The sequence below is a fragment of the Adiantum capillus-veneris genome, chromosome 5, assembly GCF_014529385.1.
Source record: "Adiantum capillus-veneris isolate H3 chromosome 5, ASM1452938v2, whole genome shotgun sequence".
NCBI classification, from domain to species: Eukaryota; Viridiplantae; Streptophyta; class Polypodiopsida; order Polypodiales; family Pteridaceae; genus Adiantum; species Adiantum capillus-veneris.
Window position 1 is genome coordinate 62,060,541 of NC_140935.1, and position 72,089 is coordinate 62,132,629.

Below are 72,089 nucleotides of genomic sequence, written 5' to 3' on the forward strand. Positions count from 1 at the left end.
AAAAGGGGGGGGGGGGGGGGGGGATGGTGAGGTCTATCTTCTCTCCATTTTGTTCACCATTGCTTTTAGTGCAAAAGAAAGACGACACATATCACATGTGTGTCGACTATAAGAGCAGTAAATAAGATCACTATCAAAAATAGATTTCCCGTGCTGTGGGTAGAAGATCTATTTGATAATTTACAAGTTTTGGCCTGACAAATTCTCCAGATGCATTCAAACTCATGATGGACAAAAACCTTCAGGCCATCCAAATTCTCTTGAAGAGTACAAGCGACATCTCCAAGTAACCTTCAAGTTGTGAGAGAGAACTAGCTTTTTATTAATCGAAAGAAAAGTGAATTTTTTTCTACAAGAGATTCAATATTTAGGTCACATTATCTCTAAAGATGGCACTCGTATGGATCCAACAAAGTTAGAGATAATAAAAGGATGGCCTAATCCAAGGAATCTACATGAGTTGCGAAGCTTCATAGGTATGTGTGCATACTATAGATGTTTCATAGAAAAAAATCTCGCTAATAGCAGGCCCATTACATGACTTAACAAAAAGAAACGTTAAGTATTCATGGACTGCAAAAGTGCAAGAAGCTTTTGAGAAGCTTAAGGAGAATCTTATCTCTCAACATGTGCTCACACTATTAGATCTCTCAAAGCCATTGAGGTCCAATGGGATGCTTGTGGTAATTGCCTTGGAGCTATTTTGCTGCAAGAAGGGCATGCCATAGCATATGAGAATCAAAGACTCAACTTCGATAAGTGATTATGGGGCAAATACGAAAAAGAGCTACTAGCTATTCTATATGCCATAAACACGTGGAACACTGTCTCTTGAGGACTCCATTCCTCCTACGAATGGATCACAAAGCCTCAAGAACTTCATGACGCAAACCAAGCTCACCGACAAACAAATGAGGTGAGAAAGTTTCCTTTTGCAATTTAAATTTCATATTGCTCACATTGTTGGCAAGCACAATCAAGCGGTCAATGCACTTTCACAATGACCAAGGGTAAATGTGGTGTTTATAGAAACTCACAATGATCTATCTTTTATGATAGATGAGTATGCTATTGACCAAGACTTTAAGTATGTAATTACAGCCTTTGCAATAGGGCAGAAAAGAGAACCATTCACCTTGAAGGATGGTTACGTTCCAAACGGCAATAGGCTATGTGTTAATCACCCATACAATACGAAAGTCATGTATGAATCCCATACTTCTCCTTATGCGGGGCAAAGAGGGATTCCATAGTGTATTCTTCGAGGAGTAGAAATGTATTTTTGTTGGTCTACCATGAAAAGTAAACATACAAGAGTATGTTTCAAAATGCGTGGTATGCCAAAAGTTGAAAATTGATCGAGGGGAAGCAACTTGGATTGTTTCAGTTGACAGGCTTAACAAGAAAACACACTCTATGCTTGTCAAAAAGACTATTAAGGCATATCAAATGGCAGCCCTCTTCAGATCTCAAATTTTCAAGAATCATGGATTTCCAACATCTATAGTGTTGGACAAAGATCCTAGAATGACCAATAATTTCTAGAAGGGTCTCTTTTGGAATCTACAAAGTAGATTAAATTTCTCTTTCGGCCTATCATCCACAAACGGATGACCAAAGTGAAATAACTAATCTAATGATCCTTGAATCTACTAAAAGCCTATGTCATGGAAATAGATCAATGTTCTCAATGATAGAAGTACCTCTTATAGAGTATGCGTACAATGACATTGTACACACTTCTATGGGGAAAGCACCTTTCGAGGTTAAAGAGGGAAGATCCAAAAGTCCCTTACTACTTCAATTACAGGGGAAGATCTTTGCTGCTGATGAATATAACTGGAACCTACAAGAATCTTTTCCAAAGATTAAAGGGGTTATATCCATCTCACAGGAAAGGCAAAAAGGGATGCTGCTAATAAGCACAAAAGAGCCTTAGTCTTTAAGGAAAATGACTGGGTCTTGCTAAAGTTTCTCAAGGCTCATCTGAGGCATACTACGGGCAAGAGTCCTACGGACCACCAAGAGTATGATGCTAAACTAGCACAAAGATACTATGGTCCTTAAAATTCTTAAGCCAGTCAATGATATGGCTTATCAATTGAAGTTGCCCAACCATTGGCTCATGCACCATGTTTTCCATGAGAACCTACATAAACCTTACAAAGGAGCACCATCAAAAGAAAAAATAGTTGTTGCAGACCCTCCAAAAATCAAAGATCAAGAAGAAGTACTTCAACCTGAGTCCATCCTATGACATGAAGACAAGGTATTAAGAAATGGTAAGATTATCTGATGATATCTTATTAAGTTTAAGAATTATTCTTTTAAAGATGCTAGATGGATGCAAAGAACCTAGCTTAAGGATAATATGAACCTTGTCAATGCTTACGATGTTGCACTAGAGTAAGCATATGAAAATGCATTTTAAATGAAAAATGTTTTTGTCTTATAAGACTAGTTCTCTCTTTATTGTGCACAAATTTAAGTAGTATGCATACTAAGAATCATGTTTGGGATGACGACGTCTCTCACACACCATGTAGAATTTGTCACTCTACTTGGGAGGATGAAATGGACTAAAGAGCAGACATGCTTGCGGCAGCTATGTCTCCCAAGCACCAAATGGATTAGTCATCCATCTTGGAATGATGTCGTAGGGTAAAAAGGGATCCTCTATCCACTAAGACAAATTGACTAATGACTATGACTTTATCTCTTTTACCTCATAGTCGAGGACGACTATGATTTCAAGAGAGAGGTAATGCCATCAAATATCTAATATCTAACCAACCCAAATGATTTTCTCATATTAAACTGATAATAAACGGGAACAAGGGTTAGAATATAGACATGTGCTTACGGATCTATCTCAACACGGGGCCAATGGTAAAGGGGCCCAAATGAGAGATGGTCTGTCAAAGAGCAAGGTTAAATAATGAAGCTTAAAAGACCTTAGGGTTAGCTTCATTAAAGACCTCCAATGGTTAGTGTTAAAAGTCCTTTGACCTTAAGCAAGCTAGGGCTGTGCTTGAGGTGGGAACTCGACCTAAACTTAAGCAAGCTAGGGCTGTGCTTCATGTGGGAACCCGACCTAAACTTAAGCAAGCTAAGGCTGTGCTTGAGGTGGGAACCCCACCTAAGGTGCTTGTCATGCTTGATGACTAAGGTACTTGAGGTACTTGTCACATTTAATAAGGAAGTTGCTTGAGAAGCTTCCTATGCATGGGGGGTAAGATGCTTGAGTCAAAAAGAGAACCTACTCACTTAATGAGGAAATTGCTTGAGAAACTTCCTATGCATAAAAATCTCAAAGTTAGGGAAATTCTAAAAGAGCACATGGGACACATGTCAGACTCTCACTAAGCTTAACCACATGGGAGCTTGAATGCTATTGGTTGGGCTAAAGAGGGGTCCAATGAGCTTTCACTTCCACCTAACAAATATCTAGATATTTTCAAGCTCTCTCTCTCTAAGGGGTAAGGAGGACACTTGTCAAAAGAATACCCATATGCTTGACTGCATGCGGCATGTGATTGGCTAAGGAGAGAGGGGTCCAATGAGCTTGTAATATGAACAAATTTCGCCCAAAGCAAGCTAGGGGGTGCTAGGGGGGTATACACCATCACACACACTCATTTGCAAGACCATTCTCACTTGGTGAAAGTTGAGGAACACCACCTCCTTCTCCAAGCTTGTGAGAGTGAAAGCCTACACCAACACTCTTGGCTATGGAATGCAAATCCAACCAAGAGCCATGCTTCAATGCTTAAGCTTGCCATCTTCTCCATCTCCATTACCATGCTATTATGTATGCTAGCAAGAAGAGTAATGATAAGTGAGGAACTACTTCTTTCTCCTATGGAATGTTTCTTCTTCCTCTTCCCTATCCCCATTCCCCGCTAGCTCTCTCCACCTTCGAAGGTGTTTGAGGCCTTGGGACTGAGGCTTGGGATAGTTAATGCTTTCTATAATTTTATGTTATGCTTGTGATGCATGAAGCTTTCCATCTTCATTGCATCAGATAGGTCTCAAGGAACACAAAGATTGTATTGTACCAAGTCTCTCTTGATAGGAGAAACTATAATACAAATGCCTACAAGTTTATGTTATGATTGTGATGCATGAAGCTTTCCATCTTCATTGCATCACATAGGTCACAAGGAACACAAAGATTGTATTGTACCAAGTCTCTCTTGATGGGAGAAACTATAATACAAATGCCTACTGGAGGGGGGACCGGCTCCATATGAATCCGGTCCTCAACTATTGTCATGTTCTCTAAACTCTCTCTCTTGCAAAAGTATTGTTCATGCCAAGTTAACTAAGTTCCATGTTTATGTTTCTACCATCAATTAAGTTCACCCGCTATGCTCACAAAGTAATCTCTTAAAAGTGCTTCACCTACTTTCCTAATTCCGCTACTCTCAAAGTTCATAGGCCATTTCCATTACATGATGTCAATTGTAAATCAACAAAAGCTCCATGCTAGTGATGACTTATGGTAATCATCCTATAAAAAAAAACCCATCATATCTAATAAGTATAGCATAAGCAAGGGCAATAGCCAAAGCAAGGCAAACCTCCATAAGGTTATGTTACAAATTGTATATCCATCAGCTACATCGTACACAACATAGCCAGATTCTCCCATTGTGACAAAAGCAAGGTAAATATAGTAGGTAATTACTTATAGGACAATATAACCATTATCTCTATCAAGAATATTAAAAGGCAACTACAATAGCCAGATTCTCCCATTGTGACAAAAGCAAGGTAAATACCCTAGGTAGCTACTTATAGGACAATATAACCATTATCTCTAGCAAGCATATTAAAAGGCAACTACAATAGCCAAGAATAGCAAGCAGAAGTAGCTTCAAGTGTAATACTGGGATAAGGAAACTTAGCAGACTGTACCCAGATATAGCGCTCAAAGCCAAGTAAATTGATCAAGTGACTCGATTAGGAGGCGAAAAATCAAATGCTTTAAGATCAAAGGAACACGGGTCCTAAAATGATCACAGCATCAAAATTTCCCATCAACCTCAGGTAAAAAGTGTAAGGTAATCACCCACAAGACACTATAATTGTAAGGACATGGGTCCTACCGGCAAGGCCACCGGCACGGTCGAATAGTGTGTTCGCTAGGGGGAGGTATAAGATAGCACGGTTGGGTGGAGACTAGCACACGTATTACCACCGCTATTTCACTGATATCCGAGCTATTTTTGGGAAAAGGGAAAAGCGGGTTGCATGTGCATGCAATGCGCTGCTTCTCTCCGCGATCAGCAGACAACGACGTCTCTGCCGCGCAACAAAAAGTAGGCAGACATAGTTTTCTGTGTGCAGCGCACGAACGTAGAAAACGACAACCGAACGCGGCCACCCCATCTACGCCCTCGACGAAGGGCAACCAAGGAAAACTCGATCGACAACTCTACAACAACGAGGCTTCCATTGACGCCGTTGGCTGCACACATAGGAAGGCCCACTTAACCCTTGCATGAGGAGGGTTGAACCCACCCCATGAGGGTAAGAGGCCAACACTTTACCATCAAGATATTGACCCTTGTTACACAACAAGGAAAGGTAGCATACTTGGGTTGAAAAGAAAGTTAGAAGAAAAGGGAAAGCTTCAAACTTCAAGGAAGTAGTTTCACCCTTCCTTTTCACTTCTTGGAGGAAGGCAACTTTTCCTCCGAATTTCCCCCCCCCCCCCCTCAAGGAGGTAGCTTCAAAGTGAACAAAAGCCTTCACAAAAACAACGAGTTTTGTGAAGGATCAACAAAGGTGTTCTTACGATGAACGACACGTGAAGCGCTACAATTTCCACAAGGCAAGGTTCGCATGAAACGCAAATCACGGAGCATAAAAAACACAGACTTCAATTTCATAAGGACAAGTTGACGTTTTTTTTTCTCTCTCTTTACATTAGTGTGCGTTTACCATGGCCAATGAGGATATCCTATCTACACACACTTTTGATTTTGAGCACGTAGATCAAAATCAGGGCACCATGGGGGCTGCTGACACTAATATGCATCATAGATTGAGACACACCACGGATATAAAGACGGCTGTGGAAACAAGTCTATCTCTTAAAAGCAAGGCCTATAAGTGGTGGATGACATTTCCAACAGATGCTCGTCCTCCGTCTTGGGCTGCGTTTCAAGCTTCTTTCTCCAAAGAGTTTTGGGACTCCAATGAAGAAGATAAGAATTGGTTAGCGTGGGATGCATGCCGCATGTCTGGCCTCTCTCTCTCACACAATACTTTTCAAAGTATCGGGAAATCATATTGAAACTAGAAGGTCTAGATGAATTCCAAAAGATACGGGGTTTTAATAGGGGTCTTGACAAAGACTATCGTCTTCATGTAAAAACGATAGTCTTTACACAGTACTTTTCAAAGTATCGGGAAATCATATTGAAACTAGAAGGTCTAGATGAATTCCAAAAGATACGGGGTTTTAATAGGGGTCTTGACAAAGACTATCGTCTTCATGTAAAGACCCAACATCCAAAAACTTTGGAAGAAGCCATCAGTCATGCCCAAAGATATGATGATGACCAAGAAAGGAAAGGAAATGTTCCCTGTTCTGAGAATAATTTTGCTAAGAGCATGTGGCTAAGAGTCAATGGCGAGGTAGATCTCCCACATGTTCCAAGAGGAATAAAAGACAATCTACCTCTCCACGCCCACAAGAGGCTAAGAAGCCTAAGCAATGACGAGATACTCCACGTGGGTCTCTCAGCACTGTTGATTTTGAGTGTGCAAAGAAACACAATTTGTGTTTTAGATGTCTTTTGGACCAACATAACAAGTCCTCTTTTGCAAGGCAAAGAAAAGGCCATGCACACGGTGCAATGCCTCACATTAGATTCATCTCCTAAATATTATGCTATAAAGGTTATTCATATGGAAGAAAAGCACAAGTGTCGTGTGCCTGCTTCAATGTGGCAGCCCGCCTTTGGTCCCCATGATTTGATTTGCATGCATGACACTATTAACGAACAACGTGTTTGTATATTAGTGGATGATGGTGCAACTCATAACTTCCTAAACTATAAGCTAATCAAGAAATTGAAGCTTACACAGACTCCCTGCTCCCACAAGTATGTGGTGGAGCAGATGTCTTGCAATGATAAAGAAGTATGGGACACGGTAGTTCAAGGGGTTGAGCTTATTGTTCAAAATCATACGATGACCCTTGACTTTCAAGTTATGAACATGGACCGAGCTGATGTAGTTTTAGGACGGGAATAGTTGCATGGTTTAGGAAACACACACTAGCTATGAACACAACTCCTTATCCTTTATGGCCAATGGTAAGCATGTGCTTTTGCTTGGTGAGAAAAATATACCATCTGCACCTCTTATATGTGCAACCGAGCTTTCTATTTTGCAAAAAGCATATTTAATAGATGAAGTCTTTTAGTGTTACTGCTTGTCTCCAAGTCTTGTGAATTCTCAAGAGAAAAGTGCGGTGAATTCTAGTAATGGTATGCAAAGTGCAATGAATTCTAATGATAAGCAAAGCGTTAACAAATCTAACGAGCAAAGTGCTCTCAATTTTGATTCTATAGAGCAACGTGCAACTGTTGTAAAACAGACATTACATGAATTACAAGATTCTCCATCCAAGTATAACTCTTGTTTACTTTCTCCTTTTGCAGGGCAAAAACCGACTCACTTACTCACGGAGTATAGTGATGTATTCTTGAGTGATTTACCGTCGGGTTTACCTCCTACAGGTGATGTGCATCATGGCATAGATGTCTTGCCAGGCACTAAACCGATAAGTAAACCTCCTTGTCGTATGAGTGCTAAAGAATCCAAGGAGGTTGAGAGTCATTTGGCTGACTACCTCGCCCGTGGTTTCATTAGACCTAGCACTTTGCCTTGGGCATCATCAATTCTATTGGTAAAAAAGAAAGATGGTATTATGCACATGTGCGTAGATTATCGTGGATTACATGTCATAACCATCAAGAACAAGTATCCTCTGCCTCGAGTGGATGAGTTGTTTGATCAACTCCATGGGGCAAGATACTATACAAAGATAGATCTCCGTTCAGGATACCACCAGGTGTGTATCCTTTTGCAAGATAGCTCCAAAACTGCCTTTAGAACACGATTCGGGCATTTTGAATTTTTGGTTATGCCTTTTGGTTTAACCAATGCTCTAGCTACATTTATGAGACTCATGGATAGTGTCTTACGTCCCTATCTTGGAAAAGTAGTTGTGGTTTTCCTTGATGACATTCTCATTTACAGTAAGAATGAAGATGAACACATAGAACACTTACGATTAGTGTTCGAACAGCTATGAGCTCATGTGATGTATGCCAAGCAAAGCAAGTGCGATTTCTTTACAACAGAGATATATTATCTCGGTCATGTGATCTCTTATTCTGGCATCAAAATGGACACTGACAAGGTCGCTACCATTCTTCGATGGCCACATCCCAACATGGTTGAGGAGATACAGATTTTCTTAGGCATGGCTGAATTTTATCGACAGTATGTCCGTGATTATGCCAAATTTTTGTTCCTATGATGGATCAACTTAAAGAAAAAGGTAAGACCTTTTCTTGGGAAGAAGCCCAAAAACGCAGTTTTGAACAGCTCAAGGTAGCTATACCCGCTGCTCCCATCCTAGCAATCGTTGACCCACTTAAGCCGTTTGTGGTAGAGACTGATGCTAGTGATAAAGAAAGTGGTGTGGTACTTCTCCATGAGGGAAGACATCCCTTTTATCTTACCATATTAAATGATCAGTTTAGTATGAGAAAAATCATTTGGGATAGTTAGAAATTAGATTTTATGACATTACCTCTCTCTTAAAATCATAGTCGTCCTCGACTATGAGGTAGAGAAGGTAAAGCCTAGTCATCAGTCCATGGTTTGCTAGTGGATAAAGGATCCCTTTGTACCCTATGACATCATTCCAGAATGGATGACTAATCCATTTGGTGCTTGAGAGACTCAGCTGCCGCAAGCATGTATTCTCTTTAGTCTATATCATACTTCCAAAGTAGAGTGACAAATTCTACTTGGTGTTTGGGAGACGTCGTCGCCACAAACATGATTCTAAGCATGCATACTTCTTAAATTTGTACACAAAGAAAGAGAGAAATTCTTATAAGACAATTTTTTATTATTAAAAAGGAATTTACATTTGCTTATGCTACTGTATCATTGTAAGCATTGACAAGGTTCATATTATCCTTAAGTTGTGTTCCTTGCATCCATCTAGCATCTTCAAAAGGATAATTCTTGAATTTAGTAAGATACCATCATATAATCTTTCCATGTCTTAGTACCTTGTCTTCATGTGGAAGGTTGGATTTGGGATGGAGCACCTCTTCTTGATCCTCAATCTCTAGAGGGTCCTCAATTATTGCTTCTCTCGATTCTCTCCTTTGTAAGGCTTAAGTAGGCTAGCATTGTGTATGAGCCAATGGTTGGGAAACTTTAATTGGTAAGCCATCTTGTTGATTGGCTTAAGAATTTGAAAAGGACCATAGTATATTTTTGCTAACTTAGCATAATACTTTTGGTGGCCCGTAGAATTCTTGCTCGTAGTTGGCCTCAGACGAGCCTTGGGAAACTTTAGCAAGACACAATCATTTTCCTTAAAGATTAAGGCTCTTCGGTGCTTGTTAGCAACAGCCTTTTGACTTTTTTGTGAGATGGATATAGCCTCTTTAATCTTTTGAAAAGATTGTTGTAGATCTTGGCTATACTCATCAGCAGGCAGCGAAGATCTTCCCATGTACTTTAAGTAGCAAGGAACTTTTAGATGTTCCCTCTATGACCTTGAAAGGTGCCTTTCCCATAGAAGTATGTACAATATTATTGTACACATATTCTACAAGGGGTAGGTACTTCTCCCATTGTGAGTGTTGATCTACTTCCATAACATAGGCTTTTAGTAGATCTAGAATCGCAAGGTTCGCTATTTCACTTTGGCCATCCGTTTGTGGGTGATAGGCCGAGGAGAAATTTAACTTTATGCCTAGGTTCTCAAATAGATCCTTCCAGAAGTTACTGGTTACTCTAGGATCTCTGTCTGACACTATGGATGTTGGCAAGCCATGGTACTTGAAAATCTAAGATATGAAGAGGGTTTCCATTTGATGTGCCTTAATAGCCTTCTTGACAGTTATAAAGTGTGCTTTTTTGCTAACTAATTTGCTAAACCTGTTGGCTATTGTCCATATTCCTGTATTCCCATTGATAGACTTGAGAAATCCAAAGATAAAATCCATGGATATGCTCTCCCATGGTGAATTAGCTATCAACAATGGCTAGAGCAATCCAGGTCACTTCCCTCTATCATATTTCGTCTTTTGGCATACCATACTTTTTGAAACATATTCTTGTACGTTTACTTTCATAGTAGGCCAATAAAAGTAGGTCTCAACTCCTCGAAGAGTAGGTTGAATCCCTCTATGCCTTGCATAGGGAGGGGCATGGGATTCATACATTACCTTCTCACGGATTGAATTAGTAATGCATAGCCTATTTCCGTAGAGAAGATAACCATCCTGCAACGTGAATGGTTCCTCTTCTTTACTAATGGAAGGGCTGAAATTACATCCTTGAAATTGGGATCATTAGCATACTCATCTATCATAGAAGATAGATCATTGTGAGTTGCTATTGACACCACATTTACTCTTGGTTGTCGTGATAGTGCCTCGACCACTTGATTGTTCTTACCGAAAATGTAAGCAATATGAAAATGAAATTGGGAAAGAAAATTTGCCCAGCTCATTTGTTTGTCAAAGATCTTGGTTTGCATCATGAAGTACTTGAGGCTTTGGTGATCCGTTCATAGGATGAATGGAGTCCCCAAAAGGTAGTGCTTCCATGAGTCTAGGGCATGTAAAACAGCTAATAGATCCTTTTTGTATATGTCCAACACTTGTTCATCGTCATTGAGTCTTCGACTTTCATATGCTATGGCATGCCCTTCTTGAAGCAAAACTGTTCACAAGCATCACATTGAACCTCAAATGGGTTTGAGAGATCCGACAATGTAAGCACAGGTTGAGAGATAAGCTTCTCTTTGAGCTTGTCAAAAGCATTTTTCTCTTTTGCATCTATGTATACCTACTAATGTTCTTTTTCTTTAAGTCATGTAATGGTCCTTCTACTAGCGAGAATTTCTCTATGAAATGTCTATAGTATGTACACATACCAATAAAGTGTCGTAGCTTGTGTAGATTCCTTGGATTAGGCCATCCTTTTATTACCTCTAGCTTTGATTGATCCATTCGGATTCCTTCTTGAGAGATAATGTGACCTAAGTATTGAATCTCTTCTAGCAAAAAATCACTTTTCTTTTGATTAATGAAAAGTTTATTCTCTCTTAGAACTTGAGAGATTACATGGAGATGTTGCTTATGCTCCTTGAGAGAATTGGAATAGATGATGATATCATCAAAGAATACTCCAATAAACTTGCGGTAGGGCCTAAAGATTTTCTCCACTAAGCGGTTGAATGTGGCCAGAGCATTTGTCAGGCCAAAAGGCATGACAAGATATTCATAAAGACCAAATGTCATGCGAAAAGCGATCTTTACGATATCTTCATTGACTACCCTTATCTAATGATAGCCACTTTCAAGGTCAATCCTATTAAAGTAGGTAGATCCTTGTAATTTATCCAGTAGATCTTCTACCCGTGGCACGAGAAATCTATTCATGATAGTGATTCTATTTAGTGTAAGTATGTGTACTTATCATGATGTGCTGTCTTTGTTTTGGACTAAGAGGACTGATGAAAAAAATTGGTGAAGAGATAGGACTCACCATACCTTTTTCTACTAGTCCATGGACTTGCCTCATGATCTCCTCTTGTTGAGCTTGTGAAACTCGATAAGGAGGCTTATTAGGAGGTGAGCTTTCTGGTAGAAGCTCTATTGCATGATCATCATCCCCTCGTTTTTAAAGGTAACTCTCTAGGGATATTCTCAATAAAATATCTTGGGATGTACTTAAGAAAGTAGAAAACTCTAATTCCTCTTGATTGCGACCATTTTTATCTAGTAAAACATTGAGATCATGTAGATATTCCTTGACCAAAATCATGTACACGAAAATTGAGCTTTTCATTGACTTATAAAAAACAGGCGTATTTACAAGGGGTACGGTGTTACCCGACTCATTAGAATCTATATACATATTCTTTTCCCTAAACTTGAGATATATTCTCCTTTTAGGGAACTTCATATTGGCAGCCATGTGATGGAACCATGGTGCCCCTAGGATAACATCCTCATGCTCGAGAGGGGAGATGAAAAAGTCCTCTTTGTCGATGTAGCTTTGGACATGAAGCATCAATTTCCCAATCAAGGGAGTAACGGATGCGTTTTTTCCCTTAAAAGCTCCAGCGACAGTCCGCAGGGTCTCCCATCTCAAAATCTTGTATGTCTAACTTGGTAGCCAACTCCGTTGATATAAAGTTGTGAGTTGAGCTAGTGTCGAGGAAAGGATAAATGCATCATTTTCTCTCACCTTTCCCCAAGCATAGGAAAAGGAAGATCCTCACAATGAGCATCTCCTTTTGGATTTTCAACCATAGAAGCTCTAGGTGGCTCATTGCGTGCATTTCTTTGGGGGCAAGTGTGATAGCCATGTCCTGAAGCACATGTTGTCTTTGCAAAAAAACTCTAGCCCTTTAGGGGAGAGTCTATTCTTACTTATGTAGACTCCTTTCTCCTCAGCTTTTTTGTTGTTGTTGCTACAGTTTCCCTTATAGGAGTTTTGAGCATTGTTCTTCTCTTTAGGCTCATTTTGGTCTTTAGTTTCCATGGTCTTAGAAATCCTCTTAGGCTCTTAGCCCCTTGTTTGAAATTGATTTGTGAAGCAAGAAAGGTATGATGTATGACCACAAAGATGGTCCTAGGCCTTTGAGAATTGACATATTCGGTCATGTCTTCAGATAAGCCAACACAAAACTGTTGTTTTTGTTCTCCAAAGATTATCTTTTTGTAAACAGTGGCTTTAAGATGCAAAATCCCAAAACTTGTCCACATATGTGTGGATAGACTTGTAAAGAGACAGCTTCAAACTTCGTCATTTGGTAAGAACTTTGTCTTTGACATCACTTGCAAGAAATTTATTCATTATGGAAGCTTTCCACGTCCTTGGAGCTTCACCATTAGCTCATAGACTAGTTGTTGGGGGTGCCATCATAGCATAGCTCCAATAAACAACAATAATTGTCAATTCGGAGGGATGAACAACCCGGCTAGGGCATGGAAACACTCACCAATTAGTGAGGTAATCATGACAACACGAATGGAAACTCTATGAAGTGGGCTTCTCGGCTTATGGAGGAGCTAAGCCACGATGTCTGGCAATCAAAATCAACCCAATCACACACAATAACAATTGCAAAGACACACATATCACTAATCATACCATGTAACACACTAATCAAAAGAGCACATACATAGATCCATTGAGCATCCACACTCCAATCAAACCTATAAGCACACACAAAGAATAGAGGAAAATCACACAAGATTAGAGCGGGATTAACCACTAATTAGTTACGATCTAGGTCATTAAATAATCATTAGCAATCATAAAATGTATGAGAGAGGATAGTGAAAGATAAATAATCATTGATTAGTGTTAATCAAGTCACATAAGCAAGGAGAAGCTCAAGGACTCCATAACCACACACCTCATGAGCTCTCACCAAAGAGCGGTCTCAACAATTGAGGTTGAGAACCCTATTTTCTTTTACACACTGCCTTATATACCTAGGGTAAAAATATGCAATGTCCGGGCACCCAAGGCCTTACAACTTATTGAATCTGCAACCTAGGAACAGTAGCTGACCTATTCTTTACAGCTCAAAACTCTCATTGAACCCATTATGAATATTACAATGGCTTCGAATAAATCAGGAATTTACAATACATGGCCATTTTAGAAAAATGTACAAGTGTGTAGCTCCAATCTTTACTGCTTCTTCGCATCTGTCTTCGATATGCCTTTGCAAGGCTTCCATCTTTAGCAACTTCTATTAACTGACATCGACTCAGTCAACATTCCCTCCTTCCAATTTTAGTGCTTGTCCTCGGGCACTGTGGAAAAGTGTCCGTGGAGTCTATGGAAGGTTTTTGATTGGTTGTTGATGGGCTGTATGGTTTCATGTGTCATTGAGTTTTTTGATGAGGTTCCATCTATTGTAGCATCGGTCCGAATAAGTTTCTGATGTGAGAGACGATATCGCATTTGCTCATTGTAGCATCATATGACGAGGCTTTGTTTATTTATTAAAAGTATGTAGAAGCAAAGTAGAATGATGAAGATCTAAATTAGGGTCCAATATCTGGATAACCAAAGGAAAAAAACCCAGTGGGAAAAAAGTGCCTTTGGGATATGTGCATTATTGGATTACTTATTAGCATGGAAAATATTATTAAAGTACTGAAGAGATTATTTGCCTGATGGATATGGAAATAAAAGGGTCGAAAATATGAGAGTATCATGATGGAACATTGGTTTTCTTACTATAGTCCACTCAAGGTGCATAGGTGGAAGCAAAAAAGAGTGTCTAATGCATATGTCCAATGATGGGACATCGTATATATGCATACACAAAAATGCATGGGAAACAATAAGTTGTGTATGAAAGATTTTTTAGTGGTTCTTCAATGAGAAGGTGTAGCTATAAAAGCCTATGATATGGCTTTACAAGCTGGCACCCCTTTAAGAAGGATTTTTGTTGTCGAGGATATGTGCTCTCATCTTACTATGCATTGTACGTGAGTGTTAGACTCTACGTCACTCCAACATGATTAAGTTAATAGACTTTGACTCTTGTGCTCATCTCAACCCATCCCAACATGAGCGACATGACTTAGATATGCTCAACTCTTTCAGCTTGAGCGTACGCCTAATAACTATGACTCTTAGCACATAGTTTAGTATGACTTGAAGCTTTGGCACTAACTCTTTGCTCATTTAGTGACTTAATAGCCCGACTTTGACTATGCCAAAGAGCGTTTTTTGCACCCTCGTGACTTGAATTTTCACATCCTTGAGCTTACTACAAACATTTCTTCAGGTAAAAGTAAGATTGAATCCTCAAAAAGAGGATTATTGAAGGACCAAGTTGGCATTGAAGGTTTCTTTTGCCAAACATGTTTCATCATCTTTGAATCTTCATTCGTGCTGGTTGGGATGTCCTTCTTTGATTGTGAAGACTCCATTGTCTATTTGATTCTCCAATTGCCTTTGAGGTTGTTGTAGGCCTCGATTGACTGTGTTCATTTGACTTTTGACTTGGAGCATTGGAAGACTTAGGAATCCAAATCTCTCCATTACCTTCATAGGTTCTTTGATTACTTTTTCTAGCTCGAGGTCTTGTCGAGCTTTTGAGATCTTCATGCAATTTTGGTGTAGTTACAACTGGTCTTTGGTTGATTGTCTGACAAATCTTTGTATAGCTTTGGTAAAATCCTTATCCACGAGGAAGATTCTTTGTGATCCATTTTTGTTATGTATCCTCTTGAGTGTTGTGGTAGATTTTAGCATTTGATGTCATTTTGTTTGTAGATGTGTTTCTTAGGCATCTTGGGATATTGTTGAGGTTGATACCTTGTGGACCTTCTTTCATGGGAGGGTCTTGATTTCACTTCTTATGCTCTAAATTGCAGTTTTGGTACCCATAGCTGTCTATTACCTCTATAGTACCCCTGTTCTTTTAAGCTCCATTATGATGTTATCCGTCCCATATGTTTATCTTTCTGTTTTGATCTGTTGTGTTCAATCCACACTAGATCATTGACTTTTACTAAACTGTTTGGAACAAACAGTTGCTTGACTATCTTTTGCTTTCTTGAGTACTTGGAATGATATACCTTTTATTTTCTGGGTGCCTCCTTAGAGGTTTCAGTTGGGTCAGCATTTGACTTGAAGTTTTGAAAACCTGACTTGCTACAAGAAGCTAATTTGTGAGGGTTTTTTTATTTTGAGGCATATGTTGTCACACCTTTTGGGTTCATCGATGGAAGGTACACCTTGGCTTTACTTATTTGTTTTGACCATTTTTTTCAATCAATGTTGACTCGGTTGGCTACAATGTTGCACCTTTTGCTTGCAATTGTTGAGCATTTTTTGCATGCATTTGAGTAACCTTTGATCTTAAAAGATCCACTGTACTTTCTGGAAGAATTTTTCTCTTCGTAGGAGAATTTGGTGTAGCATTTTAGACTTTAGCTTCCATCAATTTTGACCTATTTGTCACCTGTTCTGGCAGCTTGAGGCCTTGCACCATCTTCAGATAGCCTTTGACTTCAGTTTAGCATCCGTGGGGTTTGTACATGGTCATGGACTTTCTTATATTCATTTCCATCTGCATCTTGTTATGCATATGTGGGCATGGTCACATGAAATTGCTTGAACACTATAGGATTGCTCGACTTTTTACTTTGACTTGTGGAGATCAATTGAAACTTCTGTCCTTGATAATCTTCATATTGGAACTTGTTCGTAGATTCTGATGAAATTTGGGTCAACTGGTAGCTTCCAATAACTATATGATCTTTCAATGGTTTTTGATTTGAAGGGTCTGCTAGCTAGAAGTTCTAAGGCTTCTATCTAGTGTCGCATTTCTTGGTACATGAGCTGATTTTGATGAATTTACAACTCCCACCTTTCTAGGGTGATCACTATAACTTTGTTTATGAGCTAGGCTCAAAACTATTTTGCTCTGGTTTGATCTCACCTTTTGGGACAAGGAAGGTATATTGTGGACAGAATCGATGAAGTTTGGCATCTGTAAACCTTTTGTATAGTTTCCTATGTATCTCCGTGAAACATGACATATGACTCCCAAGTCAAGTTGTAGATAGCATTATCTTTTCCTTGATATAGTCTATCCCATGGGTCTCCTATAACACGAGCTTCTGTGATTTCAGGACCCAAGGCATCATAGATTTTAGACTCTTGTCTATATCTAAGACTGTTTTGGTCAAAGTATATGCTTGTTTGGTCACATCATTGAAGCTTGATCTCCGATATGGGAGAGTTGGACTATGAACATATTTTTGGGTTTACTAGGGTTATATCATTCAACTCTAAAGAGGATGGGCTATAATAGATTCTTTCCTCTAAAATGAACCATCCTTCTTGATTTATCACTGGGCACAATTCTAGGAGCTGATATGTAGGCTGTTCAAACACTGGTCGATCCTTTTTGTACAATTGTCCTTTTCTGTCTACATATTGTGCATATGAATTATGTATGCCATACAAATCTAACAACGTTCGCTTTAATGTGTTCCTTAGGCTCGTGAATGATTACGCACTAGCGACAGTGGATGCACAATCACTTGTAAATCTAACATCTTTTCAACCTTCAGTGATAACAAGACACTTTGACCAAATTCATGCAGGAATTTGTTGTTCAAAGGATCCATTGTAAGCTTTTCACTACCTGTGTATCTTCATGCAAATTCTGACTTTGTTGTGCATTTACTGGTGCTTCTAGTGGTAATTAATGCAGAATCATTTGTTTGCATCAAAGATGATGAGAAAGATGCACTTACATTGCAATCCGCATTTCTAGTTTGCTCCGCACTTGTAATAAAATCTAATATCTAACCAACTCAAATGATTTTCTCATATTGAACTGATCATTTAATGTGGGATAATAAATGGGAATAAGGGTTGGAATATAGACATGTGCTTACGGATCTATCTCAACACGCGGCCAATGGTAAAGGGGTCCAAATGATAGACGGTCTATCAAAGAGCAAGGCTAGCTAATGGAGCTTATAAGACCTTAGGGTTAGCTTCATTAAAGACCTCCAATGGTTAGTGTTAAAAGTCCTTTGAACTTAGGCAAGCTAGGGCTGAGCTTGAGGTGGGAACTTGGCCTAAGATTGACGTGATTGTCATGCTTGATGACTAAGGTGCTGAGGTGCTTATCGTGCTTGGTGACGAAGGTGCTTTAGGTGCTTGTCATGCTTGATGAGGAAGGTGCTTGAGAAGCTTCCCATGCATGGGGGGTAAGGTGCTTGAGTCAAAAAGAGATCCTACAAAGGAGGGGGAAAGCCCCAAAGTTAGGGGAGTCTTTGACTTAACCTCCCACTCACCCAAAGGGCACCCCCTTTTCTCAAGGGGCACATGGACACATATCAGATTCCCCCTATGCTTAGCCACATGGTGTGCTTGAATCCTATTGGCTGGGCTAAAGAGGGGTCCAATGAGCTTCTAGTTCCATTCAACAAATCTCTAGATATTTTTAGGCTCTCTCTCTCAAAGGGGTAAGGAGGACACTTGTTCAAAGACTACCCATGTGCTTGAAATGCATGGGACCTGTGATTGGCTAGGGGGGAGAGGGGTCCAATGAGCTTCAGGCTTGAGCAAAAAGGGGGGACTCGCCCAAAGCAAGCAAGGGGTATGCTTGGGGGGTATACACCTCTCACACACTTATTTTTTTCATGTATTCTCACTTGGTGAAAGTAGATGAACTCCATCTCCTTCTCCAAGATTGTTGAGAAGTGATAGCCTACACCAACACTCTTGGCTATGGAATGAAGATCCAACCAAGAGCCATGTTTCAATTCTTAAGCTTGTCATCTTCTCCATCTTCATTACTATGCTATTATGTATACTAGCAAGAAGAGTGATGATAAGTGAGGAACTATTTCTTTCTCCTATGGAATGTTTCTTCTTTCTCTTCCCTAGCCTCATTCCCTGCTAGCTCTCTCCACCTTCGAAGGTGTTTGAGGCCTTGGGACTGAGGCTTGGGATAGTTAATACTTTTTACAAAGTCTATGTTATACTCGTGATGCATGAAGCTTTCCATTTTCATTGCAACAACTAGAGCTATCCCTCGGCAATTCTGCTATGTTAGACCCACTTCACTACTCTCTATAATTAACCAATTCAAGCCGTGGTTGTAGATACTTAAGTGCTAATTTTCAAAGGCTAAGAGGAGTAGCAACTAAGGTTTTGAATTGCCAAAGCATACACTAAGTAAACACATAAGTTTAATTAACATGGGTGACAATAACCAAGAGAGTAGAATGAACATTGATACCTTTGATTTTGCACATGAAGGTGCTAATGATGATGCCCCCATGTTTGTTAATTATCTTGTTACTAGGTTGCAACAAGCTATGGGCAACCCTGCTTTGCAAGCCGAAGTTACTCAACAACTTTGTGCTTATGGGATTTCCCTTCCTTTCCAAAAGGAGAGAGAGCTTAGGAGGCCTCTTGATAAGACCCCCAAAAGAAGACTCTCTCCCATACGAGAGGAGGAATCCAAAAACAAGAAAGTAATGAATCCCTAAGTTCCTCCAAAGATGTGGCTCCATGAAGACGACGGACTAAATGATTACAACTCCTCCCAAGAGGAAACGGTCAACCCATAGTCCTTCTCCTTGTCACTCCAAAAGGGAAGAGAGGAAACAAAGGAAGAAAAGGGCAAGAAAGAGGTCACCCTCTTCTCCTTCTTCTTCACCTTCCTCCTCTTTCGATGGAAGCTATGGCTATTCTCCTAGAGAATACAAAAGGGGAGGACATCACAAATCTTACTCTGCATGGCGAAGGTCACAAAAGCTCAAGAAGTTCAAAGAGGGAGGAAAGAGTATCTCTTTTCCCACCTATGATGGCACCTTTGGTGCTACTGACAAAGCATTGGACTTCATCCAGAAATTTGATGCGGTCTTTGGAGATGAGGGCTTCATGGAGTCTTCCAAGATACACCATGTAGCCATGCAGTTCCAAAAATTGGCTCGTCAATCGTGGGCTAGCGTTCGTGGCAATGGTGAAGCCTCAAAGACATGGAAAACTCTACGAGTTTCCATCATGAATCAATTCCTTGCAAGCGATGCAAAGGACAAAGTGCTTACCGAATGCCAGAGTTTGAAGCTTCTCTCTCATGAGTCTATTCACAAATATGTGGACAAGTTTTGGGATTTACATCTCAAGGCTGCTGTCTTTCAAAAGATAGACTTTGCCGAGCAAAAGCAACAATTCTATGTGGGATTACCTGAAGAGATGGCCAAGTACGTCAACTCCAATGACCTAGTTTTATCACCAAAGTAATCAACCACACTATGTTTGCTTCGTGAATCAATTTCCAACAAGGGGCTAGACGGAATGTCAAGCCCATGGAAAGCAAAGACAAAAGTGATGCAAATGGAAAAACCAATGCCCAATTTTTTCCCAAGGCCATTTTAACAACAACGACAACAATCGGGCCGTGTGGGGAGAAAGGACATGGTTATCGTTCTTGCCCCAAGAGAAATGCTCGTAATGAGACTCTTAGAGGTTTCACTATCAAAGCTCTAAAAGAGGATACTCATTGCAAAGGATCACCTCTCTCCTATGCTTGGGGAAAGGTGAGGGAGCTGATGCCTTCATCTTGTTTGACCCTGGCTCTACTCACAACTTCATATCGACGGAGTTGGCCTGGGCATTCAAGCTTTTGAGATGGGAGATACTGTAACGGCCAACACCACTTTGAAGGGACAACAAGCCTCCACTACTCCCTTGATTGGGAAGTTGAGGCTTCATGTCCAAAGCTATGTCGACAAAGAAGAATTTTTCATCTCTCCTCTCCAACATGAGGATGCTAGCCTAGGGGAACCATGGTTCAACCACATGGCTGCCAACACGAAGCTCCTTGACAGGAGAATCTACTTCACCTACAGGGCAAAGAGCATGTATATAGATGCTAGTGAGTCTGGTCGCACTATACCACTTGTAAACCCTCCTGCTTTTGACATATCAATGAAAAGCTCAGTTTTTTGCGTACACGATTTTTGTCAAAGAGTCCCTAAAAAGGTCCTAATGTTTCATCAAATTTAAATGGTAGGAATCAAGAAGAGTTAGACTTGTCTACTTTTCTAAAAGGATTCCAAGATGTTTTCATTGATGATATCCCTATGGACTTACCTCCAAAAACGAGGGGATGATGACCATTGAATTGAGCTCCTACCAGGAAGCTCACCGCCTAACAAGCCTCCTTATCGAGTTTCCCAAGCTCAACAAGAGGAGATCATGAGGCAAGTACAAGAATTGGTTGACAAAGGGATGGTGAGGCCTAGCTCCTCTCCCTTTTGTTCTCCAGTCCTTTTAGTGCAAAAGAAAGATGCTACATACCGTATGTGTGTGGACTATCGAGCACTAAACCATATCACTATCAAAAATAGATTTCCCGTGCGTCGGGTAGAAGATTTGTTTGATAAGCTACAAGGATCTACCTACTTCAATAGGAATGACCTTAAAAGTGGCTATCATAAAATAAGGATAGAGGATGAAGATATCCTAAAGACCACGCTTTGTACAACGTTCGACCTTTATGAATATCTAGTTATGCCTTTTGGCTTGACTAATGCACCAACCACGTTCAATCGATTAATGGAGAAAATTTTTAAACCCTACCGCAAATTCACTGGAGTGTTCTTTGATGATATCATCATCTACTCCAAGTCATTGGAGGAACACAAGAAACATCTCCAAGTGATTTGTCAAGCATTAAGGGAGAACAAATTTTTTCTCAATCAAAAGAAAAGCAAATTTTTCCTTCAAGAGATTCAATACTTAGGTCATATTATCTCTCAAGATGGTATCCATATGGATCCATCCAAGTTGGAGGTAATAAAAGAATGGCCTAATCCAAGGAATCTACATGAGTTAAGAAGCTTTATTGGTATGTGTGCATACTATAGATGCTTCATAGCAAAATTCTCTCAAATAGCAGGACCATTACATGACTTAACAAAGAAGAACGTTAAGTATTCATGGACTGCTAAGGAGAAAAATGATTTTGACAAGCTCAAAGAGAAGCTTACCTCCCAACAAGTCCTTATGCTTCCGGATCTCTCAAAGCCATTTGAGGTCCAATGTGATGCTTGTGGCCGTACTAAAGGCTAGTTGTGTCCTTATAGCTTTGAATAGTGCTCTCCAAAAATTTGAGGTGAATTTGGAATCTTGATGAGATAGATGCATTGTGGTAAGCCATAATACATGAATATACCCTTCGTGAAAACATGTGCAATCTCCTTTGGAGTGTTCTCATTCTTGACTAGAAAGAGATGAGCTACCTTGTTGAACATATCAACCACCACAAATATGGAGTCGTATCCTAAGGATTTAGGTAATCCAGTAATGAAGTCCATGGAGATGCACTCTCATTTCATATGTGGAGCATCTAACGGGTGCAATTTCCTACGGTATTTTTCTCTTTTGTTTTTTAGATTTTTGACGTCCAATAAGACAATGGGTGACATAATGCAAAATATCACGCTTCATACCTGGCCAAAAGAAGATTTATCGTAGCTGTGAGTACATCTTAATGCACCCAAGGTGCCTTGCAATTGGGATGTTGTGAGCCTTGTGCAAACTTTGCATCTTCAATCCCTTATAATTGGGGATACATAGCTGATTCTTGTAGTACATAAATTATCATTATCCATAGTCAATAGTACACTTTTGTTGTTTTGTTCAGGATGTTAAGAGCATGAGAGCTCGTATTTTAAAAAATATGGGTCATCAAGGAGTAATTGGCCATAATTTGTAGGTATTAGAAGATATTGTGCTACTTATACTCTTCTTTCTAAGAGCATTGGCCATAGCATTTTGTCTTCCTGATTTATATTCTATACCAAAATCATACTTGCATAAGATTTCCATCCATCTACGTTGTCTCATATTTAAATATGGTTGTGTAAATAACCACCTCAAGCTCTTATGAATAGGACACCACTTATAGCTTGTCCGCTAGCATTGGTTGGTACTGTAAAAGTTTTTGAAAAGTGTACCAATCCATATACTAATACTTCCTTGAGTTTCTCAAAGTTTACCTGGGCTTCCTCAATCCATAAGAACATTTTGGTTTTCTTAAGAATTCATAAATGAATATGCGGTACCATCTTGCAAGTCCAAGAAATTTTTGGATCTCTCTTATGGAACTCAGTGTAGGCCAATTTATGACCGCTTCAATCTTTGCAAGGTCCATTGACACACCTTCTCTGGAGATTAACCAAGGTACTCAGCTTTTTTCTATGAAGAAGGTACACTTACTCTTCTTAGCATAGATTTGGTGTTGGCAGAGAAGTTCTAGTACACGTCGTACATTTCCTTCTTGTTTTTCTACATTCTTAGAATAGATTAGAATGTCATCAAAGAAAACAATAAAAAAATCGTCTAAATGTTCTTGAAAGATACCTGTCATGAGCACATTGAATGTAGCAAGGGCATTTGTGAGACCAAAGGGCATAACCGTTAACTCATAATGACTAAACCGTGTGTTAAATCCTATCTTGGGAATATCCTCTTCCTTTATACAAATTTGGTAATATCCAGACCTTAAATCAATTTTTGAGAAGATGGTTGCACCTTGCAACCTGTCTAAAAGTTTGTCGGTCCGTGGTATACCATACTTACTTTTGACAATGACTTGGTTAAGCCCCTTGTAATCAATACAAAGGTGGAGTTTGCCATCCTTCTTTTGGTTGAAAAGGAGGGGTGTGCTCCAAGGTGAAACACTTGGACATGTAAATCCTTGATCAAGTGTTCTTTAAGCTTGGTAGCCTCTGGTACAGACATCTTGTAGGGTCTATGGGCTATTGTTTGGGCTCCTAGAATAAGCTCAATAGCATGATCAACCTCACACTTAGGTGGTAGCTCAGTGAGTTCTTTTAGAAAGTCATCATCCTCAATCAAGCATTCTGGTTTGGTTTGGATAGTTGCTTGTCAGTTGGGTTAAGCTTGACCGCATAAACTATTTTTTTCCTCCTATAAGCCTTTGAAAGTTACTAACTAAAGTTTTGATTGCCCTCTAATACATGAAATTGTTACTCTCTTGTTATCGTCATTCTCAAAAGTTAGTAAAGACTTCTTACAATGTATGGCTACATTATTCTTCTTTAGCCAATCCATCCCTAGTATACCATCATAAATCCCACGGGGCAGTACCCAAAATTGAGCATTAGTGTTCTCATCCCCTAGTTTGAATTGACTTCTTCTACTGTCGGAAGTGACTTGGTTTTCTTGCCCGTTGCAAGTTCAACTGTGAGTAAGAAATCAGGGTGTTCAGGTAATTGTAGATTCTTTATGCACTTTGGAGATATAAAAGAATGCATGCTTCCCGAATCAATAAGTAAGGTGAACCTTTTACCTTCATATTTAGCAGGTTTTTGAAGGACAAAGAATTGCTGGTTGGCTCCTTGATGCTCAATTTCCGCATGAATGTGAGCCATTTGTTCTTCTCTCTCGTCAATTCCAATAGCATTAAGTTGATTAACATGAGCCATGTTAGGGTTCTGAGATCCCCCAAATCGTGGGTGAGGAGGGTTCAAATTGGCTTTGGGTTGGCCCCTTGCTGATTCATAGTGCCTTGTGCTTGTTGACCAAGAGGTTGAGGGTTTTGTAAGGGAGCAAGAAAGCGTGGTAGTGAAATATTATCTGGGTTGGAAAAAATCCCTTGGGATGATCTAATTCTTGGTTATGCCCTGGGATTAACCAAGGTTTCGTCACAGTGAGGGCACTCTCTTTGTGTGTGACCCGATCGTAAGCAGTTTGAGCATAAATGGTCACGAAAGGCTCCGTTCCTTAGAAATTTAGACATGCCTTTTGGAGTTGGTCTAGGGTTGACATTATATTCCTCAAGTCGAGGATGTCTTAAGTTCCGGTTGGAGGTTGACTTGGCATGGTTTCTCCTTGCTAAACTGGGCTCCATTTCAATGGGCTTCCCTGCATCTAGTGCATAGGCAAATGCAGTAATCCATAGGGCTTGGAGGTGTTCCTTAAAAGCTGAGTGAAGTCTTGATATAAACCGAGAAAACTTGACTTCTTGAGTCATACCTTGAGGTGCATATCTCACTAGCATTAAGAAGGGTTGAGAATGTCCTTCTAAATCCCTATTGCCTTAATTGCAATTAAGAAATTCATTGGTCTGCTCCGAGTGATATGTATGGTTTTGGTAATTCTTTAGAAGTTGAGTCTTGAGGTATTGCCACGTAGCATTGGCGGGTTCAATGTGGTTCTCCCTATAGCGATCCTTCATGTCTTCTCTAACTTGAAGCAAGCCATAGTAGCCTTGATCTTGTTTGTGGAGTGGGCTAGATCAAAATAGTCCTCCATCATCTCAAGTCATTCTTTGAGAGGCTTTCCAACATCGCATCCTTCACCATCAAAATTCCCAGGTTGGGACTTTTGAAGCATGGCATTGATGTCATGTTTGATTATTGTCTGAAGGGAATTATGATCAACATCTACATGTACAATTAGGTTGGCACTCACGGAGGAATTATTAGGGGCCATTTCTTTAAGCTAGCTACAATCATTATGAAAAACTCTCGAGATATCTGACTTTGAGTACTTTTAGATTTGTAGACATAACTTCATACGATATTACTAAAACAATTTTTCTAAGCTTGAAGAAACAATACATATATTTATTTATATATAATTGGAGAATTTAGACTAACATAAATTAAAGGTGGTTACAATTGTAGTTTAAAGATACCGAGGAGGTACATATATAGGAAAGGATTCCATATAAATTGTACAATGTAGTTCATGAATATATTCAAATCAAACTTGAAAACAATAAACTGGAGAGCCTCAAACCATTTAAGGATCAACCCGGCCACCCATCTGCCACTTTGCTATAGATGAAGATAAATCTTGCTTCTACGATATGGAGCCCAACATCACATGACCAACACTAAGGTCATGGGCCACTGAGCCCAAGCTTTGAACATATCTCATACCCACCAATGGTAGAGATCAATCTCAACTTGTGAGTTTAGGCAAACCGGCCTCTTCAGGATGCTACATTGATCTTGGAAGAAAACATGGGAACATACCCGGCAATACACGAGAACATACTTGACAATACTTATTCACATTACCAATTCATATACAAATGCTCCAGCTCACTGATTGACATCATCATTTGGACCATATAAAGATTCTTCTCTGAGTAGTGAAAAAGAGTACTCCTACTAAGAAGATGATGACTGCGTGCGCCTCTTTGAGAGATCGCTTTCCGCGCAAGGGAGAAGATGGGAGAAGCCGAGTAGAAGCCTTGCAAGAATCTCTCTATGCTCACCTCTCTCTGTAGAGCCTTCCCTCTCTCTACACGATACTTTATAGCTCTCCCAAAATCCTCTCCCTCAATGTCTAGTGCTTGTTTTTTGGCCACTCATTTTGTACAAACCTACTAAGGTTCTCTTGAGTTATTATGTGGTCCAATTTCTCATGCTATTCAGAGTTCATGTTCATAGTCTGTGCGCATGGCTTCCTTTCCCACGTAATCCTGGCTTCTTGCAATCTATTTGGTTCATCACTCTCAATATTTGGGCTCCTCGTGTTGGTTAATTTGTTTCATCGGATGTCCCGTAACATATCTTTCTTTTTAGTAGTTACATTTTTTGTGCGTCTTCTTGGTAGCAAAAGGCGACTTTTTTAATTTCCCATCATGTCCTCCATTGTTTGGCAAGATTTAAAAAAATCCAGTGATCTTAAAACACGATAAAACTTATACAACAACAATAATAATAAAATGGATTAATCTTTAGAATCAATCAAATGGATAGTTTAATTTTTTAATTTTCACATCATGTCCTCCATTGTTTGGCAAGATTTAAAAAAATCCCACGATCTTAAAGCACGATAAAACTTATACAACAACAATAATAATAAAATTGGATTAATCTTTAGAATCAATCAAATGGATAGTTTAATTATTATTATTATTATTATTTCAATTTATTTATTTATTTATTCTAAAAAATTCAAGGATCTTATATGGGTGGACCTAATTAGTCAGATAAGTATCTTTGCCCGCCACAATAAACGTTTAGTAGACTTTCCCATTGGAAGAGGACTCCTCCAACAGTTGTGCCCTAACTTACGTAGAGGGAAAAAAAGCTGAAAGAAGATTCATTAGCCCTATGTGAAGGCTTTAGGGCCAAAAAAGTTTTCGATTTTAAGTTTTTTGTCTATTTTGCTTGCAAGATAGGACTCGATCTGTTTCTAGGGTTATAGATTCAAGCCATTGCTAATGGTTAGAGACTTTATTTTTCATTAGGCCTAGAGACCTATCAAGGACCCCATCATAACCTTAGATAAGCTAGGTTGGGGACCTGACTCCTGGTATCAAAGCATGGTTAATAAAAATCTTGCACCTAGATAAGTTTTAAGTATAAGAGTGACACTAGTTTCTTGGTTGTACACTTGTGATTTATTTTCAAAGGGTTAGAGAGAGTGAAAGAAAGAGAAAAAAAATTCCATCAATGTAGGAAGATATCCATCAAGACTACTCCAGATTCATGGTCTTCAATGTTTTATGTATGGCTGCATGTAGTTCTCAAAATTATGAATTCTAAAAAATACTAATAATGACATTGGACAAGATATTTTCTCCACCCCCCTCAAAGATTTAAAAAGAATGGGGAATCAATTGGTCATGTACAGATGGTATCTTCCTCATCAAAACAAAAATGTTAGAGCGCTTTGCACAAAAAATGAAGCTACTCAGATGGGTTGAAGCACTCATAGTTATTGAGTGCTAATTTCTTATAGGCACCAAAAGGCCAGATGCAACAATTATTGTAGATGGAAGTCAAGTCTCCCAAATGTAACGGGTCTTTGACCAAGTATATAAGGTTATTGATCCAAGCAGAATTAGACCCATGTGTGTACATCCAAGCTTTAAGGGACCCAAAGATGTAGTCTTGTTTTATCCTATGTCTAACCCTCTAGTAGTTTATAGAACTTAATTTTGGAAGTGTTGTTACCTTGTACATAGCAGGGTTTTTCACGGATTATATCATACATATGTATATGTTCATTGAATAAAATCTATTTTTATTGCTACTTGAACCATTATCTTTAGTTAAGTTGTCAAATTTTGAGATAGTCTTGTGAGAAATTCAATAAATTATACCATCACTTAACACTAAAACTCACTACCTATTCCCAGTATACTGTCCGCATAACTAGTCTTTACACAATTATGCAGAAGAAGGAACTTTTGTTAAAACAAGTTCAACTCCCAACCTTTAAGGGGGGGGCGGGGGCAGCTTAGAATGTGACGTTGAAGCATGGCTAGACACCATGGATGATTATTTTCTCACAATAAAGACTGCCTCAGAAAACAAAGCTATGATTCTTAGCATGTACTGACTCATAAAAGATGATAAACTACGGTGGAAGCAACATTGTAGAGACAACCCAACAAGTAATCCTTCTTGGGATAAGATGCAACAAGAAATTAAGAAACACTATCCCCCCCTGCACACCAAGCTAATATGAATTTCATTAGAGGAATAATACAACAAGTTTGTCTCTCTATGGCATTACGCACCCCAAATGACAATGGAACAATAGATTTTCTCTTTTTGTCAAGGTCTTGATAAACCTTTGAGTACACGGCTTGAGTCTATGTTGAGAACAACTTCCATACAGGATACTCTTTTTAGGACCAAACCTCTTGTAGTAGAAGGAAATCCCACTACAAGAAACTATAGCAACTTTAATAACTTTAGAGGTAGGGCTAGGGGAACCCTTAATCAAGGAGGTCAAACAACATGGTACCACTGCTGTAGCAACCATAGAACAAACGTTTCCTAATGTCAGACTCTTTGAATGCAATCAATGGGAAAAAATGTTACAAAAATAGATGTTTAGGAAGGCAAAACTTTAGAATTGACACCGGAGAGATCCCTCCACCACAGCTAAGTTAAGGAAACAACCAGAGACAAGGTAGAAATGGAGGTTGTGGTAGAGGAAGAGGAAGAGGAAGAGGATCTTGGGCATACGTAGTTGTGGGTGAATCAACCTTACAATATGATGAAGAAGAAAGAGCTATGCTCTTTGTCACAATTGACAACCCCTGGAGCTTGACAACAATATGCAATCATCCAAACCACTACATATCAACAAGGTTAAAAGTTTAAATTACTTATAGATTGTGGCAATACACATTCTTTTCTCTCCCCAAAATGTTTAAGGAAACTAGGATTAAATCAATATCCAGCCAAAAGACTGGTAGTAGAACTAGCAAATGGGAAAGAGATTCCCTCCCAATATTCAGCTGAGAGGTTAGAATTTAAGCTCGGAGGAACCCTCACCTTATCCTACTTTTGTACTTTACCAGTAGAAATCTATGATGGCATCCTAGGAATAGATTGGTTATCTCCAAATCAAGCCCATATTCATTGTGCACGGGGTAATCTTTCCTTCAAAAATGACTTAGGTGAAGAAGTATTTATACAAGGGACTAATGGGAAACCAAAGGCTCCCTTAGTCAATGCCATTAGACTTCTAAAATTTGTAAGGGTCAACAAGTTTATATGGTAAAGCTTAACAAAACTGATAATTTAGAAACTAGTACATTACATGAAAGTTTGAAGGAATTCTCAGACGTCTTTCTTAAGGATATTTCAAATCTATCTCCCCCAAGGGATATAGATCACAACATTGAGATCTTTCTAGGTAGTGAATGTGTTTCAAGAGGACCGTACAAAATGTCTCTTCCAAATCCATAGAACTAAAAGAGCAGCTTCAACAACTTATTGAACATGGTTTCATCCGGCCAAGAGACTTACAATGGGGAGCACCTGTTTTATCTCAAAAGAAGAAAAATAATCTCTATAACTTTGCATTGACTATCAATGTCTTAATCAAGTATTTGTATAGAACAAATATCATATTCCTTGCATTGACGAGCTACTTGATAGATTACATGGAGCCAAGATGTTTACAAAAACCAACCTCAGATCAGGCTACCGTCAAATACAAATCAAAGAGTCATGTATTTATAAAACTACATTCAGCACTTGATATTGGCATTATGAATTCATAGTAATGCCCTTTGCTCTCACCAATGCTCCAAAAACTTTCAATCGACTCATGCAGGATATATTTTTAGAATACCTGGATAATTTTATATTGGTTTTTTGATGATATATTAATATATTCTAGGGATGAAAAAGAGCATCAAGACCATGTCTGCAAAGCATTATAGCTCCTACAGGAACATCAATTGCATGTCAAGTTGAGTAAGGGTGTTTTTAATACACCTGAAGACAACTACCTTGGGTTTTTCATAACTCTTGAAGGAATATCAATGGATCCTACAAATGTTAAAGATATAGTAGAATGGCCAATGCCAAAAACCCTTGGTGAAGTTTGAGGCTTCATAAGTATCACAGGATGATACATAATATTTGTGAAAGATTAAGCCCCCATTGCTGCCTCCTTAACCCAACTACTCAAGAAATCATCCAAGTTTACATAAAAAAGGGAGTAAGAAGAATGTTTTATTCAATTGAAACAATACATCACTTCACCTCTCATACTCAAACTTCTTGGTTTCACACAAGAGTTTGAGGTGGTAAAAGATGCAAGCAGTCTTACTGTAGGAGGAGTTCTATCGCAAGAAGGCCGACCAATTGCTTTTACCTCCCAGAAATTGAGGCTCCACAAATTGAATTATGTAGCTCATGATCTTGAACTTTTGGTTGTCATTCATGCTCTTTGATTATGGAGACATTATCTCCTAAGATTCAAATTTCAATAAGTCACTTATCATCAAAGCCTAGAATAGATTTTTACAAAATCAACCCTATATATGAAGCAATGAAGGTGGATAGAGATTTTATAGAATTATGATTTTGATACTAATTATAGGCCAAGTAAGGATAATGTAGCTATTGATGCTCTTAGTAAGAAGGCATTCCTTGGGACCATTTCCATGGTCAACAACCCAATCTTGGAAAAAGTTAATCAAGCCTCTATGGAAGATAAGACTTATCTTCAGCTTCTCAATATCCTTACTCATGAAGAGACAACCAAAAAAGAAAAGGCCATGTTTAAAGACTATTGATTATACATTCCTAGGAATTTAGCTTTGAAGGAACTATTGTTGTATGAAGGGCACAACTCCTCAGTAGCTGGACACTCTAGTTATGCAAAAATTCTTAATTCTATGAGAAAGAGCTATTTTTGGCCAGGAATGAACGGAGAAATACTTCACTACGTCAAACAATGCCTTTGATGCCAAAGGATTAAGGCAGAAAGAATGATAATGCCAGGGAAACTTCACTCCTTAGTCCACAAATGAAGTGGGAATTCATCAGCATAGATTGTGTTATCGGCCTTCCGACCGTTCAAGGAGGCTATGATTCCATAATGGTGTTGGTGAATATGCTCACCAAAGAAGCTCATGTGATGTGTGTAAAGATAACTTATACAGTTTCAGATATAAGCCGCCTCTTTGTTAAAGAGATATTTTGACTTCATGGGCTGCCCAAGAGAATAATTAGTGATAGGGATACCAAGTTCACTTCTAAGTTTTGGAAAGCCTTATTTGAAGCCTTGGAAACACAATTATGTTTCAACACGGACCATCATCCTCAAACAAATGAGCACACAAAATGAGTAAATCAAGTAATCAAAGATATGCTCATAGCTTATTGTAGCAGAGAACCTTGGAAATGGATATAATACCTTTCTCGAGTGGATTTTTCTTATAACTGCTCATTTTATGAAAGCATTGGTATGTCACCTTTCAATTCCCTCTATGGACACAAACGTATATGTCCTTTAAATTTCTCTGTCCCAAACATAAGGGTAGAAGCTACAAAGAAAATGTTGGAAGAAATGGAAGACTGGACCAAGGCCATACAACAAGATATTCAAGCTGCCAAGTATCAACAAAAACACTATGCAAATTTGAAGCGGTCAAATCAAAATTTTCAAGCAAGGCTCGATAAGTTATTTCTACGCGTTTGACCAAAGAAAAGAAATTTAACCCTTGGGAAATTCAAAAATCTTAGCCCCAGATATTGTGGTCCGGGATTAAATATTCACGTGATCACAAGATTTTTTGTGATAATAACACATGTGAACAAGTTATTCACATGTTCTCATGTTATCGTTTACAAAATAATAGGCCACTCCGCATTTGGGAACCCCTTAAAAGCTTGGCTACACATGGAAACAAACTAGTCACATGTTCTCATGTTACCATGTTCACATAGTAGCAGAGCAGCAACCACCTAAAAATCTCTTAAAAGCTTGGCAAAGATAGTTTTTTAGGTCCTTGTGGAAGCTTTGTGAGTATAGCATGTGATCACAAGATTTTTTTTGTTATTAACATGTTAACATGTTTTCGTTCACGTCAGTGAAATCCCTGACTGTTGTCCTTATGAAATAGTCAAAAGTACTCATCGATCAAGCCTAAAGAAACTACCTAAACATATCAAGGTTCATGATGTGTTTCACATCAGTCTTCTAAAGACCTATTCCCCTAACCTTAATCATGCTTTGGATGATGAGCAGATTGTAATGTAAAAACAAGGACTCCTTGAGCTTCAAGTAGATTGTATACTTAAAATCAAAGAGAGAATCCCTAAGTTGAGGTCAATGTAAGGTTTTCATTTTTTTCAAATAAAAAATATTGTGTCTAAAAAGATAGTGGTTTCTCAATTTTTATATCAAGGTTTATAATTGTATTTTTATATCAAGTTTTTAAATTTATAGTCTAAATTAGATATAATTTATTAAATTTAGACTCATTCATCATTGGTAACTTTTAAAGATTTATTATATTGCTAATAAGCTCTAGTAATTATGTGGAATTTAAATTAATCATTTTGCTAATTATTAGAGCTAAAATACTCTAATTTTTATTCTAAAGTGAGTAAAAAGACTAGTAAATTAACTTAGATAATTACATAATACTTATCAAAGCAAGAAAACATTGTTGAAAACCTAGGATATTTAACTTAATAAGTTAAGCTAAAAATATCTAATATTAGCCCTAAAACAAAGAAGGAAATAAATTAATTAGTTTAACTAATTACATGCTAATTATCAAAGTTAAAAAACATTGTTAGAAACATGTGATAATTAGGCCAAAACTAAAAAATTAAATTTTCTAATTAATTAAGCTAAAAAATATTTAATTTAAACCATAAATAAAAGAGAGAAATTAGTTAACTAGCTTATTTAATTACATGGTAATTATCACGATTAGAAAACATTGTTAGGAGAAAACTTTACCTGATTAATTAAGCTAAAATTGTTTGATTTTAGTCATAAATCAAAAGGAAAAAACTAGTTAATTAGCTTAAATAATTGCATGGTGATTTTAAGAGTTAAAGAACATTGTTAAGAACCTATGATAATGATGTCATAATAAAAAAATCAATTTAGATAATTAAATAAGCTAAAATATCTTATTTTAATAATAAATCAAAGGGAAAAATTAGTTGATTATCTTAAATAATTACATGGAAATTATCAAAGCTAGAAAAACAATTAAAACCTTGGAATTATTAGTTCATAACTAGAAAAATAGTTTAGCTAATTACTTAAGCTAAAAATATCTAATTTTAGCCATAAATCTAAGAGAAAAACTAGTTAATTAGCTTAGATAACTACAATATAAGTATCAAAGTTAGAAAACACTATTAAAAACTTAGGATAATTAGGTTATATTTTAAATGGATTTATTTAATTAATTAAAACAAAATTATTTAGGTTTTATTGTAAATTAAAGAGAAAAATAAACAAATTAGCTTAGGTAATTTCATGGTAATTATCAAAGCTAAAAAACACTATCAGAAAGCCAAAATAATTATCTTATAAACAAACACTTAGTTTAACTAATTAAACTAATTTTTTATTTTTTATAAATTAAATAAAAAATTAGTAGATTAACTTAGATAATTACATGGTAATTACCAAAATTTAAAAAAACTATCAAAAACCTAAGATAACTTGGTCACAGTAATAAATTAGTTTAAATAATTGTTAAAGCTAAAATTATCTAATTTTGGTAAACAAAGAAATTAGTAAAATAGCTTAGATATTTATGAGATAATTATTAGAGCTAGAAAACACTCTTAAAAACCTAAAATAATTTTATCATAGCCTATTAATAGATTAAATAATCACTATAGTTAAATTAGTATAAATTTAGCTATATAAATAAGGAGAAAACTAGTTAATTAACTTAACTAAAAATGAAAAATTTATTTAAAGATAAATACTATAAGCTGGCATATTATAATTAATAATTAAGTGTCCTTTTGAAGGATAAGAAGCACAGCTCTGAAAAGGATGCATGCAAACGATGACACAGATGAGGAATCCATACCCAAGGGGAAAAGGGGTACCCATGATCACAAGGCTGGCCCTAGTAGCATTTCCATGAATGTGTCCATTTGTGCTTTTAACTTACAGTAGAATCCAGTACCAAACCATTCCTCCCAAGTGGGTTTAAGTTCTTAAAATTCATTTATTACGTATAAACGTTTAAGGTTAGAAAACTAGAAAACTTGTGTGACTGCGAAGTGGAAAGTGGGGATTGACTACGGTTGTCGATCATGGATGGGTGGGCTTGATTATTCAGATAACTATCTTTATTGGCCACAATAAATGTTTAGTAGGCTGTGCCCTCACTTATGTACAGGGAAAAAAGCATTGGAAGAAGATTCCTTAGCCTTATGTGAAGGCTTTAGGGCCAAAAAAGTTTTACATTTTAAGATTTTTGTCCAGTGTTTGCTTGCAAGATAGGACTGGGTCTGTTTTTAGGGCTATAGATTCAAGCCATTGCCAGTGGTAAAGACTTGTTCCTTGGATCCACCCTACTTAGAGACTCTTTTTTTCATTAGGCCTAGAGACTTGTCAAGGACTCCATCATAACCTTAGATAAGTTGGGTTGGGAACCTCATCTGATAGGGAATTTCAACATGGTTGAGGCTAGAAGAGATAAGACAAGCCCTTCTAGCATTCTTGCTGGGTTTAAAAAAAAGTAAATGAGAATCTATGAGAAATGGGCCCTGGTGGATCTATTGTCTCTTGGTCCATGGAGCAGCCTCCCAGGCTTTAACTACACAAGCTTGCAATATACTAACACTTCATCCAGATTGGACAGGTTCTATTGTTCTCACCAATGTAATTGGCTACCTTCAATTGCTGAAATGGTTGTGGTTAACTCCCCATGCTGGTTAGATCATTTACCAATTAGGATCAAGCTTAAAAATTCCAAGGGGGTGGGCAACACTATCCAGAGGGTAAAAAATAGAAGCTAGTTATTTGGGTGCACCTATGTAAAGTGCCTTTATTCAAAGACCTAGTGGAGGCTACACTGACCAAGCTTGAAAGAAATGTGAAGGAGGATAATCCAAGGGCTTGGGAAGTGCTTGCTCAAAGGATTCAAATAGCAATTAAAAGAACATGGCCAATGCTAAAGAAGGATCAAGACTTCAAGCATCAGCAAATTGTTAAAAGGAAGTTAGAGTGTTAACAAGAAAGGAATAATTATGAGGAAGAGCATAAAAGGTGGCTTGAAATGAAGGCAAAACTAGCTGAAAACCAATTGGAAGTCATGAAAAAGTCAAGATTGTTTGCTAGAGAGCTCTACCTCAAATTGGACTCTACCAATCAAGTGCATGTCTTTAGAGCTCTCAAAGTTAAAAGAAATAGGGGGATCATATCATCAATCTCATAAATGGCATGGGCAAGGTGGTCAAGACCCAAACAAGATGTTTTTGATGATGCTAGATCATTTAAGTAGCATCATAGGACAATCTCATGATCGATCCATAAGTCAAAGAAGCAAGAGCCGTACTTCTGAATAATATCAATAAAATGGTTGAACAAACAAAAATTGACATCCTCAAAAAAACTATCACAAAAGAGGAATGCTCAAGAGCTCTACATGCCTTGGGAAAGGAAAATTTGTTTGGGTGTAATGGAGTGACAATGGATTTTTTTTCAAGAGTTTTGGGAATTTTGTAAGACACCAATCACATGCTTGGCTAACAAGGCCCTCTTGACTATCCACTTAACAACCAATGTTGTTTGCACTAGCTGGACATCAATTGGGTGATAATTAATCATAAACAACATTTGGCACCCTTGTTGGCCTAGCCTAATAAACATTTTCCTCTAGAAGGTTCTTTGGAGAGCCATTCCAATTAAAAACAAAGTCAATGCTAGAGGGACGAGCATTGATATATGCTGGGGGTGTAAAATAGCTATTGAAGATACCTTGCACCTTTTCAAAGATTGTCTGGCCATGAGGGGCCTCACAAGCAAGGTCAGTAAATGGGTTCATAGGCCTTGGAATATCATATTCTCTAAGGATGATCTAGTCCTAGGAGGGAAGTCAATCAAGAATTAAACAACTCTTGTCAGAATGTAGATTGTTTGGTATTGCTTTCCTAAGCATATATGGAAGGGAAGGAATAGTCCTATGTTTGATAGAAGCCTTGAGGTGGCTAGTTTTGTAGAAATTGTTAATGAAAGTAGGAAACTTATTTACATCATAGGTAAATCTAGGAACTATGAAGATTGGACAAAAACTTTGGCTATCTTCAAGAACTCACAAGGAGATATTTTGAGAAAACCCTCTCCCAGTCAATGAGTGGAAATTTGTGGTAGCAATGTACCCCGTAAGTACCCCGAGTTGGGGATTTCTCACTCTAGAGAACCTTCTTTGTATATATTGGCTCCTCAAGGCATAGTCCCGGGGGATTCACTATGGATTTTCGTATGGTATCACATGAGTGTACAAGAGGGGGGTTTTTAGAGGCCAAACATAAGCGTATACAATAGGGGTAGCCCCCTATTATTTCATGCTCGTACCGTATGCATAAGGGAGGTAGGACCTACCCCATGGGGGGATATTAAGTGCTTATGCCATAAGACACATGCCCTAAAAATCCAATTAAAGAATCTTTCACATGAGGGTGTCGTTCTTGGTATTTCAAAGAGTTGATTTATTCCACTAGCAAACTAAGATAGCTATACCAATGAGAAGATATGGTACCTCCCTGTCCTCTCCCTTAGCTAACATCTTTAAGACTTGTTCAACAAGCTTCTAGATTTGTTGGGGTCGATGCTACCATAAACTTGACTAATCTTCTTTTATGTAACCACTAGGCATCAATATCTTGGACATTCACACCCTCATTAGCCTCTTCAACATCATCATCATCAATACCACCATCTGCATAGGCTTTGTCTTCATGTCTGCACCCTCATTTTATTTAAGATTCTCTTGCACCCACAATACCAGTCATTGTATTCTATAATAAGTTTCCCAATCTTTGCATGTGCGTGCATTGTTTAGTAGCTTTTCAAATTCTTTCTTCTCATCTAGATCCTTTTCACATATAATGTATTTACAATTGTACATTGATGTACATTACAACCTTGACAGGCAACCGTGGGAACCATCCACCCCAATAAAGGAAGAGAATACACCCAAGAGAACGCAACCCGTGAGCCTCGAACCCTCAACCTTGGGGTTACATCACAAAGGTTTCACCAAGTGAGTCCATTCTTTCAATGTAGAGGGCTAGAGACTGATGGTGCCTGATATTGGCCCCTTTACCCTATGCCTTTAAGCGGCAAATATCCTGCACGCGGGCACTCTGGGCAGGTTAAAACAAAGAGCTTTAAACTTAAGGGCTATTCATACCACACGCTTGCCCTCGCTTGAGTTGTGCAGTTGTTGTGACTTCCTTGTCCCAAATGTTCGGTCCCTGGCGAGTTCTGAGAGAGAAAGAAAGTCTTCTTCCATATCTCTACCACTACCCAAGACGCCATCTTCCTCACGCTGACAGCATCCCTTCCTCCTGAACCTTCCCTCCTATGCCTCGCCCTCTATTACCATGGCATGTCTTTCTCCCTCTCTACACCCTTCAGATCCATAGCTGCATCTCTTCATGCCAATTTTGCTTCGTCTTTCCTTGCCTTTTTTTTTTGTTTTTCCAGGTGGAATCGTACCGGGGTCGCATTTACTGTTTGGAAGCAGGATACGATGCAGAGTGAGGGCGTACCCGTGGAGGGCATCCACGGCCCTTCCACGCAAAAGGAGAACATCGCCTCCAACACAGTGCTCTAAAAAAACCTTTTGCCAAAAACTTGGCAAAACTACGTGTGAAACAATAGAGGTAAATTGACAAAATTTGAAGGTTTTTACACCAAATTACACTAATTTTTTCAAAATTTTGTAGGTTTTCTCACCTTCAAAAATAAAATTTAGAGTTAAATTTCAAAATCTGTAGGTGGGATTACACTAAACCTATCAAGCACTGCGAGTCGGAGTCCAACATCACAGAGGTGCCACAGAGAGAGAGAGAGAGAGAGAGAGAGAGAGAGAGAAGTCCCGAGCAATCGAGCGCTTAGAAGGAAGCAGAGAGAACGAGAGGGGGCCCGAGACTGAGAAGCTCATGTGTGCTTGCAGAAATGGCTGCCATGCAGGCGACATTGGGCGTTTCCTGCCCTTATTCGTCTCTATGCAAGTCGTCTTTCTTGGGGAGCACCTCTCGTCTTTCTAGGGTGGCCTTTGCTGTTGCCCCTTCCCCTCTGTGCCTTCAAGGTCGAGGCAAAGAAAGGTGAATGGTCCCCGGTCTGGCATCCCCTGCTTACCTGGAAGGAAATCTCGCTGGTGACAATGACTTTGACCCCCTCGGCTTTGCTGAGGATCCTGCCAACCTCAAATGGTATATGCAAGCAGAGCTTCAAAATGGAAGGTGGGCAATGCTTGGATTAGCTGGCATGTTGATCCCTGACCTCTTGAAAAAGATTGGTGTCATTAACGTTCCTGCATGGTATGATGCGGGCAAGGTTGAGTACTTGCCCCCGCCTGCACTCTCTTGGTGATCGAGTTCATCTTGTTCCACTATGTGGAGGTGAGAAGATGGCAAGACATCAAGTACCCTGGCAGTGTGAATGCCGATGCGTTCAACCCTAAGCTTACTCTGCCCCCTGGTGAGGTTGGATACCCTGGAGGCATCTTCAACCCCTTCAAATTCCCTACTTCTCTGGAATACAAGGAGAAGGAGATTGCAAATGGCCGGCTTGCTATGCTGGCCTTCCTCGGCTTTGTGATCCAGCACAACATTACAAGAAAGAGCCCTGTTGACAACCTGTTTACCCATCTGGCTGACCCATGGCATGACACCATTATTTAGACCTTGCAAGGCTTGTAAATGTAGCTATGCATTGTCCTTTGATCAATGTGCTTCGTGTAACTGATCTCTTGGAGTTGTAGATTACACTGTACGTTTTTGCGCAGAGAGAGAGAGAGAGAGAGAGAGAGAGAGAGAGAGAGAGAGAGAGAGAGAGAGAGAGAGAGAGAGATGGAATCCTTTCTGTTTGTAGAATTTGTGCTTGGTGCTGGCTTGTGTTGCTAATAGGATGCACTCCTCTGGTGGAGCTCAAGAATATAGCCAGCAAAGAAGGAGCCCTAGCTCGAATCATCGGGAAGCTAGAGTGGCACCAACCCCTCAGTTCTGTCAAGGATGGCATCGCACTTCTGTAAGAATGCTTGTTTGTTCTTTTGTCCAACAGCATGGCATTTGCGCCTGCTCGATTTGCTTTGGAAGCCATGCTTCTAAGCCTCCTTGTGACTCTGACAATATGATTGAAGATGCCGAAAGGCGTGGATTGATCAAACTTGGGCTTACTACTCTAATCGAGCCCACTAGCGGAAATATTGCCATCTCCCTGGCTTTTTTTGGTATCCATAAAGGATACAAAGTTGTAGCAGTTATGCCCGCATCATATTCACTAGAGCGGCGCATGATTCTGGGTGCATTAGGAGCAGAGATCTACCTTACAGGTTGATCCTGATTGCCATTAAGCTTAACGTCTCTTTTGTCTCTGATGAGCATTTTAGCGTAGATGAATTAAAGGAACCTTTACTTTTAGATCCTGATGTAGGGATAGCTAGAATCTTTGCTAAAGCAGAAGAGCTGGTTGCGACAAGACCTAACAGTTACCTGCTGAATCAAGCAATGAACACCATGAATCCTGGTGCTCATTTCCAATCAACAGGTTGGTACGCCTCAAAAATCCTATGTATCTGTTGAGGACGTAAATATTGTCTGTAGTCTTGCCGTTAATCTGTTGTACAATCCAGAAAATATATTTATGTTTAGAAATTGTTAGTTTGATTAAGCAGGGCCAGAGATATGAAAGGATATCGTTGGGAAGGTGGATATTTTCATGGCGGGAGCAGGTACTGGTGGAACCTTCTCTAGAGCAGGGAAGTTCCTCAAAGAACAGAACCCTGAGATCAAGGTGATGATAATTGAGCCGACTGAGAGCCCTGTGCTGTTTGGTATGTATTTGGCCTCCATGTTGCGAAGAGTTTGTGGTTATCATTCTTAGACGATGCTTTACAATTTCTACTTAGGGGGTTGCAAGGGTCCACACAAGATTCAAGGAATTGGTCCTGGCTTTATTCTTGCTACGACGGATGTTAGCTTGGCCGATGAGATCGTCACAGTCTCGACGGAAGAGTCCATGACTTATGCGTGTTAGCTTGCCAAAGAGGAAGGCCTACTTGCATGCATTTCCTCTGGCGCTGCTGTTGCCGCTGCATTGAAGGTAGTTCTATACTTTGTGTGCTTTTCCGTGGTGCTCGAGGATGCAATTTGGAATCGACAATGTGGTTTAGTGCTCAAGGTCCCCACTTGTTTTCACAATTTTTTAGGTCTCGAAGAGACCGGAGAATGCAAGCAAGTTGATTGTGACTATTCTACCAAGTGGCGCAGAGCGTTACATGACATCTGACCTGTTTGCTGCACTTCGAGAGGAGTGTGAGAATATGGCATTTTGAATTTCTCTTGTCTATGTTGGCTGCAAGATAGCCGCATGTTTGTGGTCCCAGGCTTAAGGGCGGCTTGTGGAGGGGCGTTAAGCCAACAAGCTTGCCTGCAGTCAGTATAATCTCCACATCAGTTTAACCTGCATCGGTCGCTCTCCCAACTCGCTCAGTCTAACTCTGCGAAGACCTGCGGGTCTCTCTCTCTCTCTCTCTCTCTCTCTCTCTCTCCCTCCCTAGCTCGAATCTTTCTCTGATCGATCAACCTCCCCAGGGCAAGGGGCAGCCCTATGGGGGGCGCTAGGCTTAGGCTTGCCTCCACCAACAGCTCGCCCGACTCTGTGTCAGCTTTCAAAATCTTCATTTCTGTCAACAGCTCATTTGGCTATTGTTATCGCCTAAGAGGCCTTGCCCTCACCAGTAGCGTCAGCTCGTCTGGGTTCTCTCCCGCCAACCAGAGAGTAGCTCCAGCTCTAGTGCTTGATTCGATGAAGGTTTCAAAGATCTGCTCGTTTTTGGTATGTCAACCTTTTGCGCCCTTGTTTTGGAGCCAGGGTTTAGTAAGGTTTATTCCAGTTACTCAAACGATGTCGACCCCAAAAACCATCACGAGAATAAGGCCAAGTTTTGCTGATGTGTTAGGAGCTCCCAACAAGTTTGATCGCCTCATGCAACTTCAAGCAACCTTGGACCGAGTCATGGAAGAAAATTGGGAGCTCAAAACTCGCCTTAGCAAGCTAGAGGGATGTTTTGACTCCATGGCTACTCAAGCCACCAACAAGGTAAAGGAAGTCGAAGCAAAGGTCACCCAAGTTCACTCAACAACCATCACTAGGGTACAAACTTGTGTGACATCGAAGTTCCACGAACAACGACTCCAAGAAGAGAATTCCCTCAAGGTTCGCATTGGTGGGCTCCCCGCACCATGGTGCAACACTGAGGACACCCTTGAAGAAGCACGTACTAAGCTCAATGACATCCTTGAACCAACTAGCATCAAGCTCGACCACGTCTCTTGGATCAATGACACACATAGACGTGTGCCACTTGAGCATTATGTTCTTACTTTCAAGGACAAAGAAGAGCGGATCAAATTGCTACGCCAATCGCATCTTATCAAGGGAACAAAGGTCTGGATCACAGAGGAGCTTACTCCAAATCAACTCAAGGTAAAAAAGAGCGAACTCAAGAAGATGCACAAAGCCCGCAAGCAAGGTAAATGGGCAGTCTACCGAGGTGGTAAAGCCATCATCCAAGAGTTTCGAGCCCTTAAAAAGGCTCTACCTCACCCTCCTTAGATCTTGTTTTCTTTTTCCTTTTCCTTTCCACCTTGATGATTGGACCCTTAGTCCTTAACTGATATGTATCCGATGGTTTCACTTAGAACCAAAAAGCCGATGTAATGTTTTTATGATGGTCCCATGGGTCATATGTGACCTCCGTGGACGATAAATCTATCTCTCTCTCTCTCTCTCTCTAAGTACTCAATAACCAACCTGGTCTTGCACCGCCTCAACCTCAACGAAGACCTCTGTAATCCCACACAGTGGTCTCGCACCACCTCAACTTCAAAGTGATTAAGAGTGTGATCCCACACCCTCTCGAATCCATGGCCCTCTCAAGCTTTGTTGCAAGCTTGTGATCTTGCGTTCTCTTAAGCCGATGGTCCGTTAACGCCAGCAACATACAACACAGATAGTGGACTTCTCCACTCCAAATGAAGGATATGGCTACCAAGGCAAGGACACCACTCCCAAAGATGCCCACAAGCGCATGGCCAAGTTTTGCTACTGTTGTAGCGGCCCCGAGCAAAGTTGACTGCATCGAACAACTACATGCAGCTCTAGACAGAGTTATTGAAGAAAATCATGAGCTCAAGACTCGCCTTAAGAAACTCGAGGCTCGATTTGATTCTATGGTAGATCTCACTACTGACAAGGTGAAGGAGGTTGAAGAGAAGATAATAGAAACTCACTCGGCAACACACGACATCACCAAGAAGATTGACGCTTAGATACAAGCAGCCTTGCAAGAGCGTCGTCTGTAAGAATCCCTTTGCCTCAAGATCTAGATTGGGAGACTTCCCTCCCCATGGTGCAAACAAGGACACCCTAGAAGAAGCCATCACCAAGATCAATGATACTCTTCAACCAGTGAACATAAAGACCGAAACCATCTCTTGGATCAATGATACACATAGGAAATTACCACCTACGCAATGTATTCTCACCTTCAAGGACAAAGAAGAGTGACTGCGGTTGCTACGCCAATCTCGCCTCCTCAAGGGACAAAACCTTTGGATCGCCGAAGAACTAACCACGAATCAACTAAAGACAAAGGCAAGAAAGCTCGAGAAGATGCACGAAGCTCGCAAACAAGGCAAATGGGTGGTCTATTGAGGTGGCAAAGCCGTCATTCAACCGGCTTATCCTTCATCCAACCCCTCTTCGTTTTTGTTCTTTTTCTTTCCTTTTTGGCCAATGGACCCTCAAGTCCTTAATTGATACCCAACGCCTTCATATGAAAACACCGTTGTACTGTTTTTTCTTTTGGTCCTATAGGTCATATATGACCTCCATGGACGATAATTCAATCTCTCTCTCTCTCTCTCTCTCTCTAAGTTCCATAGTTGCATGAAATTGGGAACGGGAGGTGGGAATGGGAGCAAAAACTAGGGGGAAAATATATATGCGAGTATTTTGGTGTATATGCGAGTTGTCAAAGAAGAATGGGATTTGCAGTCTGGTGTATGTCATAGATACCCGCGAGCTTGGCATTGTAAGTATTTGCCTTTGTAAGTTATGTCTAAAATGTTGATATCACAAAGAAAGAGGCTTGGTTACTTGTTTCTATTGGTGACATTAGTGCTACTTGTGTTTGACAGTCCCCTTTCTCTGATGACGGATCTGATGATGAGGAGGAAAATAATGAACCTCATAGAGCTTCAGACAATCTTCTACCCAATCATTGGTTTTGCGATTTATTGGTCAGTGGTTCTTTTCATATAAGTCGTTTTTGTTGCTCTTTTCTTGCTATTGGTCTCTAGACTTTGGGCTTCAAGAGTTTTGGCTTTGGTCCTTTGACTTTCAATAACCCAGCTTGATTGCAAGTTTGGCTTAAAGTGAATCGGATATGCTTTTAGCAAAAGCTTCAAATTTTGACCTAAAAACCGCAAGACTTTTAAGTTTGCCTTTATTTTATAGTTCTAATACTCTATTGCACATTGTTTGCAAAAGTTAGAATGAATAGAAACGCTTGAGTTTGGTTCATGATATATGTGTGTGTGTGTGTGTGTGTGTGAGAGAGAGAGAGAGAGAGAGAGAGAGAGAGAGAGATATTAATAAGAAAGAGATGCATTTAGAGAAAAAAAAAGTTAATACCTTTTGTAATGTGTTTTGATTTAATAAGTGAAGTTTTCTATGGTTGTTTATGAGTATACCATTATTTGTTATTTAGAGAACAATTCATTTCATATGTGCGCCTTAAATCTCATGTGGGAAGCCTATTGAGTAGGTGGCTAGTATCATTTGTTTTGAGACTGACATTTGTATCAGTTTAAAGGGAAAATGATGTCCGTCTTTTGACAAATTACATTGAATCAATTGGTTTATTTTAATTTAGTATTCATTACATTTGTTGCTTTTCATGGTTTGTTCTCTTAACATCTATTGCAAATGAAAACACACTAAAATCTACACTTCTGTTCATTTGCAGTTCAACATGTGTTTTTGCAAAAGCATGTGCTTCTAAAATTGTTATGTTACTAGTATATATAAAATAGTGGGTCATTACATTGCATACGAAATCCGTATGAGGGGGGATGGTTCATTGCGAGAACGTTCGTATCTTGTCCGTATGTAGGAGGGTAGGTTAGCATGTAAGATACCGTACATAAGGGGGTTTCTCTAATTTTGATGCACGCAGGTGACATCTCCCCATTACTAATAGTGAATCCCCCGGGGGCACAATAGGTGCTTGAGGGTTGTTGTATATTCTTTGGAAGTTAATATGACATTCCAACTCACATTTGTGAGTACGGCAAAAAAAAAAGATAATTAGTCAATTGATTGCACTTAGATTAAGTGCACTTAATTTGAAGTGTATGTATGTCAAAATTCATATGTTTTTAGATTAACTAGTCTTTGTCTTAATGCAGTGTTCAATGTAAACTACCGAAGTCTAAGAGAGAGAGAGAGAGAGAGAGAGAGAGAGAGAGAGAGAGAGAGAGAGAGAGAGAGGTGTGCACGCGCACTCACGTGGATACACATGTACGTGCTTGTGTGTGTGCATGTATGCACAATTACAAAAGCGAGTGTGTGTGCAAGATTATTCAATTGTGCTAATCCAAAATTTTCATGTGGTTGCTTGTTTTGTTTCACATAGAAATTTAAATACAACTTCCTAGCATACCTTGTCAAAGTCTTTGTTGATTGCTCTTAGGTATTGATATGATGGATTTTGAAGCAATGGGCAAGGAAATCCAGTGGTAGAAAAGAACTGATGACCAAAAACATCATTCATGGTTACATATTCAATTCTAAATAAGGATGCAAGCATAATCATTCATAACAAATAAAGATGTTTACAATCATGAGCTCCTATAGGACCAAAATCTTTTTCTTCTCCAAAAGATAAGCCTCCCTTTCACATTAAGATTATTGACTTTTATACCTAGGGATTTCTAAATTGCCAGTGGCTAGTTCACATGGGCCTTTACACCTATCATGATAGAATTACAACTCAAAGATTTAACATGCTACTCTCAAAGTGGGATTTACACATAGTATAGCTACACTAGCTTGAGAAAATAACAGAGTACAAATTCATTAAAAATCATGGGGTTCGGCTAGGTGGACGCTCATGTAATGTATCTGCCAAACAGAATCACAGCTATTGGTTTCTCTTTTCTTGCTTAAGAAGAGAGGTCCTTAAGTTATCTACAAAAGATTGGAGTTGTTCGTTGCAAGAGGGTAAGTGGGACAAGGATTTGGGTAAGTGGGACATAAATTTATTATCTTGGCCGAGTGCCTGTTTCAAAACAGGGTGCGGGATACACTATTGGGAACTATGGATTTAATAAGAGACTCATTCAAGGCTTCCCCTTGGGCTTGGTTGTATTGCTCACAACCTTTTATCCTAGCACTATTTGGCTCAATTTAGAGTTCTGTAGAAAAAGTTAGAGCAGTTTAGGTAAACCGCACTTAAAACAACAATCAAAACTATCTCCAACTCTCTCAGGACTAGGCCATAAGAACTTTTTCTTATATCTTGGTCTCTAGAGGGTATTTTTAGCTCATAGATTTGAGATGTTCTCAAGTATATCTACAAGCTCATGAAGTCAGATACCCCCACTATACAGAGTTACATGAATCACGATCCATGACCCTCTATCCAATTTTGACTTCAAATTTTGATAGTAACTAGACAAGGTCATTTGTAAGCCCTCTACAAATTCTCATCAATTTCTAAGGTTGGGGGACATGGATTGTGATCCATGCTCCATCAATTCTGGACTTGATCTTTGGATAGCTTGCTTCTCTTTAATAGCTCTCTGCACTGGTGACCTCTTTGGCCAAAAAAACACATTTGGGAACATGAATCGTGATCCATGTTTTGTGGCCAAATCAAGTGGAATTTGCACAAGAGTTAGCCCTTGATCCCTTAATACTAGATATCCTCTTATCTTTTAATTTGGAACTGTTTTGCTAGGTCAAATGCAAAGCCCTAGGTTTGATTTATAGTTTAGAGTCTGTCTTCTATTTTGATGCCTCTTGACCCAAATTTGTTCATTTTTTACCAAAATTGGACTTTGGGACATGTTTCCTTATGCATGCAATGCAGCCTGAGAAAATTCCAAGTCAACCTATCACCATGGTGTCATGGATCATGATCCACGTTTGGTGGAATTTTGATTTGTACCACTTGTAGATGAAGGTATTTCTAAGATATCCCCAAACTTATTTTTGAATTTGCATCACTTTTTGCCAAACAAAAGTGAAATCTTGAGTTTGTTTTGGCAGTTTCTAACAATCTTCATCTTTTGGCTCTTTTGACCACTTTTTTCAGCTTTTTTGCCAATGAGTCTTTTGGGAAATGTGTCAAATAGTCTCACCTACAAAGATGTATAGTCTCTATCCAAGAATTTTGCAAGGGGTCATGGATCGCCATCCATGTTTCGTCAGATTTGAACCCTAAACTTGGTTTGGTGATTAGCTACAGTAAGGAGTCTAGCCCACCACTTATTTTTGGATTTGGAAAGCTTTCTCTCTACGAATGCCAATTTTTGCGTTTTCCTTGCGGTTTTTAACTTGTAACTAGTATTTTATAAATTTGGTAAACTTTTTTTTTTTTTTGTGATGGTGCCCTTTACAAAAGTTGTTCCAAATGTTATAGCTACTCACTGCTCAAATCTCAGCTCGAGATGCCTCAGGGGCTCATGGATCACGACGTATGTATCAACACATATGATAATGAAACTTGGTTAGCTGTATGTCCACACCCTATAGATGTTATATTTTTACCTATTTTTGAATTTGGATTCCAAAATGTCAATGATATCCCTAGTTTTTGAAAGCATTGACTAGGACACATGAACTTTTTCTTATATCTTGGTCTCCAGAGGGTATTTTTTGCTCAAACTTAAAATTTGGGATGTTCTCAAGTACATCTTCAAGCTCAAGAAGTCAGATATCCCCACTATGCAGAGGTACATGAATCATAATCCATGACCCTCTCTCAAATTTTTTGATAGTAACTAGACAAGGTCATTTGTAAGCTCTCTATAAATTTTTGTCAATTTCTAAGGTTGGGGGATATGGATTGCGATCCATGTTCCACCACTTTTGGACTTGATCTTTGGACAACTTGCTTCTCTTTAGTAGCTCTCTGCATTGGGGACCTTTTTGGCCAAGAAAACACTTTTGGGAACATGGATCGCGATTCATGTTTTGTGGCCAAATCAAGTGGAATTTGCACAAGAGCTACCCCTTGATCCCCTAATACCAGATATCCACTTATTTTTAAAATTGGAACTGTTTTGATAGGTCAAATGCAAAGCCCTAGGTCTGATTTGTAGTTTAGAGTTTGTCTTCTATTTTGATGCCTTTTGATGCAAATTGCTCATTTTCTTTTTCCAAAATTGTACTTTGGGATATGTTTCCTTATGCATGCAATGCAGTCTGGGAAAATTCCACATCAACCTATCACCATGGGGTCATGGATCACAATTCATGTTTGGGTGGAATTTTGATTTGTACCACTTGTAGATGAAGGTATGTCTAAGATATACCCAAACTTATTTTTGAATTTGGATCACTTTTTGCCAACCAAAAGTGAAATCTTGAGTCTGTTCTGGCAGTTCTTCTAACAGTCTTCATCTTTTGGCTCTTTTGACCACTTTTTTCAGCTTTTTTGCCAGTGAGTCTGTTTGGAAATGTGTCAAATAGTCTCACGTACAAAGATGTATAGTCTCTATCCAAAATTTTGCAAGGGGTCATGTTTAGGCAGATCTGAACCCCACACTTGGCTTGGTGATTAGCTGCAGCCTAAGGAGTCTAGCCCATCGCTTATTTTGGATTTGGAAAGCTTTCTTTCTATCAAATGCCAATTTTTGCCTTTGCCTTGAGGTTTTTAACTTGTAACTAGTTCGCTAATTTGGTCAACTTTTTGTTTTTTGTTGTGATGGTGCCTTTAGAAAAGTTGTCCCAAATGTTATCAACTACTCATTGCTCAAATCTTAGCTCCAGATGCCTCAGGGGGTCATGGATCACGATGTATGTTTGAACATATCTGATGATGAAACTTGGTCAGTTGTATGCCCACACCCTGTATATGTTAGATTTTCACCAAATTTTTGAAATTGGATTCCAAAAGTTCAATCCCTAGTTTTTAAAAGGGTTGACTAGGACACATGAAATTTTTTTATATCTTGGTCTCCAAAGGGTATTTTTAGCTCATACTTGAGATTTGAGATGTTCTCAAGTATATCTACAAGCTCATGAAGTCAAATATCCCCACTATGCAGAGGTACATGAATCACGATCCATGACCTCTGTCCAATTTTGACTTCAAATTTTGATAGTAACTAGACAAGGTCATTTGTAAGCTCTCTAAAAATTTTCATCAATTTCTAAGGTTGGGGGACATGGATTGTGATGCATGTTCCACCAATTCTGGACTTGATCTTTGGACACTTTGCTTCTCTTTAGTAGCTCTTTGCACTGGGGACCTTTTTGGCCAAAAAAACACTTTTGGGAACATGGATCACGATCCATGTTTTATGGCCAAATCAAGTGCAATTTGCACAAGAGCTAGCCCTTGATCCCTTTATACCAGATATACACTTATGTTTTAATTTGGAACTGTTTCGATAGGTCAAATGCAAAGCCCTAGGTCTGATTTGTAGTTTAGAGTCTGTCTTCTATTTTGAAGCCTTTCAACCCAAATTTGCTCATTTTTTTTGCAAAATTGGACTTTGTATGTTTCCTTATGCATGCAATGCAGTCTGGGAAAATTCCAAGTCAACCTATCACCATGGGGTCATGGATCGTGATCCATGTTTGGTGCAATTTTTGATTTGTGCCACTTGTAGATGACGGTATTTCTAAGATATCCCCAAACTTATTTTTGAATTTGGATCACTTTTTGCCAACCAAAAGTGAGATCTTGAGTCTAATCTGGAATTTTCTTCTAACGGTCTTCATCTTTCGGCTCTTTTGACCACTTTTTAAAGCTTTTTCGCCAATGAGTCTTTTGGGAAATGTGTCAAATAATCTCACCTACAAAGATGTATAGTCTCTATCCAAAATTTTGCAAGGGTTCATCGATCGCGATCCATGTTTGGTCAGGTCTGAACCCCAAACTTGGCTTGGTGATTAGCTACAGCCTAAGGAGTCTAGCCCACCACTTATTTTTGGCTTTGTAAAGCTTGTTCTCTATTGAATGCCAATTTTTGTGTTTGCCTTGCGATTTTTAACTTGTAACTAGTATTTTGCTGATTTGGTCAACTTTTTGTTTTTTGTTGTGATGGTGCCCTTTACAAAAGTTGTCCCAAATGTTATCAGCTACTCACTGCTCAATCTTAGCTCCAGATGCCTCAAGGGGTCATGGATCATGATGTATCTTTGAACACATTTTGATGATGAAACTTGGTCAGTTGTATGCCCACACCTTGTAGATGTTAGATTTTCACCTATTTTTGAAATTCGATTCCAAAAGGTCAATGATATCCCTAGTTTTTTAAAGCGTTGACTAGGACACATGAACTTTTTTTTATATCTTGGTCTCTAGAGGGTATTTTTAGCTCAAACTTGAGATTTGAGATGTTCTCAAGTATACCTACAAGCTCATGAAGTCATATATCCCCACTATGCAGAGGTACATGAATCACGATCCATGATCCTCTGTCAAATTTTGCAAATTTTGATAGTAACTAGACAAGGTCATTTGTAAGCTCTCTACAAATTTTCATCAATGTCTAAGGTTGGGGGACATGGATTGTGATCCATGTGTTGGAATTAGGGTTGCAGAGGAGCACACACAGCTTGGAGAAGACGAAGGAAGCTCAAGGCATACAATAGAGAGTGTGTTACTTAGTGTGCAATGGAAAGATAGATAGCCCTAGAGTGATGGGCGTATATACAATGCACGGGGGAAAAAACCTCCTAAAGAGGGAAAAAATGCCCCGGCGGTCCTAGTGTGTTCACACACATCACTACCACATGTATATGGTAACAAATCCCCCCTGGAGTGATGCGGTGAACAAGAGCTGGCACATGAGTATAGGGAAGTGCCATGCCCTGAGGACAAGATCAGTCCACAAAGGGGAGTAAGCCTAAAGCTTTGCGGAAAGCTTCAAGATTCTCACGAGACGATGCCTTTGTGAAAAGATCTGCAAGGTTGTCATGTGTTGGCACATAAGCCAAGCTGATCTCTCCTCCTGAGAGCCTCTCCCTGACATAGTGGTAATGCACCTCAATGTTCTTTGTGCGAGCATGAAAAACTGGGTTCCTCACAACTGCAAATGCGCTCTGACTGTCAGTGTAGATAGTGTTGGCAGTGTCCTGTCCAACACCCAAATTAGCCATAAGGCGTCTGAGCCATACACACTCAACTGTAGCTGTGAAGACTGCCTTGTACTCAGCCTCACAACTCGAAGTGGCCACAGTAGGTTGCTTCTTGCTCAACCATGATATACATGAACTTCCAAGCATGAAACAAAAACCACTTGTGGACACTCGCGTGTCAAAACAACTAGCCCAATCTGAGTCCGAAAAAGCATGTAAGTCTGGCGGCAATGATCCCCCCTTGGGATAAAACAAGCCAAGATGTAAAGTGCCCACTAAGGTAGCGGAAAATCCTCTTGACAGCCTGCCAATGCTTAGACCTTGGGCTATGCATAAATCTGCTGACCTGTGAGACTGCAAACTAAATATCGGGCCTCGTGTTGCACACATAAATGAGGCAGCCAATAGCAGTTTGGTAAAGAGTGACATCAGCAGGATCACCAACATCATGTAGACTCAACTTCAAACCTGTTTCCATGGGAGTGACAATAGGTTTGCAATCCTCAAGTCCAAGCTTACATAGCAATGTCTCTATGTAACTTTAGTGACACAAGGCAATACCACCATTACACTGCTTAAACTGTATACCCAATGAATGATGCAACAGTCCCAAATCTTTCATCTTGAAAGTAGCATTCAAATCAGCCTTAAATTCAGCAATATGTCTCTCATTTGGTCCAATGATCAACAAATCATCGACATAAAGAACCACAATGGGAAATACATCATCCTCACGCTTTACATACAATGTGCTTTCTGTTGGACTGTTACGAAAGCCTCGTTTAACCAAATGAGTGTTAGATTTCTCATACCAAGCACGAGGAGATTGCTTCAACCCATACAAAGCCTTCTTACATCTGCACACTTTGTCCTCTTGTCCTTTTATGACAAAACCACGAGGCTGCGTTACATAAACTTCCTCAAATATGTCACCATTCACGAAAGCAGTAACAATGTCTGATTGATGTACATCCCAACCAAAATAAGCTGCCAATGCACATAGAAAATGCACAGTAGTCATACCACAAGTGGGAGCAAAAGTCTCTTCATAATCTATGCCTTTTTGCTGTGCATAACCCTTTGCAACAAGTCGAGCCTTATGGCGATCGATCTCACCATCCGGCTTGTGTTTCAACTTGTAAACCCACTTCGTACCAATGGCCTTTTTGCCAGGAGGCAAATCACATAAAGTCCATGTGTCATTTTCTATAAGTGCATCATATTCTGATTGCATGGCAGCCATCCAATTTTCTGAATTCTGTGCTTCATCAAAAGACAGAGGCTCCTCAACATCATGTAAACTAGACACAGCCAAAGCATAACAATCTGATGCATAAGATTCATGGCGAGAGCCTGAACGAGTACGACTAGACAAAGGTAATTTATTGTCACGCAAAGTGTGCACCAGCCATTTTGGCATACCTCTAGCCTGCTCATTTTCAGCCCTTTCCTCATCAAGTACATCATGTACATCTGCATCAGTAATAGGCTGATCTAAAACATTTTCAGAAACCCCCATAGGCTGTACATTTGCCTCATTGGAACTTACATTCGTATTTCCACCACTAAAAAGAGGGAACAAAGTGTCATAAATGTCTTGTGAGCTTACATTACTGTCTCTAGTACATGACAACAAGGGCTGAACAGAATCTTCCACAAACACTACATCCCGTGAAACCAGAATATGTTTTGTTTGCGAATGATACAACTTGTAACCTTTGCTTTCAGCACTATAACCAACAAAAATACATTTGACTGCCTTATCATCCACAAATTTGACTACAAGTCCAAGTCTAGCAAGTGCGGATACAGACAAGAGATTCTTCTTGATCCCAGGTACATAAAGTGCATCAACAAGTGTGAAGGAACTGCCATTAGCAGCAGTGAGCACAATCTTTCCAACTCCCTGAACTGGATAAGAGGCGTTGTTGGCACAATTGAATGAATTCCCATGAGGGACAGACTCGAGAGAGGTAAACAATTCACGATGTGAGGTAATGTGCTTTGTAGCACCACTGTCGAAATACCACACATGTGAATCTGCAGCAACTGACAAGCATGCATCATGGACATCAGGATTGTAAGTGCACTCTGCGCTAAAAGCCCATTTTGCATCAACATCAGCAACACAGTCTCCTTTCACAGAAGACTCAACAATGGCTGCATTTGTAGTGGAACCACCCTCTTTCTTCTTAGCCTCTTTGGCCTTCAACTTAGGACACGACTTGATCAAGTGATCATTGGCTTTACAGTAATGGCAACGCATTTTCTTTTTGCCCTTATCACCAGAATTTCTGGACGAATTGCTGCCAGTAGAAGCATTAGGAACATGATTTTTGCCACTCGCAGCAGAACCATAAGAAGTGGCTGCATTGCTGTTACCACCCTTTCTTTGAGAAGCCCAAATCAAAATTCTTGTCGACCTGCGAACGCTCGCCAAAGCTCACTGAAATCGGAGGAAGTGAGCAGGCGTGTGCTGGAGCAGCTGGCGACTAAGCCTGGGAGGACGTGACTGGCTCTGATACCAATTGTTGGAATTAGGGTTGCAGAGGAGCACACACAGCTTGGAGAAGACGAAGGAAGCTCAAGGCACACAATAGAGAGTGTGTTACTTAGTGTGCAATGGAAAGATAGATAGCCCTAGAGTGATGGGCGTATATACAATGCACGGGGAAAAAAACCTCCTAAAGAGGGAAAAATGCCCCAGCGGTCATAGTGTGTTCACACACATCACTACCACATGTATATGGTAACACCATGTTCCATCAATTCTGGACTTGATCTTTGGACAGCTTGCTTTTCTTTAGTAGCTTTCTACACTGGGGACGTTTTTGGCTAAAAAAACACTTTTGGGAACATGGATTATGATCCATGTTTTCTGGCCAAAATCAAGTGGAATTTGCATAAGAGCTAGCCCTTGATCCCTTAATACCAGATATACACTTATGTTTTAATTTAGAATTATTTTGATAGGTCAAATGCAAAGCCTTAGTTCTGATATGTAGTTTAGAGTTTGGCTTCTATTTTGAAGTCTTTTGACCCAAATTTGCTCATTTTTTTCCAAAATTGACTTTGGGATATGTTTCCTTATGCATGCAATGCAGTCTGGGAAAATTCCAAGTCAACCTATCACCATGGGGTCATGGATTGTGATCCATGTTTGGTGGAATTTTGATTTGTACTACTTTTAGATGATGTATTTCTAAGATATCCCCAAACTTATTTTTGAATTGGGATCACTTTTTGCCAACCAAAAGTGAAATCTTGAGTTTATTCTGGGAGTTTCTAACAGTCTTCATCTTTCAGCTCTTTTGACCACTTTTTAAAGCTTTTTTGCCGATGAGTCTTTTGGGAAAGGTGCTTCAAATAGTCTCACCTACAAAGCTGGATAGTCTCTATCCAAATTTTTTTGCAAGGGATCATGGATCGCGATCCATGTCTGGTATGTTATGAACCCCAAACTTGGCTTGGTGATTACCTGCAGCCTAAGGAATCTTTCCCACCACTTATTTTTGGATTTGGAAAATGTTTTCTCTATCAAATGCCAATTTTTGTGTTTGCTTGCAGTTTTTAACTTGTAACTAGTTTTGTACTAATTTGGTCAACTTTTTTTGTTTTTTGTGATGTCGATGGTTTCTACTTACGCTACTCATAAGTATTGAAAAGAAAGAATGAACAAAAACAATCACAACAATGCAAATAAAAGTTGTAATGGAAAAGGGAGCACTCTAAAAGCATTGAGAAGATTTGAAGAATGAAATGCTTTTGGTATCTCACTCACAACCCTCAATACCTCCCAAGAATTTACCTAGCAAGTCCCTACTTCTATCATCTACCAAGCACTAAACTCCATGTCTAGCTGCTTTATGGCTTAACGAAATGAATATCAAATCTTTGGAAAAGAATGCTCCAAATACACACTAGGTTAATTCTCCAAAAATGGCACCAATGTTAGCGAGTCGTTGTGACAGATATCTATAGCATAGCTATCTGGCACTAACATAATATATCAATACTCTGGAAGTGACTAGAATGGGGCATGTAGACCTTTAAGGTTGTCAATCTCAAGAAGTGAACCTTATAAGCAAACACATCAACTCAACAAGCAAATTACAATATCAGTGATAAATTTTTTTTGTTATGTCCTATCCCACTGGTCTCAATGGTCACGCCATTTCAACACTCAAACAAAGTCCAAATGCGAAAAAACTTTAGGAGGAGGTCTAAGATACCTGGGAGCACTATCCTACCAAGTCTGGTGGCAATCTGAGAAGTTACCAAAATCACAATCCATCATGATCAAGGTCCTCAAAACTGCAATAGAACATACCAGAAAGGTCATTCTATGGTCTAAGAACACTCTCTTGTGTTCAAAACGTTAAAAAATAATCATTAAAGCACTTAAAACAACCAATTTATCTTGCCAATGTGTAGTCACAAGCCACGACAAAATTGAGAATGATTACACTTAACTTAAAGAGCAAGAGACAAGGAACACAATGCAAGTTTTGGAATTGAAATCAGATTACCCAATCACAAGATATGTTGATTACAAGTTGGAGTAGAGTAGCCACTTGAGTGTACGTACATAGAACTCTTCTTCTTCTCCAAAAGATAAGCTTCCCTTTCACATTAAGATTATTGACTTTTATAGCTAGGGCTTTCTAAATGGCCAGTGTCTAGTTCACATGGGCCTTTCCCACATATCATGACAGAATTGACCTACTTCTCTCAAAGTAGGATTTACACACAGTGTAGCTACACTAGCTTGGAAAAATAATAGAGTAGAAATTCATTAGCTATAGTAGCTTGGTAATTAGATGTAGTCTAAGGAGTCTAGCCTATCACTTATTTTTAGAGCAGTGTACTATTCATGTAGAGTGTGACTAATAACTTTTTTGCAAAAAGGCCTCTGAGATACATGGATCACAATCTATGTTTGATAACAGATTTTGCTCAAATTTTCTAGATTGCTTCTATTGAGTTTTCTAAGGAACTTGGTTACCAAATTTTGAGTATTGATCAGCTTTTAAGTTTCTACCATCAAATTTTTTGAATTTTAGAGTTATGGTCGTTTCATCCAGAATATGATTTTCAATAGTTTTTGCCCAATGTTTTTATCCCAATTTTGTGGTGATGGTTTCTACTTACCCTACTCCTAAGTACTGGAAGGAAAGAATGAACAAAAACAAACACAATAATGCAAATAAAAGTCTTAATGGAAAATGGAACAACACTTTGAAAGCATCAAGAAGATTCGAAGAATGAAATGATTTTGGTATCTCAGTCCCAATCTTGAATACCTCTCAAGAATAAATCTATCAAGTCCCCGACTTCTAGTATCTACCAAGCACTAAACCCCGTGTCTAGCTGCTTTACTACTAAAGTGTAAACAGAATGGATGGCAAATATTTGAAAAAGAACGCTCCAAATACACACTAGGTCACTCACCATCTAAGGATCAATCCCCGCAACGACACCAATGCTAGTGGGGGTCATCATGATAGACATCCATAGCATAGCTAATTGGCAGTAACATAATATATCAATACTCATGAAAGTGACTCGGATGGGGTATGGAGCCTCTTTGAGGTTGTCAATCTCAAGAAGTGAACTAACAAGAAAACACATCAACTCAATAAGAAAATCATGATATCAATGATCACAAAATTTCCTTATGTCCTATCTCACTGCTCTTGGTCATCATGCCATTTTAGCACTCGAACGCAATCCAAATGCAACAAAACTTTAGGAGGATATTTAAGACACCTAGAAACTCTTTCCTAGCAAGTCTGATCGCAATCTGAGAAGGTACCAAAATCACAATCCATCATGATGAAGATCCTCAAAACTGCAATAGAACATACCAAAAACTTTGCTCTATGGTCTAAGAACACTGTCCTATGGTCAAAATGTAAAAAAAAAAAACCATTAAAGTACTCAAAACAACCGATTTAGCTTGCTAATGTGTAGTCACAAACCACTGCAAGATTGAAAAGCATTACACTTACCTTAAGGAGCAAGAGACAAGGAACACAATGCAAGTTTTGGAAGTAAAAATTAGATTACCTAATCATAAAATATGTTGATTACAATTTGGAGTAGAGTAGCCGCTTGAGCACACGTACAAAAACTCTTCTTTTTCTCCAAAAGATAAGCCTCCCTTTCACATTAAGATTATTGATTTTTATACCAAAAGGTCAATGATTTTCACTTATTTTTGAATTTGAATTCCAAAAGGTCAATGATATCCCTAGTTTTTGAAACCCTTGATTTAGTAACTTTTTTGCCGTATCAACCAATTTTAATGTGATTTTTGAGTTTTTCTTGCAAACAAACTTTATCATAGCACTGTCCTATTGTTGTAGAGTGTGCAAATGATTATACTTACAACTTACGGAGCAAGAGACAAGGAAAACAATGCAAGTTTTGGAATTGAAATCAGATTACCCAATCACAAGATATGTTGATTACAAGTTGGAGCAGAGTATCCGCTCTAGCGTACGCACACACAATTCTTCTTCTTCTCCAAAAGATAAGGCTCCCTTTCACATTAAGATAATTGACTTTTATACCTAGGGCTTTTTAAATTACCAGCGGCTGGTTAACATGGGCCTTTACACATATCATGACAAAATTACAACTCAAAGATTTGACTTGCTACTCTTGAAGTGGCGTTTACACACAATGTAACTACACTAGCTTGAGAAAATAACAGATACAAATTCATTAAAAATCATGGTGTTCGGCTAGGTGGGCGCTTGTGTACTGTATTTGCCAGACAGTATTAAAGCTATTGGTTTCTCTTTTTTTGCTTAAGAAGAGAGGTCCTTAAATTATCTGCAAAAGATTGGAGTTGTTCATTGCAAGAGGGTAAGTGGGACAGGGATTTATTATCCCAGTTGGCGTGCCTATTTCAAAACAAGGTGTGGGGTACACCGTTGAGAACTATGGACTTAATAATGGATTCATTTGGAGCTTGCCCTTGGGGTTTGTTGTATTGCTCAAAAGCTTTTATCCTAGCACTACCTGACTCAATTTGGAGTTGTGTAGCAAAAGTTAGAGCAGTTCAGGTAAACCGCACTTAAAACAACAATCAAAATTGTCTTACGACCATAACACAGGAACTTTTTCTTATATCTTGGTATTGAGAACGTGGTTTTAGCTCAAACTTGAGATTTGAGATGTACTCAAGTATATCTACAAGTTGATGAAGTCAGATACCTCCACTATGTAGAGGTAGATGGATCGTGATCCATGACCCTCTGTCAAATTTTGACTTCAAGTTTTGACGGTAACTAGACAAGGTCATTTATAGGCTCTATACAAGTTTCCATCAATTCCAAGATTGGGGTACATGGATTGTGTTGTTCCACCACTTTTGGACTTGATTTTTGAACAGTTTGTTTCTCTTTAATATCTCTCTACACTAGTGAACTTTATGGCCAAAAAATCACTTTTGGGGACATGGATCGCGATCCATGTTTTGTAGCCAAATGAAGTGAAATTTGCATAGGAGCTAGCCCTTGATCCCTTGATACCAGATTTCCACTTATTTTTGAATTTGAAACTATTTTAATAGGTCAAATGCAAAACCCTAGGTATGATCTATGGTTTAGAGTCCGTGTTCTATTGTGATGGCTTTTGACCCAAATTTGCTCATTTTTTATCAAAATTGGAATTAGGGATATGCTTCCTTATGCATGCACTATAGTCTGGGAAAATTCCAAGTCAAGCTATCACCATGGGGTCATGGATCGTGATCTATGTTTGGTGGAATTTTGACCCAAGATTTCTACCACTTGTAGATGAAAGTATTTCTAAAATATCCCCAAACTTATTTTTGAATTTGGATCACTTTTTGCCAACCAAAAGTGAAATCTTGAGACTGATGTGGCAATTTCTAACAGTCTTTTGCTTTTGGCTCTATTGACCACTTTTTTCAGCTTTTTTACCAGCGAGTCTTTTGGGAAAGGTGTTTCAAATACCCGGGGGATTCACTCTATATACAAAACAAGACGCCACCTGCGAGCGGACAACTTTGATAAAACCCCTATATACGACTCATATTAGGGAATATGACCCCCCTTTCTACGCTTATACGACAGTCAATGAAGAAAACTATCATACCCCTATCTTACATATAAAATTTAGGTCTCACATAATCTAGTTGAGTAAAACTAGTCAAAGAGTGTGTAGCATAGTGACCGATAACGTACTAAGGAACCACTTCTAATGATATGCCCTCAATGTTTCTTAGTTTGACTTTCAAACTATGTACCCAATCACGCTGCACTCTAGCTACTCGTCCATTTTTGACCCATCCAAAGTTGGTGTAAATCAACCCTTGACCTGCTCCAAATCAGCCCTTATCTATGACCGGCTTGATGCAAAATTTTATATGTGACTTGATAAAAAACTTTTCCTAAACTCATCTTGAGTTCTAGTGCACATCGCTGACCAATTGCTACAAGTAATCAACCCGAGTAAGTCCCCCCCCCCCTCAAATATGATACCCCCCTCCCTTATTTTTAAGCTTGAGAGATAAATTATTGGGGGCCTGCCCCTAACTTATACGCTTATGTAACTTGTAAAAGAAATCCCCCTCCCCTGCACTTACGTGGTGCGGTAAGTTTATCATGGTGAATCCCCCGGGTTCAAATAGTCTCGCCTACAAGACTGTATAGTGTCATGGATCACAATCCATGTTTGGTCAGATCTAAACCCCAAACTTGGCTTGGTGATTAGCTCCAGTCTAAGGAGTCTAGCCCACCACTTATTTTTGGATTTGAAAAAATTTCTCTCCATCAAATGCCAATTTTTGTGTTTGCCTTGCAATTTATAACTTGCAACTAGTATTTTGCTAATTTGGTCAACTTTTTGTTGCTTTTTGCTATGGTACCCTTTACAAAAGTTGTTTCAAACATTAGAAGATGCTCAAATCTTAGCTCGAGATGCTTCAGGGGCTCATGGATCATGATCTATGTTTGAACATATTTGATGATTGAACTTGGTCAGTTGTATACTCACACCCTATATATGTTAGATTTCACTTATTTTTGAATTTGGATTCCAAAAGGTCATTGATATCCCTAGTTTTTGAAACCCTTGATTGCCCTATTAACAAATTTTGATGTGATTTTTGAGTTTTTCTTGCAAACAAACTTTATCAGAGTAGTTTGCTATTGATGTAGAGTGTCACTGACAACTTTTCTGTCAAAAAGGCCTCTGAAATACATGGAACGTGATCCATGTTTGATCACAAATTCTAAAATTTTCCAGATTGTCTCTTAGAGTTTTGTAAGGCACTTCGTTACCAAATTTTTGAGTGTTTATTAGCTTTTAAGTTTCTACCATCAAAATGTCAAAATTTTACAGTAATTGTTGTTTTGTCCAAAATATGATTTTCAATTGTTTTCGCCTTGATCTTTTTATGCCAATTTGATGGTGATGGTTTCTACTTACCCTACTCCTAAGTACCGGAAAGAAAGTATGAACAAAAACAAACACAACAATGCAAATAAAAGTCGTAATGGAAAATGGAACAGCACTTTGAAAGCATCGAGAAGAGCTAAAGAATGAAATGCTCTTGGTATCTCACTCACAACCCTCAATACTTCTCAAGAATAGACCTAGCAAGTCCTCGACTTCTAGCATCTACCAAGCAGTAAACCCTGTGTGTAGCTGCTTCACTGCTAAACTGTGAACAAAATGGATGGCAAGACTGTTACAAGATTGGACACCCCTTGTTGTATGTTGCATATTATTCATCTCTATATACAATTATAACTATTTAAAAATATTCAAAAAAACCAAGTTCACAATCATGGCCTACTTTTCTAAGGCACCTACAATTGCTAAACAACTTTTAAACCTACAACAATCTCTCACCTATGAGCGCATGCCACGGCAAGAACTTGAAGACAAATTACTGCACTTTGCACATATTAAAATTGTGGCTACACCAAAGCAAAATAAAATTAGCAGAAAAGCCTTCACTTTCAAGGATTTTGATGGCACAAAGGATGCTAACACTATTCTAGCATAAGTTAGCCACTTAGATGACTACTTTCATTGATGAAGATTTTCTAGAACATGAAATGGATAAATTTGCATCCAATCATCTCACTAGTAGTGTTGCACTTTGGTGGAATGCCACCAAACAACATGGTAGAAGACCACGTACCTGGCGTGCATTCAAAAAGTTTTTTCTACCCCAATTTTTACCTACACAATACAAAGCTAAAACAAGATGACAATGGGATTTGATTTGGCAAGATAGAAATGAAGATGTACAAGCGTATACTGTTTTGGAATTTTCTAATTCAATTGCAAGCTATTGAAATTGTCAATCATAGGAAGCTCAAGCGTAAGTATATATCAAGTTTAGCCCAACTAATTGGTGCTGAATTAGATATGTTTGAATCCGATTCTCTATCAAAGGACATCAACTTGGCTCATAATGCCAAGAATAAGAAATGTGAACACCAAATCCACAATGATCAACCTGCTAATGTTAATTGTAACAAGAGAGTTCTTTTCTCTCCTAACTTTGACTAGAACAGACATCAAAGTCATAGCTTTTCAAGAGGTGTAGATTTGACAACTCTACTACATCTTTTCAACCTCAAGGTAACAACAACAGCAACACACATCAATGGAACAACCAAAATTCTTCCAACAACCAATGACCTGTTTACAAGTCTGATGGTAACAAAAAGGTGAAATATTTTAAATGTTTTTAGTATGGCCACTATGCAGATAAGTGCCCCAATCAACAACCATTCAACAAAAATCGCTCAAATGGTGTTTTAGTTAACCTCATAAAAGATGCTCATCTTGACAACCATGAAGTGGAATCCAATTATGGTCAGGAGTATTATCTAGAGTATGATGCCCATGACAACTCATCTCCAGGTACTTCTATATCTCCTCACACTTTGTTTAAAGTGCAAGGCGTAGTAAAGGGTGGAAATATCACCATTTTTTTAGATGATGGCAGTAGCCATGATTTTATTTCTACACAACTATCCCATCAACTATCTCTCTCTCAACTTTCTTCATCTCACAAGGTTAAAAAAAAATGTATAACCAATGTTTCAATTGTAAAACTCAAGTGACTATTGAAGTTTGCATTGGTAAATTTACACAAATGCGCACATTTTTTGTCACACCATTGCGTGGTATGGATATAATTTTGGGAATGCCTTTTTGTCATGAATTTAATCCATAGATTAATTACAAAACACACACATGACTATCACACATGACAGTCAAAATTTCTCCATCCAAGCAACACTAGCACATCAAAAGTTTCCACTCCTTTCTCACACCCAAGCAAAACGAGCAATTAGAAAGCAAGAGAAAGCATACCTAGTGCTTGTAAATCAAATTTTGGTCAAATATGAAACTACACATCACTCTTCACATGTTGAATTTCTCTCACAGTTTAAAGATTATTTTATGCATAAATTATCCCCTAGAATTTCACCATCACATCTTGAAGACCATAAAATTGACATTATTCCGGGTAGTGAACCTCCCTGTAGAGCTCCCTACCATGTAAACCCAACTACACACCAAGAAATACAAATCCAAATCATTGAATTGCTTGACTAAGAACTTATTAGACCTAGTAGTTCACCATATAGAGCTCCAATACTTCTTGTTAAGAAGAAAAATGGTACCTTTCATATGTGTATTGACTATAGGGCTTTAAATAAGATCACTATCAAGAATAGTTTTCCTATTCCTAGAGTGGATGATCTGCTAGAAAAATTGAAAGGGACAAATATCTTTTGCAAAATTGACATTAAATCAGGGTATCACCAAGTTAAGATGTTTAAACACAATGTTTACAAAACTGCACTGAAAACACAAATGGGGCATTATGAATTTCTTGTCATGCCATTTGGCTTGACAAATGCACCAGCCACATTTATGCGTATGATGAACAGAATTTTCATTGACCACCAAGATTTTGTGATTGTATTTTTTGATAACATTTTGGTATTTTGTAAATCTAAATAAGAGCACAAAGAGCACTTAATACTTGTATTTAATCTACTTACAGAAAATCATTTGTACCTAAATCTTGAAAAAAGTTCAAGGTTTCAATCTAAAATTGAGTACCTGGGACACATTGTATCGGGCAAGGGAATACATGTAGACCCTCAAAAAATTTAAACCATCTAATCTTGTCCTACATCCAAAACTTGCATGAACTACGCTTGCATTCGTCTTTGCAATTATTATAGGAAGTCTGTACGTAATTTTGCTTACAAATCTTATTATTTGACTCTCCTTTGAAGAGAAACACTCCTTATGTTTGGACAAACTTGCAAGAAAGCTCATTTAATGCACTTAAGAATGCTTTGATTAATGCACCTCTTCTATAATTACCTACTTTGGTCGACCATTCTTTGTTGTAGTCACTGATGCTAGTGACAAAGGTACTGGTGCAGTTTTTATGCAAGATAACCACCACCTTGAATTTGAAAGTCGTAATTTTAAACCTTCCGAATCAAAGTTCAATACTTATGATAAAGAATTGACTACTATAGTGCATGCCTTAAAATTTTGGAAACATTATTTAATGGATATTGATTTGATAATCAAAATCGATCAACAAAGTATCAAGTATTTACTATCTCAAGCCTTAATATATGATAAACATATTGAGTGGGCCGCCTTCATTCAAAGTTTTTAGCCCAACGCCCAATATTAACCTGGTAAAGAAAATGTTGTAGCTGATGCTTAAAGTTGAATACCCTCTCTTAATAATCTATCAACCATTATGGGTACTTCTTTTGATACTATGCCTGATACTTATGCACATGATTGATGATTTCAAAACTACATGGTTACATATGGTTAACAATTCTGTCAACACACTCTTAGAATACACCATACAAGAAAAATTTCTTTATTCCAAACAAAAATTGTGTGTCACAAAACCTTTTCATACATTACTCATTGAAGAATTACACAAACCACCCTATGTTGGACATCGAGGATTTGTTGCTACTGTTCAAAATTTAGATCATGATTTTTATTGGCCTACTATGAAAAGTGATGTTAGAGAATATGTTTCAACTTGTTTGATTTGCCAAAAGATAAAAGTAGCAATAGGTAAGAAATTGGGACTATTACATTTTCTCCCTATTCCTGAAAAACCTTTGGAACACATTTCAATGGATTTTGTTACTAGTTTTCCATTCACTATTCACAAGCATGACATGATTTGGGTTGCTATTGACCGTTTCTCTAAACAAGAATACTTTATTCCTTGTAAGAAAACTCTTATTTCACATCAAGCTACACTACTTTTTCTTAAAACTATTTTCCCACATCATGGTTTTTCTAAAGTAATAACATCTTATCAAGATTCCAAATTTTCACTACAAGATGTACTTAATAGTAGCGATGCTCGGAGTGCGACACTCAAATGTGGAAAACCATGGCGTCGCTATAGGCGTCGCCTACGGGCGTCGCTAAATTACAAGTAACTTAGTAACGCTCATAGGGATGCCTATAGTGACGCCTATAGCGACGCCGTCAGGGCTTAAAAAAATAACCGAGAGCGTTTGAAAACTCAGATCTCAGATCTGGGTTTTTGACGCCTGCTCAAGCAAGCAAGGTAATGCGCTCTCCCTCTCTGTCTCTCTTTCTTCTCACACACACACACACACACACACACACACACACACACACACACACACACACACACACACACACACACACACACACGAGGAGAGGAAGGAGAGTCAGGTATTCTCCTTCCCTCTCCTCACTCTCATGTTCCCTTCCCCTCTTTCTCTCTCCCTCTCTCTGTCTCTCTCTCTCTCTCACACACACACACACACATTGTGTTTTTGAGAGAGAGAGAGAGAGAGAGAGAGAGAGAGAGAGAGAGAGAGAGAGAGAGAGCGAGAAAGAGAGAGAGCACAAGCATAAACAAAAAACGCACACACACATGCATAAACAAAGAATGCACACACACATTGAGAGAGGAAAAAGAGAGAGAGAGAGCATGCATAAACCAAAAACGCACACACACATGCATAAACAAAGAATGCACACACACGTTGAGAGAAGAAGAGAGAGAGAGAGAGAGAGAGAAGAAGAAGAAGAAGGAGAAGAAGAAGAGAGTCTTAACATCGTAGGAAACTATCCCAAGAGACCTTAAAGATCTAGTCGACAGGAGTTGAACTCAAGACCTGTTATTCATGAGGAAAATGGCATAACCAATCTATCACACTTCGGTGATAGAAAAGTTATACCATTTTTCTCCTTTTTTTTAATTGGCGTGCATACACACCCACACACACACACCCGAGAAGAAGAGAGTTTAATTTAACGTCGTAGGAAACTAATTAAAAAGACCTAAAGATCTAGCCGAGGAGGAGTTGAACTCAAGACCTGTTATTCAAGAGGGAAATGGCATAACCAATCTACCACACTTGGGTGATAGAAAGGTTATACCATTTTTTCTCTTTTTATTGGCACACACACACCCATCCACCCCCCCCAACCCCCCCCCCCCCCCCCCACACACACACACACACAAAGAAGAGAGTTTTAACGTCGTAGGAAACTATCCCAAAAGACGTTAAAGATTAGGTTAGATGTAGACTTACGTTAAATTAGATTTAGGTTTATTTAAGTCAAATTAGATTACAATTAAGTTTATTTTTAGTTAGATTTATGTTTGATTAGATTTAGGTTTATTTACGTTAGATTTAGATTTACGTTATATTAGATTAGATTTAGGTTTATTTATGTTATTTACCTGTTATTGAAGAGGGAAATGGCATAACCAATCTACCACACTTGGGTGATAGAAAGGTTATATCAATTTCTTCTTTTTATCGTTTAAGATAAGGTTAGATTTAGATTTTCGTGTAGACGCAACTCAGAGAGCCGTTGAAGCCGTCGATGCTTTGTTCTCAGATTAATTCTGCTGGGAGAGACCACCTCCCTGATGGGCAAACTGGAGAAAGCTTGCAAATTGTCAAAGGAGGAGCACTCTAGATCTCGCATTGCAGCTCTAAAAGCTGAGAAGAAGAGTTTGGTATGTCTTTTACCCTTCAATGGAGCGAATCACCACATGTTCAATTAGGTTAGATTTAAGATAAGATTTTGGATTGAGTTTTTATATTAGAGTCTAACTTTGAGATTACGGTAAAAAAATTAGAGTTAGACGAACGGTGAAAAGATCTACTGTGAAAAGATGTTAAGATGATGTGAAATGCTACAGCTAGAGAAGAGGCAAAGGGGTTTTGTCCACTACATGCAGTATCATGTAGACGTGGGTGTGTAGATTTCTTATACCCACAAATATAGGCATTGACCAATAAAGACGAGATTATAACCCGGTGGTTCTAATCTCCGTGCACCTCTAGACCGAGGTGTGCGGGGATTGGACATGACTAGAGAATGTGAGGTAGTTTACAGTGTGAACAAAGAGAGAGAGAGAGAGAGAGAGAGAGAGAGAGAGAGAGAGAGAGAGAGAGAGAGAGAGAGAGAGAGAGAGAGAAGACGAAGAATGCCAATAGAAGATTAAATTTGTTGTCTAGGTTATAAGATTTTTATCCTCATTATGAGTAGTGACGAGGATGTGGGGCCGTCCAACCGAAACACCTATCTCTCAATGAGGATCTATGTCCTTGTAATCATTGCAAGCATGTTATGCGACGGACAAGATGCGTTTCTTTGCAGCACGTTCGCAAATTTGGCAAGTTCGATCCATCTATTATAGATCGAGTTGTTGCCAATTATAACTCGTCGGACTCTGACGCTGGCCAGCAGGCAGCAATCTTGCAACCCAATAGACATGTCCGCAGGCGCTTTGGTCAAGCAGCATATGTGAGGCCACAAGATGTAGCCTTTGACAGCTCAGGGGATGATCATGCATACCACATTCCCAACGAGGCAATGTTTGAGCCCGAGATTGATAAAATGATCGAGACGATCATGGATTTAGAAAGGCTTATCTATGACGATATGAAAAGTGAAGCCGATACGCCATTGTATAATGGAGCACATGTGTCTAGATTGAAAGCGCTCATGGTTCTTTTCAACATGCAGGCAAAGTTTGGATGGAGTGACACTAGCATCACAACGCTTTTCAGGTGATCTATCACAATTAGTTTACTTTAATAAAACTCTAAATGTATAATGATCTGATAGATATTTACACAATTATACCGTATTTTTATGTTGTGTAGATTGCTCAAAGAGCACATACTCCCAGCTAATAATGTGATGCCAGATTCCCGAGAGGAAGCAAGAAAGATTTTGAGAAACTTGGAGATGGATTACAATTCGATCCACGCTTGTCCTAATGACTGCATTCTTTTCAGAGGGGAATACATAGGCATGGAGAAGTGTCCGAAATGTGATTTCGAGAGATATTGAGTAGATCTCCACTGAACAAAAATTCCGCAAAAGGTTTTGCGACATTTTTCTTTGCTTCCTCGCATCAAGCATTTCTTGGAATGTAAGTCCATGGCTGCCCTAGCATCATGGCATGAGGAGAATAAATCTTCGGATGGTGTGCTACGGTCTCCTGAAGATTGTGCAGCCTAGAAACATATAGGAACATGGTCGGATTTTGCCAGGGAAGCTCGAAATTTGCGCTTAGGCCTGGCTATGGATGGCGTAAATCCATTTGGTCAAAGATCAACATCTTACAATGTATGGCCCGTTGTCATTGTCAACTACAACATTCCCCCGTGGTTGACTACGAAGAAGGGGTACCTATAGCTAAGCTTGATTATGCCGGGGCGATATAAAGTGAAGAATATGGATGTGTATCTTTGTCCACCTATTGGAAGAGCTACAACAATTGTGGATTGTCATAGAAGTGGTGGATATGAGCCGACACACAGGTCGACGGAATGCTTTGATCAGAGGCATTCTAATGTGGACCATGCACGACTATCCCGGACTAACAGAATGCTCAGATGATCTATTTACACTCCTCACTCAGACACTGTAAATCTTGGTTTTTCTCAAGCTGATCTATTATCATGTAGGGCTTCAAACAAGCGGATACAGAGCATGTGTCACGTGTGGACCTAGACTGACTGCACGTAGGGCGCCCTCATTGAAGAAGCAAATCTACGAAGGTCATCAAGTGTATCTTCCAGAGAATCATGTGTTACACGACGGCTTTTTGGGAAGAGAGCCACCGAGGATGTCTGCACAAGCGTGGTTAGAGCAGAAGGAGATGTGTGATGACGGATTGCCCCTAGGGATGAAGAGACTATCTCTATGGTACGAGTTACCATACTAGCCCCGACTCGTGATCATTCACTTGCTCGATTCAATGCACATGTTCAAGAATGTGGGTAATCTACTATGGGACCATCTGACCGGCAAGAAAGATACTTTGGGAGCCAGAGTTGACCTTAGAAATGTGGATCGTATGGAGCAATATTGGCCGGAAACAGCGTCCGATGGATCGATAAAACTCCCTAAAGCACCATGGATTTTCAAAGGAGCCCAAGAACGCAAAGTAAAAGAGACCATTCGATCTTTGCGGACCCCCTACAAAGTCTGCAGCAAACTGGTGGTACGTCATAGAGGTAGCCCCTTGTAGTGCACGGACGTATGGAGGCTACCATGTGCCAATCACAGCGGCATCAATGGAGGAGATCGGAGAAGATGCTTAGTCAGAAGCTGTTGAGGTGGTGCTAGACAAACATCAAGCTGCTACTCTCTATGGGGTGCATGCAGAGGATCTACAAAATGAAACGGAGTACATCTGTTTAAACAGAGAGCTCTATATAGATATAGGAAGTCATGCTATGCAAGGATGAGAGAGAGATCTCTTAAAGCCATAGATATTGTATTTGAACCATTTTGCTCCGTTTTGTAAAAACTCTGGCTCTCTAAGTACCTTCCATGTTGTATAACACTCTTTTGATTTTGCGCTCACATCCTGGGCAATGCATGGCCACATGCAGCTCCACCACCTGGTTTTCCGACTGCAAGATTTGATTGTGTGCACTCTCTCTCTCTCTCTCTCTCTCTCTCTCTCTCTCTCTCTCTCTCTCTCTCTCTCTCTCTCTCTCTTTCGATTGAAAATTCTGAGTTATCGACTTGCCTCTTCCATCAGTCAAGTTGAATAGAAGAAGAATGCGTTCTGTTGCTTCTAGCCTTTGAACATTCCAAAGCTACAAGCACCTTCAAGTTCTACGTCAAAAAAGAAAGAGATAGTTCAGATTCTTGTACGATTCTCTGTTTTGAACAATTTTGCTCCGTTTTGTAAAAACTCTGGCTCTCTAAGTACCTTCTATGTTGTATAACGCTCTTTTGATTTTACACTCACATCCTGGGCAATCCATGGCCACATGCAGCTCCACCTGGTTTTTTGACTACAAGATTTGATTGTGTGCACTCTCTCTCTCTCTCTCTCTCTCTCTCTCTCTCTCTCTCTCTCTCTCTCTCTCTCTCTCTCTCTTTCTTTCGATTGAAAATTCTGAGTTATCGACTTGCCTCTTCCATCACTCAAGTTGAATAGAAGAAGAACGCGTCATTGCGTCATTGTATTTATATGCGCCATTGTATTTACATTGCGTCATTGTATTTATATGCGTCATTGCGTCATTGTATTTAGTGGTCTTTGCGTCCACTCCAGGTACGCATGCTCTAGGTATGTTCTCACAAGCAAGGACGACGAGCACCTCCTCCTCCTCCTCCTCCTCTCTCTCTCTCTCTCTCTCTCTCTCTCTCTCTCTCTCTCTCTATCTATCTATCTATCTATCTACTCCATCCGCATCTCCCTCTGTTTCGGAGCATTCAGCACGCTCCGAAGCTTCGGTGTCGACGAGACGATCTTCACACTCGTCTAGGCGCCGGTGCTCTAGTGGTGGCGGTGGCGATTGTTGCGGGGATGCCGCCACTGATGCTTCGACACCGCCTCGTGTTCGATGAGGCTCTTTACCCTCCCCTTCTTTGCCCGTTGTCAAGAAGTGCGCAGTGCGACTAGGAAAGCGCCGGGCCTCTGACTGTGAGGATTCGTAGCAAAATCAAGCAAGGCGTAGACGATTTGAAGCCAAAAACACACTAAAACAGAACAAAACTCCAGCCATGAAAGCTCCACTTTGAAAAAGAACCAATACTAACTCAAAACTCTTATGTGTGTGAAGATTAGGTGTAGCCTCGCTCCCAATTGCACAGATGCAGTGCTCATTCGACCTGTTAAAAACCCTAAATTAACGCTTTAATTCTTTGTCGTGACCATTTCATGGAAGCTTTAGTACTTCATTGGAGAAGCCCAAGTAGTTATTTGAGGAGGGGAAACTCTAATTGGAGGCCTCACAGCCTCAACCATGTAGTGGAAGCAGCACGGGACTGCACTAGCACCCTGTAGAGGAATGGCTGTATCTCCTTGCTCATGTACCCAAATGAGCTCATTCTTGGATCTAGAAATTCCCACACAACTTGAGCAACAACACAAGCATCGTTGATGTGGCATTTTGAGCTATTTTGAGCATTTTTAAGGCTATTTTTGACCATGTTTAGGCCATTTTTAGCCCAAAAATGTCACTTTTTGTCCGTAAAAAGCCCAAACGAGCTGGAAAAAATCTCTAAAATTGTGGAAAAATCCCATTGGGCTCGAATTTCATGTTGAACCTCATTTTCCCACTTGGTAAGCACTTTCGATACATCTTTCATGCCAACGCACAAAACCTGCTATTTTTGGCCGAGATTGTCCGCATTGAACTTTCTAGGCAAAATGAGCGTGCCACTTTGAAACATTTGACATTTGTACATTCCCAAAGGAAATTAGGCGTATATTTATGTGAAAAATAATTCCATGGTGCCACGTGTAGGGCCTCGCCGCCCGGCAAGGTATGTACACGACTGCAACTGTGACATTCATTTTCGCATATATCATACTATGTACATTGTAGCATTTGGTCCCACACATCATAAACATTAAGAGTGAGGTAGATACATTAATTTCACATTATGAATGTGCCATGGCACAACATCCACCCCCTCTAAAGCTGCACATCCTCCGGCATGTGCCACATATATCTTTTGAAGGTTCAGTCTTTATTTAAGTCAACATATATCTTTTGAAGGTTCAGTCTTTATTTAAGTCAACATACATGTCGATTTCATCATCACTTGCAACAAAATCTAACGCATCATCCTCTTGTTCTTCATCCACATCCATACCATTTTCAGCAGAGCCTTCATTTTGACCTTCTTGTGAATCAAAGGGATCTGTATCACCTCTTCTTTTGAATAACTTGATTCTTTTCCCTGCAATGGGAATCTTTTTTTTTGTCCCATCCTTATTGTTGAATGCTGGTTTTCAAGACTACTGTCATACACCAACACCCAATCACCTTCCTCAATAGCTTTAGGTATGAGCCTATGCCTCTTGTCGAATCTGTCCTTATTCTTTAACCCTGCATCTTTTAATCGTGCTACTGCAATTTCAATATCTTGGGGCCTTCTTTCTAACTGTTGTATGCGCAAAGCAAGAAGGCCTTCCCTACTCATTCCATCTTCCCAAGGCAATACATTCCATGTGGGAATTACATCCTCAATTGGCATTATAGGTTTCTAACAATACATCAACTCAAAAGGCATATAACCAGTAACCGAGCTATGAGTTGTACGATCAGCCCATAAAGCATAAGGCAATAACCTAGGCCACTCTCCCATTTTACCTTTGCAGGCCTTAGCCAAAGCTTTAATGATAGGAGGATGCCCACGCTCTGATTTTCCATTTCCCTCAGGATTATATGCAGTAGTGAGAGCAAGTTTAATTCCCAACCTAGAGAAAAACTCCCTTGCTTTGTCAGCATCCAACTCACCCCTGTCCGCTGTTATTTTCCTAACACAGTCATAACAGCTAATTACATCATCCAAGAGGAACTTACATATCCCTTTTGTGCTTTTTTTTCTTAGAGCACGACCTTCAACTTGGTTGGTTAAGTCTTCTCGTGCAAGCACTATGTATCTCATTTGCCATAAGCCCAATGGCATCGTAACCAGATCTACTACCCACTTGTAATGCATGGCCAATGGGTAAGTAGGGTGCAACCCATCACGATGATTTACATTTGAATACATTTGACAGGTTTCACAGGACTCCACAAAGTGAGATACATCTTTATACATACCTTTCCACCAATACCTCTCTTTCATTTTAGTAAAGGTGGCCCATACACTTCTATGTCCAGCGTAAAGACTCTCATGAAACTTTTTCATAAGCTCATTTTGAGCGTCCTTATCATTCACAACTCTCATTGGCATTCCATTTCTTTGTTTTGGACGCTTCCATAAGTACTCATCTTTCAAAAAGTATCCATAGGCCTTTCTCCGTATTCTTTTGAACTCTTGATCAGTCACCCCTT

General features: G+C 39.2%; 3 pseudogenes across 1 annotated transcript; all 3 read left to right on the top strand.

Annotated features, from left to right (window-relative positions):
• Positions 1-37,671: 37,671 nt before the first annotated feature.
• LOC147457406 (bifunctional L-3-cyanoalanine synthase/cysteine synthase D1-like) lies at positions 37,672-41,635 on the top strand (annotated as a pseudogene). The gene is made up of 5 exons (XR_015188105.1): positions 37,672-37,700; positions 37,801-37,919; positions 39,213-39,867; positions 39,995-40,422; positions 40,529-41,635. The product of XR_015188105.1 is annotated as a bifunctional L-3-cyanoalanine synthase/cysteine synthase D1-like (transcript).
• On the top strand, positions 38,117-39,100 carry LOC147457407 (chlorophyll a-b binding protein P4, chloroplastic pseudogene; annotated as a pseudogene).
• Positions 40,039-40,654, top strand: LOC147457408 (bifunctional L-3-cyanoalanine synthase/cysteine synthase D2 pseudogene; annotated as a pseudogene).
• Positions 41,636-72,089: the final 30,454 nt, after the last annotated feature.